The sequence below is a fragment of the Seriola lalandi genome, unplaced genomic scaffold (genome assembly GCF_002814215.2).
Source record: "Seriola lalandi dorsalis isolate HSWRI2012SDOR001 ecotype SW California unplaced genomic scaffold, Sedor1 jcf7180002053903, whole genome shotgun sequence".
Taxonomy (NCBI): domain Eukaryota; kingdom Metazoa; phylum Chordata; class Actinopteri; order Carangiformes; family Carangidae; genus Seriola; species Seriola lalandi.
In genome coordinates, this window is record NW_019524456.1 from 11,274 (window position 1) to 83,362 (window position 72,089).

General features: G+C 41.5%; 1 protein-coding gene across 1 annotated transcript; it reads left to right on the forward strand.

The window, feature by feature from the left end:
• Positions 1 to 22,173: 22,173 nt before the first annotated feature.
• LOC111652088 (teneurin-2-like) lies at positions 22,174 to 53,366 on the forward strand. Its single transcript, XM_023402231.2, has 4 exons — positions 22,174 to 22,538; positions 41,148 to 41,441; positions 48,315 to 48,365; positions 53,278 to 53,366. The coding sequence occupies exons 1-4, from the start codon at positions 22,313 to 22,315 to the stop codon at positions 53,364 to 53,366; spliced, it is 660 nt and encodes a 219-aa protein (XP_023257999.1). The 5' UTR covers positions 22,174 to 22,312.
• Positions 53,367 to 72,089: the final 18,723 nt, after the last annotated feature.

Below are 72,089 nucleotides of genomic sequence, written 5' to 3' on the forward strand. Positions count from 1 at the left end.
GCATGCATGGGCAAACCTGTGTGCATGCATCCATGCAGAGCTTCTTTATGTGTGTGTGCGTGCGCGTGTGTGTCTAAGACGCTTGTTTGCATGCGAGTGTTATGGATTAGTCACAGGTACATGTCTGCACTCCAGCACAGCCAGGGGGCGCTTATCTAAAAATAGTCATAATCCCACAGGAGTGTGTGTTCTGCCTTACATCCTCTCTCCCCGCTGGCCACGCCTGGAGCGGTTGGAGGTGGAGCGGTTGCAGGGTGGAGGCTATGAACAGTTCAAAAAATTGTTTTACTAGCATGTATATAAACACATAAGCACTGAGGGGCCACATCAGGCCCACTGTGTGTAGACGTAGCTTGTTGTCACTGGTGGGAGAGCAACATCACTGTCTATAAAAGTGAGAAAAGCGTGTTGATCCTCACACCTACATTTACAAAAATAAACACAATCAAACTGTACAAAATAGTGATGTGAACGTCATTCCACAAATAAAAAAAAAAAACACTTTAATTGTTCCCCAGTTGAAAATCCATCCACTTTTATTGACTTCTCCACTGTAACACACAGCTCATTTGGATCTTGCTTCATCAGGGAATTTTTTATGCAGCCCTGATGCGGCTCAGCCTTTTGAAGAGTAGGCGAGTTATGTCTCTGTATAGTGTAAAGAGAGTAGAAAGAGGACAGTAAAGCCAGGGGCTCACAAGCAACGTCTTCTGGAAACTGCTAAAGATGTAAGCGCAACAAAAAGTAGCTCAAGTTTCAGTTTCTATTTTTTAACATACATTTTTTTTTTACCCTTTTTTTTTGTGTGAGGCAGCAAACTTCATTTCACTGAGACAGCTTTCTACATTTATTCGAGAGAAAAAAAAACGCATAACAACTTAATGTAAAACTTTTTAACAGAGGTCATTGCCAGGTAAGGGTGCTTCCAGGGGTCATTTTCGAACTGGAACACCAGATGGTGGTCGTCAGGTGAGGTGCATTGTGGGACTGTGAAGGATGCTTACAGCATACCTGTGAGATTTTTAAAAGAGGGTTATTTTTGGACAAACACATCTTTTTGTGTACGTCTGATCTGTGTGTGTGTATGTGTGCATGAGTGCGTGTATATGCACATTTGACCAAACATTCATAATTGAGCCCAGTAGCTCTTCAGACTTTGACTCGGCTCTGTCGTCATGCCAACCAACTACTGTCCTTTTGTGCCGTTCCCATTTTGTGTAGAGATGGCAACTGCTTGGAGATGCCTCACACAACACAGCAAAATGCAGTCCACAGGCTGCACCCTTACCTTATGTCCTTTTTGGACTGTTTCTTTTGTGTCCTTTGGTAAACACTCTTTCTTTTGTTGCAGTAGCTTGGCACCCGTCTAGTGTAGGTTACTGAGTCCTGGTAAATGTGCCATTGGCACATGATGTATCTCACGCCTCTGTGTGTGTGTGTGTGTGTGTGTGTGTGTGTGTGTGTGTGTGTGTGTGTGTGTGTGTGTGTGTGTGTTTACTTGTCTGTGTGGCACCTTTTTTTTAAGTGTGTGTCTGGTACAAGTATGTCAGTGTGTTAGTCTCATTAAGGGATTACTCCTGCTCCCGGACACCTCTTCAAGCATCTGATTGGGCTGAGACAAGCTCATCCCTACCAATCACAACACCTGCTGTGGTGTCATCTGGAGAGCTGAAATCACCACAGATCGGTGCTGAAAGAAAAAGCAGAAGATGATGATAAGACAGAGAAAAGAAGCAGCTGAGTCTGGGTAGTGGTTGGCTTATGAATTATATATAAAAACTATTAGACGTAAAGAGAATGACAGAGGATGAGTAGAACTTCTTCAGTCACATTCGCACGTCAAAGAGATTTTTCTCTGCCTCTTGAAACCGACTGTCAGGCAGCCCGTTTCTGAGTCAGACCCTCTCTGTTCGTAAATAACTTCCTCATCTCTGTCTGCCTCCCTGCAGCTCTTTTCCCTCTGACTGCCAATTAAACGCAGACCACCACCACAGAATTATCTAATTTGATCAAAGTATTATATTTAAATTGGTTTTCAAGTAAAGTATATGTTGGTTCTTAAAGTCTGCGTAGCATATGATCAGCCAATTGGATTAAACTGCTTCTCATCACATCAGTCTGCCACACTAACTGGAAGATTAAGAAGTGGTACGCCGTTAGTACAGACACCTGTGTATCAGAAGATAATCTTCACCAAAATTCACTATGATAAATTCACATTTCACCCAGAATCTTTAATCTAAATAATACCATCACACTTGGAAAATGCACCGCCTACTGTACATATGTTATTCTCTTTATAAGTAAGGGTTAGATTAAATTAATGCATCTGCGCTGTCTGATGCAATCGACAGTTAGTTGAGGCAAACAACTCAGCTAAACTTCATCCAATGAACAGATTTTCAGTGGGCTGAAGCAGCTGAGCTCCCACCCAATCAGGACCCGAGCTCGACTTGAGCCTGAACAGGTTACTCCAGCTGAAGTGTTGCGTTTGGAGTGCGGCTCAATCAGTCCCATTAATGGATTAACCAGGCAGGAGTGTAAATGTTGCCCCGGTGACTCGGTCTTCTCTCGCGCTCTCATAATTGTTAACTATGAAGTTCACATCAAAACTAATAGCTGGTCTGATGCGTGCTTCTGTTGCCACTGGCGACCAATAGAGTCCCACTCTTTGTAGAGAGTCTGTCGCCGTGTTTGAATGTTGAGCGAGAGATGAGATAGACACAGACTCAGCAAAAGAGCAGGAAGAATAGAGCATTATACAGAGGAAATCAAAAGAGATATACTGGATTCTGATCATTCGGGGAGTAGAAAAGGACACATGCTGGGTCTTGACAGATGTAAATGTCATCTGGATAGTTTGGTGTGAATGGAGAATACCTATGTCTGCGTTTCTTCTTTCTTTTTTTCTTTAATGTGTGTGTGTGTGTGTGTGTGTGTGTGTGTGTGTGTGTGTGTGTGTGTGTGTGTGTGTGTGTGTCATAGACGGTGGGGGCTGAGACATATAGTAGAGCTACAGCAGACATGAGCAGCCCTGAGGAAAGCCCCGTCCTTCACTGCCCAATTTTTTTTTTTTTTTTTTTTACACTACACCATATGTGTCAGCATCCACTCTGCATTTTACCTGAACTTGTTTGCTCATTCCTGTGAGCGCACAGTTTTTATCTTTATTTATTTGTATCTTTTTTTTTAAGGAAGGTGAAGTAAAGGAGAGGAGGAGGCTCTTGATGCAACTCATCACTGAGCTCACTGCCACTGTCTCCTGCCTTGTCTGCTCATGGAGCTCTGGCACCCCGCTGGGAAAGATGAGAGGCTTGATTACAGTCAAATTAGCAAATGAGCAGGTTAATTACAGAACCAAATTCCTGTATAAGAACTGTCATTTCTCTGAGAGATGCTCTCGCTCCTGCTCAAAAGAGCCTAAAGAAATGGGGGAGGAAGGAGGGTGGAGGAAGAGGAGGAGGAAAAGGCAGAGGACGGATGCTTTTTTTTTTCCTTTTCTTTCTCAAGAAAACTCGGTGGTTTCTGCCCCTCTTAGCTCAGAAGCTTGCCGTTTGAGGTTAAGGGGAAATGGTTGCATCAATGAGCTTTTTTTTTTTTTTTTTTCAGAGGACACTTTTTCCCCTTGCATTTTCTTTCTCTCGCTCTCCCTTCTCCTCACTCAGGAGACTGCATCAAACCCCCCTCACTCTAGCTTTCTACCCAGTCTCCTGCTCACTGGCTTTCATCCTTCACTTCACAGGAGCCTTTGGGAGGCTTCAGATTTTTTATTTGCTACAACCACGCAGAAAAGGAATTTCTGAGACATTGCCCAAAGTTTACAAGGACGTTCCATTTCGCACAGAAAAAGAATGCGGAGTGAACTCATTGGAGAAAAGGCACAAATAATTAGTGCAAAGGGTAGATTTGTTTTTTTTGTTGGTTTTTTTTTGCCCGCTGACCTTGGTTAGTGCTGGCCACTGCTGCTCAGTTTGTTCATGGCACAAGCCAGGGATAAGTGTTTAGGAGCTATGTGATGCACCCAAGTGAACACTGTTTCTGCTTTGCCTTGGCCGATGGCTTATGTGTAGTTTTACGACTGCAGAGATTGTGTGTGTGTGCGTGTGAGAGAGAGAGAAAGAGAGATGGATGGATTTTGTGGGCAGATGTGTATGAAGTCTGGAGCAAATGGAGTGAGAAGCTGAGCAGCTGGCAGAGGACAAGGAGTCGGCTAGTGAGGGAGACGTGAGATTCACTCGCACAAGCAATGATGATTCAGGCTAGTGGTACACAACTACAGCGACGTGACTCACACCAGTTCACTTACCAGACGCCGTCATTTGTGTGTCATCTCGGAGACAACCTACTGCAACACTGCTAAGTTAATTTCTGCTGCGTTGTCACCCGAATGTCATCGTCTGTTGTCAGTTCAGTAAATTAGTGTTTCACTCCGTCAAGTGCAACCGGGGAATTTGTCTCTGATGTACTCGTATCTTCTAATGGAACTGATGTTGTGAAAGTTGGCAGTTGGCTCTATATACAGTGCATTCAGGAAGTGTTCAGACCCCTTCACTTTTTCTTCCACATTTTGTTATGTCACAGCCTCAAGCTGAAACTGTTTAAATTCATTTTCCCTTATCAATCTACCCTCAGTGCCCCATAATGATAAAGCAAAAAAATATTTTTTTGCAAATTTATTAAAAAGGAAAAACTGAAATATCACATTCAAATATCACATATTTGGATAAGTATTCAGACCCTTTGCTTTGACACTTGAAATTTAGCTCAGGTGTCTATCATTTCTCTTGATCATCTCCATCTGATCATCTGAGATGTTTCTACACCTTGATTGGTGGTAAATTCAATTGACTGGACATGATTTGGAAAGGCACACGCCTGTCTACATATAAGATGTCACAGCTGACAATGCATATTAAAGCTAAAACCGAGCCGTGAGGTTGAAAGATCTGTCTGCACAGCTCAGAGACAGGATTGTGTTGAGGCACAGATCTGGTGAAGGAAACCTGCACTGAAGGTTTCATAATTCTTAGATTGAGCAAATTTGGAACAACCAGGATTCTTCCAGCCTCCCTTAGCCACCTAGGAATCAGCGGAGAAGGGCTTTGGTCATTTCCAGAAGGACAACCATCACTGCAGCACTCCACTGAGCCAGCCTTTGTGGCAGAGTGATGAGACGGAAGCTTCTCCTCAGTGACAGACACATGAAAGCTGCTCTGAGTTTTCAAAAACAACCTAAAGGACTCTCAGACTGTCAGGGAACAAGATTCTCTGCACAAACCAAAATTTAACTGTTTGGCCCCAATTCTGAGCATTTTGCCTGGAGGAAACCAGACACCACTCATCACCTGCCCAGCAACATCCCAACAGTGAAGCGTGGTAGTGGCAGCATCATGCTGTGGGGGTGTTTTTCAGCGGCAGGGACAGGAAGACTCCTCAGGGTTTAGTGAAAGCTGAACTGGTCGAAGTACAGAGTTATTCTTAATGAAAACCTGAGCACTCAGGACCTCAGACTGGGCCAAAGGTTCACCTTCCAATAGTACAACAACCAAGAGACAACGGCTAAGGGAATGTCCTGGAGTGGAAGAGCCTGGGCCCTGACACGATCCCAATCGAACATCTCTGAAAGTGGCTGTCCGCCTATGGTCCCCATCCAACCTGACAGAGCTTGAGAGGATCTGCAGAGAAGAAAGGCAGAAAATCCCCAGATCCTGGTGCCCAGAGCTTGTCGCATCGTAGAAACCACCCAAGAAAACTCACAGCTGCAGTCGCTGCCAAAAGTGCTTCAACTGAAAACATGAGTAAAGGGTCTGGACACTTCGGTGAATGTGATATTTGAGTTTTACCTCAATCTCTCATTGAGTGTAGTTTGAATTTAAAATGTGAAAAAAGTGAAGATGTCTGAATACTTTCTGAAGGCACTGTAGATTTTATGGGTGCTGTTTTTGGCCGGAGGGATACACATAGTTGTGTTGGAGGTCTGTGCAGATACACTCAGAGACAGAGGGAAGTTGGAGAGGGCTGTTTAGTAACCAAAAGCAGTCGGAGGTCATCTATATTTTATCTGCCATTCATATTTGAGTGGGGGAGATGATGTGAGGGGCAGCGTGATGGTGGGAGAAGCCGAACATGCTCTCTTTGTATCTTTCAGTGGACGACTTTCCTTACAGAGGTATATCAGTGCAGGTTATCCATTTTAAATTACAGCATCAGCAACACTCATCCACCTCCCTCCCTTCTCCCTTTCTTTCTCCATTTCCCAACATCCATAGTTCTCTCCTCCTCTCCCTTTTTCCTCCTCCCACTTAGTCAACTCTATTGGATTTTTAGTCCATTCCAAATGAATTGAGCTGCGGCGCTCGTGTCGAAACGAGCCCAGTCGATTGCCTAAATGTAACTATGCACAGTTATCGGGACTGCAACGCAAGCCATTTGCGGGAAGCCTAAACATTATAAACAAATAAAGCAACCGTATTGCCTCCAGGCCCTTGGTTAGGAATGCACTGCAATGTCTGGTGAATGGGCAGCCAGTGTGAAATCCAATATAGGCCTGTGCATGGGGGAGGAGGGAGAACGCTCCACTCCAATCTTCATCAATATAGCACTATACAAGACTGGTGCGGCTGCTGCCACCAAAATACAACCACTATTATTTTGACCACTCCATGCCACATCTGATACTGCCACCACGGCCACTACTACGACTGCTGCTGTTTCTTTCACTACACCGAGAAAAGAGTCTTTTCTACAAGGGTTCTTTGGTTACAGGAGTTCCCCACAGAGCTGTAATCAATCTCTCCAGCTAATCAGAGCAAGGAACCCGGGCAGTTCTTGGAAATGGCTTCAGACCTCAGGTGGATCTTAAAAATGTCCTCAGATATTGTTGATTTCAAGCAGTCCATCTCCTCCTACAAGGTTATATTTTATAGCGTTGTTTTGGCCCTGCTTAAGTGGCAGCCTACAGAACATTTTTCATAAACAAGGTTTTCTAAAGTGCCCGTGTAGGCGTGGGACAAAAAAAAAGGCAACTTTACCTGACTGTTGCCCTTATATATTATAATAACTAGTGAAATCACAATCACCAGCACAGAGTCACTGATTGCTGGTGCAGTTTCACTGGCAGCAGAAACTGTTATTAATGGCTCAAAATTATGATGTTGGACACAGCTGTCTGGCCATTCTGAAAAACCAAATCACCTTCCAGCATGTGCACTATAGTGTGTTCAGCTCTGTCCTAGACTATGTTTATCTCTTATCACTGTTTCTTAATGGTTTACTGTCATACAGGAGCCGTGATGGATAAATCACCAGGGGTCTGGTCTGACACATGCACACCCAGATGATTCCTTTACTCCTCTCTGATTTGCTGAAAAACCCCTCCAGTTACCATGGGAACCCCTTTATCACTGGCAGTTATTGTGACATTGACCCAGAGCAAGGGCCAGGGCTAAGTGTGATGACCTCACACCATTTTTTGCAGGGTGCCTTTCAAAGACCCGCGTGGTGTGCTTGTGTTTCTGGAGGATGTGCTCCATTAGACTACAAGCAGAGGCACACACACACACACACACACACACACACACACACACACACTCACACTCACACATACCTGCAGCCTTGTTGTGTTGTGTGCGTGCTTCCCTCCAGCACATGGATGTGATTTTGTCTTTGCGTGCATGTTTAAGTGCATGCAGGGAGATCAGGGGCATGGTTAAAGGGTGGCATGTGCCTCTCCTGATGTATGACCTTGGGGTAGCCCATCCCTATCCTCTCTCTCTCTCTCTGTGCTGCTCAGATCGCCAGATATGTCCCCAGCTGCAGTCCCACTGCTGCCACCAATCCCAGATAACCTCTGGCGCATTAATCGCCACGTTCCGTCTCTGCCTCATCACTGCAAACAGTATCCATCTTGACAAGCCATTTATTCTTATTTTCAATTTTACAGACTTATTTTTCATAATAGAAGTGAAACAAATCTGCCAATTGGATGTGAAAGCTCATTTTTTTCTGGGACATTTCTTGAATTAAGACACAGTTTTAAAGGATCAACAGTCAGAACACTTGTTATGTAATACATCTAAATATATCTCACCCCATTGGGTAGATTGTTCATGACCTTGTTTGTGGTGAATACATTCTTTGGAAGACTGAATATAAAATTAGAGATAATTGTTTTTGGATGAATAGTTTTAAAGGTCTTTGTGATTAGTTTTCTTAATTTCTTCTTTTTCATCAAATGCATTTTCACATAGATGTTGCAACATTATCACTGTGCTTCAAGGAAAGGTTTTTGAAATCTGTGTAAAGCTTTGTGCTGATTGCAATGTGTGCCACAATCTAGCCCAGTGTGGTGTGCTTTTAATTTAACTCCAACTGCTGCATTAATCCATTTCTCTCTATTGGGTAGCCATTATGGATATGGCTGGTTTATAAAGTATTTTTATGAGACGGCCTTGGCTTTTTGTCCAGCTCTGCTGCAAAGTGGCCCCTGCATAAGCCTCGCTGTCATTCTCCCGTCTCCCCCTCTTACCCCTCATTTCATTTCTTCTGTGTGCCTTCCCAGCCACATCCTCTCTAATGAAGCTAAATCTAGCATGCTAAATGGGACCAGTCAGCTATGTCATTGGTGCTGAAGCGGCCATAGCTGTCTTCTATTGCCCCTGAAGGCACAAACACCACTCCAAGACAATGAGTCGGTGGCATTAGAAGCATTCACAGTATAGAAGGCACAAACAATATAGACCGGAGCACTTATCTGTGGTAGCTCTGAAATATCGGTGCCATGCGTGCACCCAGAAACAGAGGTACCCATGTGTGGGCTGGAGAGAACAGATAAAGTAACAGAGTCAAAATGTGTGTGTGAAAGTGCAACTGTAGCTGCAGTCGAGATCGGTACTGTACCAGAGATCAAGAGTGGGGAGACGTGCTCTGCAGGATACCAGCCCGTCGATTGCACCGCTCTCAGCTTCAAAGTTCTCAGCTTCAGGATTTCGTATAGAATCTAATGGCTTTGGAGTGTGAGTGCACACAGTAACACAAGTGGAAAAGCACCGTAATATAGGACCCTACATGACAATCCAAAAAGCACACACACTCATCGGTGCACACACAGGCTCACACACACAGTGTGTCAAATCTCCTACTGAAGTCCAATATATCCCTCACAAACCCATTAAAGGTGCTTCATACAACAGCCTCTCACAGAATACAGAGAGAGGGAAGTGAGAGCGGCAGAGACTGAGAGAGACCCATGGAGAGAGTAGGAGAGCCGTGTATTTGTTAGGTGCTTAAAACACTTTCTGGCAGGCAAAAGTGTTTTACACCAGCTTTATTTTTTTGTATTTGTTTTTTTAGATATTAAAACATTCAGTTGTAACACCTTTTTTTTTGCTTAATAAGTTGTTTGAAATTGTATAAATTCACGCATGGATGAATATTATGAAGAGTGTCACTGCCGTTTGTTGAGGATTGGACCTCCCAAGAAAAAATAGCCATCTCATGTTATTCATTTATAAAACTCTACTGTTGAAGCTTCCAAACTACCTCTCATCTCCTCTCTCATTTAAATCTACACGATCCAGTAACCGCATATATCCCATATGTATGCACCGTTTAAATAGAGTGAACTGCAAACTAGAGTCTTACATTTCCCGAGGAGATTTTAAAGCCTCATTAGCTGATATTATTTATGACTCTTGTAATTGTTTCTCTTGATTCCTTGTTTCTTAGTTCTTTCTATTGTGTAATTGTGCTGTCTTCGGTTTTTGGTGATTGTTTTGTGTGTGTGTGTGTGTGTCTGTGTGTGTGTGTGTGTGTGTGTGTGTGTGTGTGTGTGTGTGTTCTCAGGTTTCTCCTTGAAAATAGATCTTAATCTCAATGAGACTGCCCAATTAAATAAAGATCAAATAAATAAGAAATAAATAAATAAAAATGTTCTATCACTGCTAAGCTTATCTCCTCTAACTAAAAATGAACTGAAACCTTAACTGCCTTACTCAGAAACAGCCAAAACAAATTTATAAGCAATATCTCACAAGAGGGTATCTGCTACACTGAATATGAGCATGCTATAATATGTGTTGGGAAGCTCAGACACGCAAGACACACATGTATTGATTTCATTTTTGGCAACATTTTTATGGGAATCACTTACTTAAAATGTTACTTTATGTTTCTTTATTTTTTTTTCTTTATTTTTTTTTACTTTAAAGGATGACTCCTTTAATTATTGTCAACAAACCCCATGAAAAAACCAAAATCAACCTACTAACAAGTATCTGTGTATCTGGTGCATCTTATTCCTCTTTATTGTTGTCCAAAGACTTTTAAAAATACATCAAGGAGCCACACTGGTGCCCTGGGTGACATTTTCGTTCATTACTATTAATGAATAGTGTGGTTTATTTTGAGTCGAACCCACACACACACCACCTTGCTGCTGAAAATACTCACTGCTGCCTAAAATCCGCTGCTGAAAATAGTCCCCAACAAATCCTCAGTTTTCTCCTGTTTGACGAATGTTAATCCTAAAAAAACTACAGCGCCCATCTGTTTGGGTTGTTATGTTGCTTTCCATGACACTTTTATGTGTGAGACCTGTTTTTGAAGATGTGCATCTTCAGGAGGGATAAATGATCATGCTGCAGAGAACTTGGAAAGTGGAAACTTTTGCGAGACTAAAACAATAATGTTTTTAATCTTTTCCTATTGAATAACACCGGCCTTATCCTTTAATTCTCCTTCTGCAACTTTATCTGGAAAAACTGGAATATTCCCTCCGAATAAATGTAAGAAAGTGTTCGAGATGTGTATTTTTGTGTGTGTTAATTTTCCATATTCTCAGGAACGGTACTGACATGCAGTTCCCTTGTTGTCTGTGGGATTAATGTTTGTTGCCGTCATGTTTTTGCTTTTTTCGTCTTTCGACACATGAAGCGCTACATCCTGGAGACATCCCCGCTCTCTACAGGTTGCCATGGTTTTTAAATACCTGTGTTTTAGGCTTGCTATTTTTATATTGTTGTTAAAAGTACTTATACTAAATGTGGTTAAATTCCATGTTCAAAGATGCCGTATGAGATTTTCAATAAACTGAAAATGTAAATGGAGGACAGTCGGTTTATTTATTATTTATTTAAATATCAAACAACAGTCAGCTTTTATTCTGTTTGAGACCTCACCATGAACGATTTTACATTCCCCATCTCTGGAGATTGTTGCCCCACAGGCAGAGATGAGGCATGGAGGAAAAAAAAAAAAAAACATCCTGCGCCAGTTCTACTGAAGTTCAAGAATAAATCACTGAAGCTCGTTTCTGACCTACCTGGGTTGAAGTAAGACACCCATGTGTTGCTCACAATCTGGTCTCCTCCCCGCTCTCCCCCCGTCCATTTGACATTTCAGCCTGAGGAAATGACTCTTCTCTGGCATTTATTCTCTGCTCTGGGGTTGCAAAGCCTTATAACTGCTGTCATTTACACTTTTTAATGTGTGTGTTAGCGCCACACTTTTCTGTTTAGTTAAACAATTGCTGACTTTCCTCCAAAGAGACAGAAGTGGCAGTTAAAAAAAAAAACAGCTACAGTGTCCCTCAGTATTTCACCTCTGCATAGAGTTATGGCATGCACATGACACACACACACACAGGCGATGCATGTTGTACAGTAAAAGCCAGCCAAAGCCCTCAGTGTGTCACCTCTGTCATAGTGTTAATTAGACAGTGTCACCGTCTGTCCCCAGTGACATTTATTGCACATTTAAATATTTTACCCAGACAGATGGTAAGAATGTCAAGGCGTGACACTGAGTTATTAAGCCCTAGCCCTCTCCCTCGGCGACAGAATGCAGGGCTTGTCAGCACTCGATTGTTTTAATAACTCACTGGCAGTGCCGCAGCAAAGTTTGCCCTGACTCTCTGTGCTGCAGCTAGTTCCTAGGGCACAGGTGAAAGAGCCCACACACTCACATGTGCGCACGGCAGCACACATACGCGCGGCAGCATGGGCGCGTTTCTGCTGAATGAGGATGAGCAGGAATTCCCTCACTGAATAAAAGAACAGGTAGCATGGCTCTGTGACCCCTCTGCTGACATTATCCATCTGCAGAGTGCCACACTTTTCTATATCGCACATGACCTTCACCTGCGCTAAAGCTGTTGTCAGATGCGCAGCCCAGCATGGATGTGTTCCATAACCTTAGAATATGATACCACAGTGTCACACTACGGTCAGATCTGCCTCAGTCAGTCTCATATATACTCTACTGTGGACATTCAGCCTTCTCTTATTGTTGCAAACAAAATGAGGAGGCAATATACTCATAGTCCAAAGTTCATCCTTTTTTTTAAAATAAAACACAATTTGCTTCAGTAGAAGTAAATCCACATCCCCATGCCATGTGTCTGGGTATCATTTCACCTAGAGAGTTGCTACTCAGTAGGTGGCCTCGATATTTGTATTGTGGTAAATAAAAATGATCTAAGTTGACTTGAGCTGAGTGATAAATTTGTTGTGCAACTGCATGAATTCAACTACGATCTTAAAACTGGTGTAAGCTGTTTTTTGCTCTCCATAGGTGAAACAAAACGAACATGGGGGAATCAGGAGGATTTCCGCGGATGTATTTGGGCTTGTTGGTATGCTGAATACTCGTAGCAGCGAGGGCAGGGACACCTGCTTAAATTAAGTTCTGCTGGCAGGTGTTAGGCAGGATCCTTATCAGCTGATGATCAAACAATGGCAGATTGTGTGGCAGAAGCTGCAGCAGCGGTCTCAACAAAAGATTTATACTGAGGTGCACTAGAGAGGGGTAAATATCTGTAAGGATATTAAAATGTCTATTAGATTATTATAAACACAATTTGTGCCAAACAACTTGCAAGTGGGCCAAAGAGGATTCAAAAACATTTCCAGTAATGTTAGCATGTCCACATAGCGGCACTGTTTGCTACGATATACTTGGTCATAAATTCCATGTTATTGTATCTGATAATAAGAAAAGGTTTTCCCATGAAGAGACAACAAAGTAAACCCAGAAAGTGTGTGAAAGTAGCCAGAAAATGAGCTGAACCCACTTGTCAACATTATTACATGCTACATTTGCTAAACGGACTCGCAGTTACTTAAGGATTACAGTGTAAAATTAGCATTAACTACTAAGCGAGCGCAATTTTTCTGCACCATATTTTGGCGTCGTTTCTTTGCCATATTGAGGAGACAGTGGAATGAAATTGTGATTGAAAATGTGTGAAGAAGAGGGAATGAATGGAAGTTTCTAGTATGCCTGGCACAGCTATGGCATCTGTCTGAAATGGTCCCAGGTTTTGTGGAGAGACAAATATTGATTTGTCGGTGCTTTATTTTCTGTGTGTACTGTAACAAGCCTGTAGCCCCCAAAGTGGACTCCTGGCATCCGCAGCTACTGTGTAAAAATTCTACTCCTCTGTTGTTTTTGAAACAGTACAAGTCTATAATATAAGCCAGGTTTGTTTAGTTATTCTGGTTATATCCTCCCCGCTGTCGCCATGCCTCATTCCCACAGCTCATTCTCATCTTGTCCGTCATTTCTCCCATGAGTTTTTGAGCTATGTGTAATTACCCAGTTTGTTTGCACCTTGGCTCTAACTGCCTGTCTTGTCGCAGCCAGCTTGTGTTCACAGGAAGCATGTGTGTATGTGCGCGAGCGAGGTTTTGCATGCGGCAATCAGTCTTTGGCAAATATGGGTGTGACGGGGAAGAGCCACGCAACAGCACAAGTGTGTTTCTCAGCACATGTGTGCGTCACCCCGAGCCCACTCTGGCAGACATGGAGAGACAGAGAGAGGGACCTTGTCGTCTCTAATCCCTTTGTTTTGAGTCAGATTAGAGCTTTGCGAGGCGTTTGCGAGGCCTGCAGAATGTGGATTTAAGGATTAGTCTAATAAACAGAGGCTCTGTGGCACTCTGCAGCCCAGTGTGGAGATTACATAGGCACCGAGAGCAAGGAAGAGAGAGGGCTGGATTGTTTCCCCCACCCCTTCATTTCCATCCTGACAAATGAGAGGAGAAGAGACATAGAGTAGAAAATACAAGGTGGATAAGGTCTCTTCCCAGTTCCTGATCTGTGTGGCAACTTTCATCCGTCTCACTCCCTGCTGGGAGTCACATGCGCAGACCTTGAGACGTGGCAGCTCTTATCCCATACTCTTGTATGACCTCAGCTATACCTCATAATTATTGCATTCAGGCTGGCCGATCATGGGGGATGTTCACTCATTCATTGTGATGATACTCGGCAAATATAGCACAGATTGAGTACTTGGTATTAACTCAGAAGCCTAAGAGGAAAACAAGTATTAGACCACATCTTCACTACTTTGCTCGTCAACATTTTCTAACACGTCACTGCAGTTTGAAAGTCAACTCGCAGAGATTTGAGCCATGACAGAACTAGGTTCAATTACAGAGAATACATCTTGTTTTATTTTTGCAAGTGACCTTATTGTTGTGTGGCAGTGCAGATGAAAGGCGGCCTAATTTGTAAAGTCTACCACTGACTTATGGTGTTCTCACTTGCTAATGAGGGGCTCCAGAATCTAAAATATGAGAGTTCGCTGCACAAACATCACCTCATTCAAAAGCAAAGTTGTGGGACATTTAAATTCAGAGGAGACACAGCAATCAAGCGCTGACCTCGTGAAAATTATCACATGAATTTGATAGCTTTGTGCATTTCAGCTGCAATATTATTTTTGTACCCTTCCTGCGATGTGCTATTATTGTATGGAAGCTGAAAAAAATGGCTTTAGTGCATCAATATCACATGTCATTGTCAATGACAGAAAATAAAATACATGCCAGCTGATGCTAGTGAATACTGTCCTTAATAAGCAAGTGATTTTTTCCCATTTGGCTCAAAGAAGTGTTGGAGGTAATGGGGCGAGGTGTGTGGGAGAGAGAGTGATGAAATGTTTCCTGTCCTGCACGCCCCTCAGCTGTTGGCTCACAGATCATCTTGGATCCAAAATGGACCGCAGTTTCCAGTTGAACTGGAGCCATGCAAGCAGCCCCAGCCATCCTTGTGTGTATACTGTGTGTGTGTGTGTGCCTGTGCCTGTGCGTGTCTGTCTAAATATGCATTTTATATGTGCGAGTCTTTGCGCGTGTGTGCGAGTGTGCACTTTCAATGCCACCCGAGATCGAAGACATGATTAATGACTCTTCAGGGTGAGGAGCCTCTCAGTCAGCGCCCAGTCCAAAGCTCATACAAGGCTTCTGTGTGTGTGTCAGTGTGTGTGTTAGAGACAGAATGATAGAGGTCATGGTGTGGTTATAGATGTGGATACATACAGGAATATTTATGTATGCTAATACACGTGTATATGACTTTCAGTATACACACACAGGAAGTAATCAGGATGCCCAGCCCTGACACTGAAGCTCCCATGAGCCTTCTCGCTAAACACACACATTTTTCCATACAGATTGATTTGTTATCCGTACAGTGAAATTTAAAGTATATATTGAGACATCTGTTGAAGAAGCTATTAATTACTATATATAGTTTAAAATGCTCGATGAATAAAATCCAGTATGCACCCTGAGAAAAGATTTCATCGTGAAAAACACAAATTAAACATAAGGATTTACACTTATGAGATATGATGTCAAGAATAAGCTGCTCTGAGGGGAAATCTGAATTAGTAATTGGATGCTTTGATGAACTGCATGTACAATGTTTTAATCTTAAACATATTAGGACTTGGACGAGTTGGACGCTCCTCCTGAAATCAAGATGCGCAGAGGTTTTTTTTTTTGTGATGTGTAATTGAGTACAAGTCTCATACGAGGATTTGTTTTTCCTCTTTATTCTCACGCAACCTCTCTGTACTCCACTCTCTCCCTGTCTACTCTTTTGTTTTTCTCAGTCACTCTGTGTCTTCATCTCTTTGTCTTTGTGAACAAACTGTGTAAACAACTTAATTTGAGCGGCATCACAAAAACAGCAGAAAATTGAAGCCAAATGCTTTATAGCCACAATTTTGTCTTTTGTGATAACAGGGCCTTGTGTTTTCAATAGACCATCTTTTGCTATTTAAATTCCTTTCAAAAAAAAAAAAGAGAAAGAAAAAAGACATAAAATTAACAACTTTATCTCCTGTTGACAAAAAGTGTTGGAGAAGTGGATGATTTTTCTGATGGAAAGGCTCCATGCTGTGTTTTATCTGGCTTTTAGCTGCCAGTCTTTTTGGTTGATTGTTGGTCTTAGTTTGGTTACAATTGAATTAAATGAGCCAGGTAATGGCTGCTTTACCAACTTGAAGATAAGATAAGATAAGATTAGATAAGATAAGATAAGATGCTTAAAGGAATAAAGAAGATAAAAAAATACAGTAAGGAAAGTTAAAAGAACAAATGAAAAAACTTTTCCATGTTTAATATGGAAATAAAAAACTATGTATTCCAACACTGAACAAGTATGTAAATTAGTAGCCAAAGTAGCAGTAGAAGTAAAAATGTGTAACAAAAATGGAAGACTTTTAGATTTTTAGCTTGAAATGAGAGAAACATTTTTTTTTATGAGTTTAAAAACTTTCTGTGTCTATACAATACTGGTCAAACATAGAGGAACACTCCCATTTTTTGTTTTGAAATTTAATTAGCTCAAGTCAAATCCAGTCCAACTCAATTTGGTTACCTTAAAATGGACTGCACTTTTCTAGTCTTTACCACTCCAAGAACTTTACAATACTTGCCACATTTCCCCATTCACTCACACATTCATACATCACACCCATACACACACTTGTAAACTGATGGAACAGACATTTTGCTCAAGGACACTTTGACACTGGAGGATTGAACCACCCACCCTCTGATTAGCAAATGACCCACTCTACATCCTGAGCCACAACCTCAACTTACAGTTTTCCTGCAGCAATGGAAGCAAATGAAAACTTCAACGTTAACGCAAACAATTCCTACAGGTGTCCTGATTTTTCTCGATGACTGACAAACCCTCTGTAAACTGTGTTACTAGGCCTTCTCATACATTATTAGGACAATGCTGTACTGCAGGAAGTAGCACTATTGCTGTCAGGATGGTGAGAAAAAGAAAACAGAAAAAGAAAGGAACTAGACGCTGAATTCGTCCTGATGACATGTTTTTGGCTGCAATCCGAGTCCTTTAATACTGGGCATTTGCCAATACCGAGTCCAATCTGATACTTATATTTACATTACTTAAATATTGATTGAACAGCCTATATATCTGACTCATTGAAATAAAACAGCTGTAGACTGCTTTATCTCACACACATTTTTTATGAGCGTCTTGATCCAAATATTGAAGGTCACGGTTCAAAACTATAAAGTTTATAAGCTGAAATTATTGATATGAATAAAAGTTCAGTTGGGAGAATGTCTCCCCTGACAGTGGCATGATGTGATCCGCTGGAAAGGAGACGTCTCACTCTGTTGAATTTGTTGAAACTAAAGAAACAATGGTTCTGCATTATTCCCTCACTCACTATCTTTTACAAGTCTTGACAGCGATGTGCAGAGGGCACACAAACTGACAACAGCCAAGTTTAATTTAGGCCTGTCATCGAGTGTTTCACAAAATGAACATTAATTAGTGGCAGCTAATATGATGTACCGCCGGCGACATTTGTCATTTTAACTGGCAAAAGTGAAGCTGAGCACCGGCTAAAATGAGAAGCTGCGAGCTGATTGTTTTCTACGCTGCTTTGCTAACGACAATTGGCGTTTGAGTTTTGAGTGAATTGGTGTATTTGTCCAATCTCACGATATCAATCCATAAAAATTTACCCAGATTAGCACACAAAGCCACTGAAATACACAAAAAGATGTAGAATAAGAATAAGTCAGTAAATGTAAGGGGCAGTTTGGAGCAGATACAGACAGTGAACGCACCCTGAGCTTCCTCCTAGTTGGCTGCAGTAGGAGTCATCTGGACAGGAAGCCTCCCACAGTGTGATTGCCCTGAACAGCATCTATACTAGCTCTCACCCACCGCCCCCGTGCTTATTTGTTTGATAAATGAGAGCAGTGGCTGGATGTAATCTTGGCGGCTAATTTTCTTTGGGTATCCAGCCAATGCACATGTAACCATTACAAATGCAGTGAAATGATATGCGGTGCCGAGCCGGGTCGATTTTGATCAACGCGTTCCCAGAGCTGGTTGTCTCTGCAGCAGTTTTCTTCATGCAGATTTAAGGCATGATGCAACAAAACACAAAACACCTCAGGGGTTTCAATCCACACATGCACTAATGCACCTGCTGTTGAAACAGTGGAGACAAGGAGTGTCTTCTTGGTTTGACAAAATGCGTTTTAAAACATTTTTTTAATTGCCGTTCTGACTGTATAAGTTACCTCAGATAGACTTAAACAAGCATTTACAGGAGAAAAAAGTAGTCTTGTTCACAGCTTAAAACTGTTTTAAAGCTTACTCTGTCAGAATGTCTCAGGTGTATTTAGATTTTGACAGGGTAAGAAAAATAGCTGCTCATTTTTCATGTGTAAGAAACACTCTTGATGCATGTGATTACAGACAAGATTTAGGAAAACACCGTTTCTTAAAATATCTGCATCTGTCTGCCTTCTCTTCTTTGGCATTTGGATTCTGCTCCTTCAGAGGTTGACCGGTTTGAATTGGGAAACCATCTTGTTTGATGCTCACTAATCCATTGATGTCATTAGCTTCCTATTAACTGGGTGTGATTTCTAGTTACACTGGATTTACGTTGTGTCATTCTCCATATTTTTCTTCCCAAGCACTTATTTGCAGAGAAAAGGCCATTATCTGTACCAAACTTCACCTCTGTAATTTCAAAAATGAATTCTCCACCCTCCCTGTCTTCTTCCAATTACATTTCTCATTCTGCCTGGATTTCATGGTCACTTCACGGTCACACACATGTCTCTTTCCTCCTTCGTCTAACCACCCTTTCCCGCCTGTCAAGGAAACACAGTTACTCTGCAGGCTCTTGCGGTTTTGCATACATGTGTGAGGTTTGTCTGTGTGGGATGCATGCATCCGCTCCCGTGGTTGGTTGTATACCTTCAAATCAGGGTAGAGTCAGAATGACAATAAGTCATTATACCTCCTGATAAATGAGATAATCCGCCTCAGCACAATGATCAGGGGAGGTTGGGATGCTGTCACTGGAGTAATTAACAAGAAAAAGTTTGGTGTGTGTACGTGTACGAAGGTTGTGTGCGTCGGCGACCTTGAAGAAAACACCTGCGTGGGTGGAATGTGATTGATATCGGTTCCAGATCTCATGATTGACCCCCTCGGCGTTCTCTACTTCCGTCATCTATCTCGCATTCTGTGTCCTTTCTCCTCCTACTGCTCAAGTAACATTACACCTGAAAACTGCTCCTGTCCCAGTGTGACTGCTACACACACCTGTTACTTGAAGGATTTTCTATTGACTTATATTCATTTAACCCCAGCTGTTACCACTGACATGTACAGTTTAACGCCACTTTTCAAGGTATAGGTATAACATTTAGGAAACTATGCTTGTTTGAGCTGGGAGGCAATTAGCCTAGCATAGCATTAAACAGAAGGCTTGAGGTCACAGAGTTATGTTTTGTAACTTCTTTTTTTTAAGCAGTTCTACAAGCTCGTGCAACACAAAAGAATTGCTCATTTAAAATTTCTTTCATCTGTAGCCTAAATGAGGATTCACCACAGAACATGCTGTTAGAAGTTATTAGTTATTTGAAACATTTGAACAGTTTTGACCTTAACTTTTATCTTTGTTTGCTATCTTTGATCAAATTCTTAACAAAAAAAAATGGAGAAAAAAAAAACTACAGCCTCCATGGAAATTTACAAGCACAGTAGTGCAGCTACTTTGATATCCACCAAAGCTCTCATCTAATGTAATTTTTACAACTTTTGGGCTTTAACTTCTGCTATCTGAAACTTCTCTCCTTATGGGAAATAGTGTTTGTTGAATGATGCTAAAACAGAAAAATCAAATAAGCAACTACATTAGAATGTTTTTCAAATGTACCATCTTTACCTAGACATATGGTTGCACACATGCAACATTCTGCTGAGGGAGGTTATCTTGCAAGGTTGGATTCTTTCTGTTATTACACACGTCTGTGTGATTTTTAACGAGATTTTCTTGCCTCTGGAACAATTTATGGCTCTCTATAGCCTAACAGCCAGGCATTGTGGCTTCCCATATTTCTTGTTGTTACCTAGAAGTTGCCAGGTAACCAGCACTACAGGTGGAGTTGCTACACAGCAGCACTGGGCAGATGGATAAAATGTTGATAAAAAAAAAATAAAAAATCCTCAAGGCAAAAAGAAAAGCGATGGACAAAAAGGTGTTAATTGTTGTGAACTTTAAAGGTGCTGGTAGGCTTGCTATTTACCCTTGCTTCCTGTCTTTAAGCTAAACTAAGCAAATCACCTCCTGGCTCCAGCTGTATATTTTACATACAGACATGAGAGTCGTATAAATCTCATTAAACCCTTTCTCCTGAAAGTGAATAAGTACATATATCTTAGGAACTCAGCATACACACATACGCACCCCCAGCTACACACACTCACAAAGCCTCGTTCGGCCATTGTTTGCATAATGCCAGTCACAATGTCCCCCCATTTCCCGAGCCAGTATCCCTCTCTATTTCCTCACCCTCCATTCAAGGTACAAACACATTAAGGTTGAACTCCTAATAGCCTATGTGATGGATACTAGAGCATAATGAGCTCTTTATGAGACTTAATACCTACTGTTAATCAATGGACATAGCAGGGCACTTTTCAATACTACTTTCTAAGCATTTTAAAATGATCCCTCATTGAATAGATTGACTCACATTCTGTATCCTTCTCTCTCTTTTTCTCCCTTCTCATTCTTCCTCCGTCCCAGCATGCAATTAGTTGCATCACATATTCTGAATCAGATGATGCCTGTTCTTTAGAAATGTCCCTGCCCGCTCTGATATTGATAAATGCGATCCAGACTGAGAGATATTTTGATGAAAATGCAATGCTACGCTTTAATGCAGTGGGTGGACCAGACTTTCCTCGGCCTGGAGCAACAGAAACATGGATGACCTATTTATTACCATAAATATCCCATACAGGCAGCTGCTGGAAGCGTTCCTGTCAATTACTGCTGGTTGTTGTATTGTTGTACTTTGATCTTTAGCTGCTAATGTAATGCACTGCTCAAGGCCGCTGCACAAGTATCATGCCGTATTAGCATCATAATCATGTATAATCTGCATCCACAAGTATAAGATTTGAATAGATTAAAAAGGGGCTGTCTATGATGCAACAGAAGTGGACAGATCAGGCGTGAGCACGGAGGAGGTGATGTCTTGATGTGCACGTTTAGTTTTGTTACAAGTTGTATTACAAGCTGTGTCAAGTTCAGGTAACACTGTTATCTCAGCACAGGTACCTCCATACTGTATATGTGCATTTGTGTGTGTGTGTGTCTGTGTCTGTGTCTGCGTCTGCGTCTGGGTGTGTTTGATTATCCCTTACACCCTCTAAGGGAGCAGGATTCATTCTCACTCTGATAATGAGGGAGAGACTAGCAATGCCCTCAAGTCATTTCTCCTCTTCTTCCAGCCTTCCTGTTGCATCCGGCTGCTTTCCTTTCCCTCTCGCCCTTTACCTTTTTCCAATCTAGATTTTGTCTCTTTTCCCATCATTCAGCTTTACAACCCCCCTTTTTTTTTCTTCCTTTCTTTCTGTATTATCTGCCCCCCACTTGTCATCATTGTTTTCCTTTTGTGTGTCAGTATTCATGCGTCGCTGACATCAGTTTAGTATGACTGGACCGTGTTTGAGTCACTCTCTGTGTTTATGTCATAGATTTAAATGCTGGCTGACCATTTTTCATCAGCCTGGTCGATGGTTGACTATCTCTGTGGACCACAGCGCTGGCAGCTCTGTTTCTCCCCACAATAGCCTTACTTATCTCGCATCAATACTCTGATGTGTTACATATTTGCCTGCTCTAATGTCCATTCTCCGCGCTCCTTCTTACCTAACTTTCCCTGTAGATTCTCTGGGGAGTGCAAAGCAAGAGTGAGTCACAGCAGTGCATCCATTAATTTTATACCAACCTTTCGCTGTCTTTTCTGCTCTCTCCATCTCTCTCCCTCTCTCTATCTCTGTTTTCCAGGTGACTGAAGTGGAGATTGACATAACGGAGGCCCGCTAGGAGGCCCTTCCATCTCCCCCCACCACCACCTCATCTTCCTCCTCTTCCACCGCCTTCTCCGCAGCTTACATCTCTCCTCCCTGCTTCCCCACCCTCCCCGCCACCATGGATCTGAAGGATCGTAGGCACCGTTCCCTGACCAGAGGCCGTTGCTCCAAAGACTCCCAGTACAACACTTCTTCCTTGGATGCAGATGAATGTCGTGTGCCAACGCAGAAGTCCTACAGCTCCAGCGAGACGCTCAAGGCCTTCGACCACGAGCAGAGGCTGCACTACGGCGGCTGTGTGACTGACCTGGTTCACCACGAGGCGGATGAGTACTCGAGGCAAGGTGAGTTTGTAGAGTCCTTTCGAATATTTTATTATACAATAGTTTTGGGCTCAATCCATACTGTGCTGGACTGGAGACACTGGAAAATAAAGTGCATTTTATGAACTTAAATGAATAGTCCATCACTTTGGGAAACATGTTTATTCACTTGCTAGCAGAGAGTTAGATTAGAATATGGACACAGGCCTCATGTCTGTACAGTAATTTAAACTACAGCCAGCAGCTGATTAGCTTAGCCTAGCATAACTAGACAAACAGGGTTTAACAGCTAGCTAATGGAATACACCTCACTAATTAACACACTATAGCTTGTTTGTTTACTCAGCACAGAAATGTGTGAAAACAAAAAAGTTGAAGTGTTTCAATGTTGTCAGCTAAGAATTTGTGCTACGTCAGTTAGTGGTTAATGTGTACTTCTGTATGACAACTATGTAGCTACAGCCAGTTAGCTTGGCTCCGAACAAAGACGGAAACCAGGGGGAATCAGCTAGCATGGCTCTTTTTAAAGGGTAAAAAAAAATCTGCTTTACCGACACATCTTAACGTCAATTATACTTCATACAAAAACTGAAGTTTAAAGGCTACTTGTTGTGGTTTTGTCTTTTTTTTTTTTTTAACTAGGGGAGCTGTTTCCCCCTGCTTTTCCGTATTAGCAACCTTCCCCTCAGACCAGTGATTGTGTTGAACTAAACAGCTGCTGGTGGTAGCCTCATATTAACTGTACAGACATGAAAATGGTATCAATCTTCTCATCTAATTCTCGGCAAGGAACCGAGTAAGCATATTTTCCCAAAATGTCAAACTATTTATAGTTAGTTAATTTGCATAAAACATTTGGGACAGTATTATTAAGCATGGCTGGGATGGTTTTGCAGGTTTCATAAAAAGGAGTTCATGAGATGTTGTATGGTTCTGTTACAATAAGTATTTCATACTGTCTACATGTAACAGATACTGAAGGCTGCAAATTGAATCTAAAAAGCAAAACTAAAAACTCAAGGTCGTGGCAATTTCCTGTCAAAATGTTACCAATAATTTCAGCTCTCTAAACCCTGCACATACGGTTGAGCCAGGCGTAGCCAAATAGGGCCCTTGCAGTCCTGTTATGTGATTCTAATATTACCTAAACATCTGGTATCACACATCCATCAGTCACATTGTTGCACATGTAAATGTTTTCCAGCTGCATACTACTTTTAGCCACTGTGTGCTTTCTTGTCAGGCAAGCTGTTAATGTAATCAGATGGTGTAAATGCTGCACTTTGCAGCAGAGGACCAAAGCAGACCTTTAGCACTGGTGAGCCTGTCATAATGAACTTCTGTATCCCCCGGTGAGCAAGTTAGCCGATAGGCCGATAGGTCATCTCTAAAGGGGTGGGCCTGTTCACATAGGCATGTCTTTAAACTGTGTGTGTGTATGTGTGTGCATGTGTGTATGTTGCGGAGGGACATGAAACAGGCGGTATCGATCCCTGGCTGGTGAAAGGAGTCAGATTCAATGGGATTGATCTGTGCTAAGCTCTGTTTTCTCTGCATGGACACAGACAGGAGAGGGCGAGAGCTCAGTGCAATGCAATACAACAATGCAGAAGACAGTAGAATAACACAAAAAATCCCCCTAAGAAATAAATAAATAAATGAGTGTGTTTGAAAGTCCTTGATGGCATTTTCCAAATGGAACATCTTCATTATAGCTTGAAAAGGCAGACCTCCTCTCAAGGTTTCATGTCTAACTGTGCGTGGTTTCAAGAAATAAGAGAAATGGATCAATGTGACAGTAGCTTAAAGAAGAAAATGTATTATGGAACTGGAAAAATGTTTTTTTTAAAGAAAAGAATACAATAGAAAAGCATACTTTGTAGTACGGAGGCAAAGGTAACCATGGAAAATAGAGGATTGATTGGCACGACGGATGAAAGACTGGAAGTCAGTGGTGTGTGCTGTTCGGACACACTCCACTGCTGCACTGAGCTGACCTCACACCGGGCGATAGCTGGTCGATACCACAGTCCTCTCAGCCTATCAGCTCCCTTCAAAAGCCCAGAGCCACAGATGCATCGTGGGAAGTGTGGCCACAGGAGACCAACAGTGTTGCAGCACCATATGGACTGTGACACCACGGGAGGAGGAGTAGTGCTGGAAGGAGGGAGAAAGAAAAGCAAAGGAGTTAGAGTGAGAACGACGCAGCGAGAGAAGCAGCAGATAAACAGTTCTCTTCATCTCTCAACCAGATATTTTTATTTATAACTAATACATGAGAGTGAGGGATTGAGACAATGAATTCTTCTTTTGAACAGCTTGTAGTTTACAGGCAAGATGGTACAAGTAGACAGAAACTTTATTTTCTTCACCAGGAACCACTAAAACAAGACATGAGGGAGACTGAATCCAGATAATTTCCTTGTTGTTTTACTGAATAATCAACAATGTTTTGAAGGAGAGGTTTGATATCTGAACTGACCTGTGTTATTAGTAATTCATGCGCTGATGGGGCCACACTAGAAAATGTGATTATCTTTGATTAAATTATAATGATGTTATTCTTTTTGGTTGGGCGAGCCATCATGGCTTCTCTGCTTCTTGCTGAGGAGTTTTGAGGTCATCCGAAACTATTCTCAGACGGTAATTTTTGCTTAAATGGTTACGTGTGGCACAGGCAATTTGCAGGTCTGTGGTGTGCTAATGCATATTGACTTGCCCTTACACATTATATTCATGTGTGAGACAAAGAGGTGTGAGTGATGCACAGGTGGGGCCTGGGCACTGAAACATGCAGTTATAATCACACAAAGTCCTATTCCTCAGTAGCTCACTGACTCACCTGTAGTACTTTGAGAAAGCTTCAAAATTTTCATTATTTTTGTTGCTTACACTTCTTTCATTCTGCACATGCACAATGCACATATTCACACATATTCACACATATTCACAAGTCAGTTTTTCTCGGGGCTGCTTTTGTAATTTTTGAAAAATCTTTTGCTCTGAGTTATTCAGTGCAAATTATTAGGTGTATAGCAGATGTCCTCAGGTTGTGTTCTGAGTGAAATAAAAGAGCATGGGTGACGTCTTGGAGCACAACTCCAAGGACGTGAAGACTTTTTTTCAGTTGTCCGAATCATGCTTACAGGTATACAAACAGGTGTGTAACAGATGTTGCTTTCATGTAAAAGCTTAAGCAAATAGTGGCGTTCTTACTGTATCACTGCGCGTGCACAGAAGTTGTGTTGTAGCTTACTGCAGTCTGACTCGAAAGATATCACTGACTTCTAAAATAACTTACTTAGTGCACATCATTACGCATGAAAAGCACCACTGGAACTTCAGTGTTTCCTGAGGCGTAAATCCAACTTAAAAAGGAACATCATCTCCCTTCAGAACCATATCTGGAGTGTTGGGAGTCCTTTTGGGGCGTTGTATATTTATGTTTAGTGGCTCTGTTCCTCCCTGGCATGAAGTATTTTCTGTGGACTTACCTCCCAGCCCATCAGGCAACTGTGTGCTGCTTTAAAATGAGCTGATGTTATTGACCTCCGTTTAGGCCCGCCCCAAGTCTGTATGCTGGTAATGTATTCCTCCTACATCCAACATATTTGGTTTGTGCTTGCATTTGCACTTGCGCTTGCACTTGCATCCAGTTTCAGAAAAAGATACTGTAACATCTTTGTCTCTATTGTGCGCTATATATTTTTTTTAATATTTGCTGACCATACATCTGCATGAAAGAGACAGAAATTGTACCTCTGACTTATGTACAGTTAAATGTCATCCAGAGGTCAAAACCAGGTGGTTGTGACAGCTGTTTCCCTCAGTCAGAGATACAATCGACCAGTCGGAGCTTAGTGAGCGGGATTAAGAAGTGGGACATCATCTTACTACGTAAGGTATCTGCTCACATTCATTAAAGATACAAACAGAAAACAGTGACAAGCAGAGCGGCTGCACAGACTGCATCAAGGATGAATAAATGAGATGAAACTTAATGGTAATTCAGTCTCATTATCTGGCCGCCATTGAGAGACAAAAGAAAGCACTGTTGTATTGTACAGTATATTGTTGTATAATGTCGAAATCCCTTTTTCAAAGAACGTAACTATACCAGGCTGAAGATGCTATCTTAACATGTGCAAGTTTCAAGCAAATCCTTTTTAATTTCAGGCTTGGTTTTTTTTTTTTCAGCGTTTGAACACTAGCTATACCAAATGGCTCCTTGCAGATTTTGACAAAGTGGGTTCAGTTGTGTTCTCTAACAGACCCCCTGCTTTCGTTTGGATCTCAGCTCCACTGTTTCCCCATTACACACTTATTATCTAGTCTGCTTGGATAAGCACAGCCAAATAACACATTCTTTCCTCACCATAACATGCAGCAGCCTGGAAAGCTCATTAAAAGTGTTCACTATTTAACACCACAAAGCAACATATTAGAATACATCAGTGATCCCAATAAGGTAGCAGCCTCATTGACATAGAACCAAAAATATTACACACTCACACACATTCATTTGCTTTATTTTGCACATAAAATTGGAAGAGCTGGTCTCATGTTCCCGTCATATTTATTTTTCACTGGGTTAATTTGGGCTAAACTGCTAAACAGATAATCCACGGACAGCAATAAAAATATGACAAATGTGTAAACTCGCACCATCCCCTACTCTCCTACAGCACCAAATTGTTGTTTGTCTCCTGTCTTTCATCTCTCAGCCAATATCGGCTTTTTTGAACCCACACTGTACGTCTCCCAGTCTCCCTCTCGCAGTCCTTCTGTGCAGCTTCTATTCAGCACATCCCAGGGGTGTGTCGTCCCCACAGGTCCTCCTCTGGACAGCAGGCATTATTAAGCTCACTGCTTTCTCTAGGAGCTTTGGCCTTGTCCTTTTCAGAGCAATCTAAATGAGGCCCTCCACATTCTAGTCCGCTGCTTTGCCCCTAGGGGTGAACACCACACCGAGAATCCAGCACCCACCCGCCTGCCTTACTGTCTGGACAACACTCAACATCATCTACCGTCCCTATTCATTCTGTCTCTGTGTCTCTCTCTGATAGTCTCTGATCTTTCCACCTCTCACTTTTTTTTTCACACTTTCTTTTATGTACTGTTTTGCTCTTTGGTCACACCTTTCATGGCCGCTTTCTCTTTCTCGCCACCATCACCACCAACCCATCTCTCACACCCTCGCTGTTCATGTATTGTTGCTTTAGTGGTCATATCACACATTTGTTATGTTGAGGCCCCCTCTATGGCTTTGATGACGAGCACACTATGTGTCTTTGTGTTCGATTTCACAGAGGCTTCGCCCACTATCTTAGCTTTATAGGCTTGACCTCTCATCTTCATAGACGCACGTATGTTCTGATTATATCAGAACAAGCCCATTCAAACCTGTAAGATGTGTCATATACATATTGTGTAATGCTGTTTATCTCATTCTGCATTCCCTTCACTCTATCAACTTTGATGTGACAAATAACTACAGTAGCCAAGGATTGCTTTGTCCAAAAACTCTGCCAAACTCTGCATGATTGCCTCCCCTGCCTTTATTCAAGACCAAATGGCAAGGAAAACGCACTATGGGGTGGCTGGGAGGAGGCTTTATGCTGGAAGTGCATCCTCTGCTTCCTCTGTTATCTCCATTCTTTGGGGATAGAAGCCTTCCAAGTATCTGTGAGAACAGCAGCAGCAGCAGCAGCAGACTCTCATAATGTGCCCTCTTCAGCAAGATCCAGGGACTAACCCTAACCCTCTAGAGAGAACAGCCTCCTGTGTGACAGTGTTTGGAGAATCCTCTCTGGCAGGATGAGAGGAACCTGCCTGACAAGGATATAAATGTGATTTATCAAGTCCTTGACCACGTCAAATCACCACTAAGAGAGAGGGAAGTGTTTACAATACAAGCAACATTTGGAGGCTTGGTTCTATCATAAGAACAGTCCACCAGCTTTGCACGCAGACAGTTTAAAAAAAATTCCCCTTTAAGACAAATGCGTTGGTTACACAGGTAGTTCAGGACCCCGGTGTCTGATCCCCGGTAGTGGTGCCTGGACGTCACAGCAAGAGATGCAACTGGCTGTGTTCACTGGTGGGAAGCCAGTGAGGGTTCTCGTCCTTGTTGCTTCACAAGCGACTTCTTCTGCTTGGTCGGGGCCCCTGCACAGTGGTGGGTTGAGTTTGGGGCATAGCGTGTACCCAGCGCATGTCACGCCTCTTGGTGGAGCTTATCGCTTGCAGTGGTCATGTGTCACAGTAGCAGCACGTGTCTGTTTGCAGCCCTCTGCAGGCCAACAGTACAGCTGGAAGTGACCGCAGCACACAGGGAATTGGTCATTGAAAATTGGGTGTAAACGAGTTCAAAAATCCGCAAAAATCAAGTGAAAAGAAAATACAGAATTTGTGTTTATATGCGTCTTTGTGTGCACACATGCCTGTGTGCCCATGCATTCCATTGGGTTACAGTCAACCTGGACTGCTGATGATCAAAGAGAGAACAAAGCAGCTGCATGCTATTAAAAATAAATGGCAGTGAGATTAAATACAATCCCCTCCCCTCTTCCTCAGATCCCTCTTTATCTTTGTCTTCTGCCTGGCGTTCTGCACCTCTGCCAGCTGCTGACACTCTAAAGCATCCCGTAGCTGCAGCAATAGAGCAGTGGAGTCGCTGAAGAATATCCTGGGGCCGACTTCGACTCATCTCCTCCGGTCCTCGACGCACTCCCACTCACCCCCATCCCAATATTTTGCTCATTTATGGACAGGAAACTGCTCATGAAGGGTTTGTATGTGTGGCCCCTACACATGCAAGGAGATCTGTAAAGGGGAACTTAATTGAAAGTAACATCTGGTTGAGCATTTGGCACTCTCAGACACACACTCAGGATACTGTACATGTCGAAAGGGCCCAGTTTACAGACTCACAGCGGCTCTTTTTCCCTGTGCATGGATATGTTTGTATAAAATGAGCGAGAGCGATTAATAGTTGTTTTGGGACTAAACAGAACGAGTGGCACTAAGTACAGATCTATGAGAACCCAATGAGCACTTGGGATTCACTGTATAACATTATCCACACAACTTAGAGTACACCTCAGCTTAGTGTGTCAAATCATGTCTGCGCTATGAAAGTGAAAGTGCTAGCTATTAGCACTGATGTTGGCACAGGTGCATGCGTACACACGCACACACTGGGTAACAAATGAGACAAATAATAGGAAGAGGCGGGGGAAATGCATGTCGAAGGTGCCAGCTATTTAGCACCGATGCTAGCTCTTATTCACACACACAAATATTGGGCAACAAACAATACAAATTAAAATGAATTAATAGATTAATTCGATTTAAAAAATCTAGTAATTGACAGAGTCCAGGGGAACGCGTGCTGACATCTGCAATTTCCTTAGACTAAAAATCATTTATCAGACAATGTTGTGTGTGTATTTTGTGAAAGTTGAGTTAATCTATGTTTACTATGTAATGACCCTCGCTGACTCTGCTTTGGCAGCTTGTGATAAATGAGGCAGATTGTAAATGTCACTGTTATCAAGTGGTTTTTTTTTTCCTTTCTCAGCCGAGTCACTTGCTTCCTAGGCTGTAATTAAACATGTTCCCCAGCCACAGAATTTAAACGTGTGTGTGTACGTGTTTGTGTGCAGACGTATGCCACATTTCTTACAGCTACATGTGTATGTCAGTCGTTGCTGTAGTGACAAAAAGGACACCTATGGAAATGGTTTGCTTTTCAGCTGATGTTGCTGGATGTGTAAATGAACTTGCACTAGAGGATTACCATGCAGATGACGATGCTTTACGAACGACGCTATAGATTCTGTGAAAATAAGTGTTTCAGAAATGGGAGGCATGAGAAAATTGAGGAATTACATATATGCAAGTGATAATAGATGATGTGTTGCTGATACACAAAACTAACACAGGCAAAGAAAAAGAACACAAGAACACACCTTTTTTTTTTTCGTCATCATTTCATCTTGCACCATCTGTGACCTCAGCAGTCCATAAATTAATCTGTGATATAGTCACATATTGTCCCCTATGCAGGATCAAGGCTGCATTTTCAAAGGTGTTTTCACAAGTGTTTGTTTTTTTTTTCTTCCTGGATCGACAAAATGTTTGCCCACAGTGAAACCAAGATTTAAATCCTACATTTGCACAGACTGCACTCTTTTTCCCGGCTGTGCAGTGGCCGCAGCAGTCTGCGGAAATATTAGACTTAAACCTTGTGCAAACATTTTGTCATTCAGGGAAGATAGTAGAAATCTGTGGGATCCTAACAATACAATTAAGTGTTTTGTGACCATGTCATGGAGTGCTGAGGTTACAAATGTGGCAGGCTTACTCTAAATCATGATCACACTGGCAAAAATATAGCTTCTGTTTAAAAGTCATTCATTTATTGTAAGTTAAAACTTGCATGAAGAAGATGTGCTGTTGCCATGGTTACTCACAGTTTAATTAACCTTGCACAGTGAGTTACATTGGTGGTTAAACTGTTGACCAGAATTTCGATGCGTCTTGTCCAACCTGCCAGACTCTCACTGAATTCCTGTGTCCAAAAACCTGTTCATCCCCAAACACAGTGGAGCATTTTGGACCAAGAAAGACGTCAAAACATTCAAAACAATTAGACACAAAACACAAGATGCTATTAATTCCTTTAAAAAAGATCTAATGAAACTAAATTGTAGTAAAGTTTAAAACTAGTAAAGCAAGGAAACTGTCCACTAGTAAAGAAAAAATATCCTGAAAAACCTTGGCCAGCTGAGGGAGAACTTACACATGTAAGAATAAAAGATTATTATACTGAGAATTTTTAAAGAAAAGAACAAAAGATTTCAAACATAAATATAAGATATAAAAAAAACTAACAAGAATAATGACAAGTAGCAAAAATGACTACTACAATAAACTACTGGAGGACAACAAAAACAATATTAAAAATACATGGGCGATATTAAATTCTATGATTAAAAATTAAACTGGGGAGGCAGGATACCCTAACCATTTCCTGCCAAAAAAAATAACACAACAATTAATGACACAGCCTTGGTTGAAGATGAGTTCAATGAGTTTTATTTTTTTTGTTGGTGTTGATCCTGGTTTGGCTGAGTAGACTGCAAAGACTGACAGCAGGTGTGATGTTTGAAAGTAAAGATATATATGTTATAGGATCTATATTTATACAGGGAATAGATGTAAAAGAAGTGATTGACACTTATAATAAACAATAAGAAACCCGTAGACTGGACTGAAATTGACATGTCTGTGGTTAAAAATATTATTGACTGTCTGTCTGTAACCATTCTAGAGTCGTGCATTGTATAAAACTGGAGACAACATGTTCTTTGAAACTACAGAGCTGTTTCCTTGCTCCCACAGTTGTCAAAAATACTGGAAAAAATATGATAAAATTATAGTTTATAATACATATTCAAGACTTGATGACTTCACTACAAAACACAATCTACAGTATGATCAGCAATATGGATTTAGAGCCAGAAGGAGTTTGTAGAAGAAATAACAACAATAGCAACAACAATGGAAAATAAAAAATATGCAGTGGGTGTATTTCTTAATCTCAAGATCTCTTAGATCATGATTTACTATTTTAAAAAAATACTTGCTTTCAAATATAAAATTCCAAATCATGATTACTTAAGGTTTCTTGTCAGGGGAACCAAACAGAGCTAAAAGAAAATGAAGCATTAGCAGTAAGCAGTGTGCATTGCCATCTGTTATAGTGTCAGAAATTTTCCAGTCCCAAAGTGGATTTGAACGACAGAAAAACAACACAACAGGAAAAATAGAATGAAAAAGGAACACACAGGAAAACTTACAAAGAAGCAGGACATAAAGGCATGTGTGGGGATGTCTATACCTCCCCCTTAACCTATATACAGAAGTAGAGAACTCACAGTAAATCCCAGAATAAACCTCTTACATATCTCATTTCCTTTGGTATTTAAGAACATATAGGAATAGTATATATGCATATTCATGTACTGTATGCGCTAGATCTGTATTCCTGAATGTGTACTGCGATGGATCCATATATAGCTGTCCAGTGCACACTCCCTATTGATCTTAACTCACTATACACTGCATGGTCATTTTTAGTCAATTGGTAATAGTACACTGCATTTATTCATAGGTTGGGGTTTATATGTTCTCTACCTGTCAGCAGTGAACAAGTACAGCTCCCCCATCCCAGCTTCCTTGACAGATCCCCCGGCAAATTATGAATCTCATCAGTCAAATTAGGCTTTTCAGCAATCCTCAAAAGCCTTTAACTTTAGTATTGATTTTTCAGAAGATACATGTGGAGCATCCCAGTGTTAGAGGCAACAGTGAGGCGTGACTCCCAGTCTAGTCAACCTTGGCCTCTATTCATGGATGAGAGGTGTTTCACTGCTTAGTGCTACACCTCTCAGTGACAAGACCTCCTCCAGAGTGCATGGTGTTGTGTCATGTCCTGTCATGTCCTGTCCAACCCAGACTGCTGTCCTCTGGGCAGGAGTAGAACTTGCCCAGGGATGGATGACATTTGTTACACCTATTTTGGTCTCCTCATTAGGAGGTGCAAGGGCCCCTGTGGCTCAGATGGGAGCCAAAAGAACAGATGTCATCAGGGAGGTGTGGGAAGTGTTTGACCATGACACTCCTATTTGGGCATATCTGTTAGGTCGTTACTGCGCTGCTAATGGCTGCGTTAATGACGTGCCACATGCTATGGGACATGTGTGTGTGTGTGTGTGTGTGTGTGTGTGTGTGTAAATTGTATTTTTGATAATCAACACCAAGCCCTAAGAGGTTGAATGTCAATGTGCCCCGTCATCCTGTCATGACTCAACAGTCACACAGGAAAGGTAATGTTGTAAGACAAATCAGTCACTCACTCACTATGAACAGGAAGCCGATAAAAGTAAAACAGAAAAAAAAAAGATTCAATAGCTGGTGGAAATTTAATGAAACAAAAATATTAACATCCACATTTTAAATGAGATAAAACAATTATTTCAGTTCCATTCTTCCAAATGGCAAAATGTAAATTGTTTTTTTTTTAATATATATTCAAACATATGAAACTAACCATACTTAGATCCGTGATGTGCCTGTTGATGAATTCCAGTGTTTGAAGTAATAGTGTGCCTGCAAAGGCTTTGTTTACTTATTAGAGCAAAAATGCACATGTTTAGTTTCCAGATGTCAAGATAAAGGATTTTAATCTTGACAGTATCATCTGCTACAAACCACTTTGTTTTTAATACAAAGAGAGTCAAAGAATAATCTTCTTTTTGAGGGATGAGGCAGTTTATCTGATGGTCATGAGGATGATGACAGAGATAAGATGTTTAGCCAAAGAGAAAAGAAAGACTTCTACAGTAATACCCTAAAACCCTTTAATACTCTAAATAAGGGGTTACAGGTTGACTAGAGAGCAGATCTGTGTGTTAGAAAAAAGACAGAAAAATCTTCTTCTTCTTCTTCTTTTGACAATAGAAATCACAAGTATTATTTATTATTAAGGAAAGTGATATTAAGAATTCTGCAAAATCCCATTCAATGACAACCTTTTAAAATGTTTTTATCATTCCTGTTTTATATCTGTACATAGCAACTGCATTGTGGATAAGGTAAGGGTAACATTAATGATTATAGCGAACAAACTATAGTTACCATATAAGCTAAAGAAGGTCTTTTGTTTTGTTTTTTTGTTTTGGCTTCAAACAGCCAAAGATGTTAAATGAGAAGTTGTTAATGAGAGTGCCAAGAATGAATCAAAACCGTAAAGCTGAGGCTGGTAAAACCAAAACAATTAGCTGAAAGACAATAAAGCGCTGCAGAGAGCTAAGGAGAGCTGCTGGTTGTGTGATAATTCTCTGTGGGTTTGTCACTACAAACGGCCCCTTTTCACTTTACCCATAGTGATTTGATCCATTGTTAATATAAAAAATATTCATTAGAGAATCTTTAAGCTCATATATGAATTGTTACTTGATATGAGCTCCAGTCTCCCTTATCATGAACTACAGAATCGGTCCAATACGAAGGTAGGGATGCTGGGCTGGTATCTTCATGTATAACTGAAAGAGTTTGACTTATAGATGAATAGAAGAAAAAAACACACACACAAAAAATAATATCTTACAAAACACGATGATCTCATTATCAACATCTGTAGAGATTTTTCTTCATTAGCATCCTCACCTCTGAAGGTGCGTACGTATACACCGGTGCAACATTCACTTCATTTTATACACTACTTCCTCTCATCACCATGGAAACCCTGCTTTGTGAAGATGTTTGTTAGTAGTCTCCACTGCTGCACTGTGCGTGCCTGTGTGTGTGTGTGTGTGTGTGTGTGTGTGTGTGTGTGTGTGCGCCAGAGTAATAATAGTCTGTGTGATAATAGTAGCTACACAACAATCCCACAAACTCCATTCTCACTCTCTTACAGACACAAACACTCCCGTTGAACTTTAACCTTTGCACAACATATATTCAAGTCATCTCCAGACTACCCTCTGCTCAGGTGCTTTCATTAAATCCACTATGTTTGCATATAATTCAGGTATAAACAGTACAGCTCGGTCTGTCTCCATCTTCTTCTCTTTCTGACTCTTTTGGGTTTTCATCATTTTTTTCACCTCGTCTTATGATCACCTGTTTTCGTCACTGGCTCTGCTCCCTCTCTATTTCACTCCCTATTTTTTTCCCCATATCAATGAAAGAGCAAGTACATTTATCTCCCCCTCACACAGCATAGCACAGCAGCAGTCTGGGTGAACCAAACTGAACTGTGGATCTCTCTTCATTGCTTTGACACCAAATGAATTCAATGACCACGTCTCTCGAGATTCATGAATTCATGAATTTTCTCACTCAAATCTCTCCGCAATTGTCTCTGGGCTGTATCTAAAGCCCGTTTTGAATATGTTTACATACTCATTTTCCTTTTATAATTTCATTACTTTCTATACAAAGAGGGGGCCGCTTTGAAAGAGGCGATTTACATAAACATGGGCAGAGATAGACGAGTGCCTGAAAGACGAGAAGTAGTGATCACAAGAGTGAGAGGAGAGTGTGTGTGTGCGTGTGTGTGTGTGTGTGTGTGTGTGTGTGTGTGTGTGGTGGGAGATGAGACGACTGAGAGGAAGACCATCTGTACTGTAGTCTCCGATGAGTATAGAGCTATTACTATTCATTATCCTCAGTAGATATCTAATACATACTGCATATGTATTTTTCATATAGAGTGTACAGTGTATACACAGTGTTTACATGGCAGGTCTGGGATTATTTCATAGTTTTTTTTTTTCACTATTACTATTTCTATTTTTTTACTAGTCGAGAAGACTAGTGTTATAGTAATGATGAAGTATGTTTGTAAGTAGTTTTAAATATTCTGAAAGTGACATTGTGTTGTTCCATTTTTGTGAGGACAGCTGCACAGATAATTTTTGAACAATGAGAAATGTGTGTAACCAATTTGAGTGTAATATTCCCCATCTTCTCTTATTATCCAGCTCTCCTTCACTGTCCTTTATTTTTTAATAGCGCGCTGAGCAGCCCAATGATTTTTTAAATACATTTTGTCTTGTACTGAGCGACTAGGAGGAAAGACGGCGTGACAGATTATGGGAGATACAGTAGAGCAACTTCAGCTGGGATCTGATTCCAGGGGAGTAGGAATATGTGACCCCTGAATTTTTGGTGGCCTCCTCGCTATATTGTCTCTGCTTTGTCATTTCTGCAGTTTCCACTGACTTTTCCCTCCTGTGTCTGTTGAAACATCTCTTAACTTAAGCTCTCTATTATTAGGAAGGAATATATATCTATATTTTATTGCTTCATAATTCACAGAGAAGAAAACACAAAAGAGAAGTTCATTTTCTGCAGGGATACTAAAGTGCAGTGCAGATGAATTTTGAATTGGATGCAAATGAAAATGGAAAATATTAAGAAATGGCACATTTTGGCTGCTATTAGCCACAAATTCTAGCATTTCCTTAGCTATGAAAAAGAAAATAAGGCTTTTACTGTTATTAAGAGTAATTTCAGCTATTTCAGGGGATTGTTGGGGAACCTGCCGTGCACAGTTGCATATGCTTCCTGATTTTCATGCATCCTCCACCCAGGAGCAAATCAGTTCACTAGTTCAGCACTTCAGGGCAAATCTGAGCTGGCTCTGAACTAGCGCTCCCTCCAAAGCTCAAAATGGCATGTCTGAGGGTGGCCTGCACCGTAAACTATTGGATCTGCAAAAAGCAACATAATTGCAGGCATGGAAGCCCACAGGTCCTGTCTGCTTTACATCCTTTACAGAATTACACGGTGGGGTGAGGGAAAGTCAACTAGCATAATGCAGAGTCCTGCTGCCTATACTTTGCCTGTCAAACTGCTAACAAGCACAAATGATTTTTTAATGATAGGCCCCTCTATCCCACAAAGCTGTCTACGCAAAAACACTCATACACACACACACACACACACACACACACACACACACACACACACACACATCCATAATGAGTTTTATCAAGGGATGTACATTTGGTTTAATGGATCACTGCAAATGCCATTCCCATTCACGCTGTTGTATTTGAGTTCCAACAAGATGCCTCCTTTTCCCCAGTGTCACCTATTTTTCTGAGACACAACATGCGGTGAAGGAATCTGGCAAATGATGATGTATATCAGGTGTAGGAAACTTAAGTCCCTGTTGCGAAAGGAAACCGCAGCTTCAACCAGTGTTTCTAACTAATGATGGGTCTTTGGAAATCACTGGGAATATGTAAGATTATAGTTTTTTGCTTTAAGAAACGCTAGGGGTTGCACTCAGAACGGGTGTGTTCCCCTAAGTACAAGTGAGACAGTGAGATGTGACCCCATGAAGCTTGAGCAATAGATCCATAAGTTTGGAAGGTTATCGTGGCAGCAATCATTTTATCTTTCCATTTGATGATGACGTTGAAAAGCAGGATGTTCACAGTACAAAGTAATCTACTGGGAGTGTGCACTCGCTCGTATTTGATTGGCCAGAGCATTACCTTACACTGCAGCAAAACTGAAGCCTGGTTCAGCTTTCCTGCCAGATGACCCTGTGTTTTTTTTCTTTTCTTTTCTTTTTTTTTTTTTTTTGCCACGACTGCATCGCCACACTCCCAAGAAGAGCGACAGCATCAGTGGTTTCAGAAAGTCCCCTCCCAGTGGCTTATGTTTACCTTCAAGTGACAAAGCCCTATCATGGTCATATTAATTATGATAGGAACAAAGGAGGAAGTCAGGTGACATTGCTATAGAGCAACAAATTCCATGTCGGGAGTCGAGGTAAACATTGAATTTTAACACAAGGGGACCACTGTTTATTTCCCATTTCTTTTCATATTGACCATGACCATTCCTGAGAGCTAACTACTTCTTTATTACTGAAACCATGTTTTAATTTGAACCCAAAACATGATCTTTCCCTCAAACCTAAGCAAGTTGTAGCGAAGCAAGTTCGGAGCTACCTGATCCTGACCAAACTGTGACTATGGCATAAAACAGTGTTTACAAAGGCGTGGGCAGATTATATTCCCTTGCTTCAGCGTATGTTGTCATTTCATTCGGGGGACTTGTTGCACTGGACTGGCCTCACTCTAATGAATGAGGTGGCTGCCTTTTTTTCACACTGGGCTGAAGTTAAAGTTTTAACTGACTTGTTAGTTCTGCTTCTGCACTGCTTTTTCAGGTTATTTCCATCCGACTTAATTTAGTCCCATTTTTATTTGAAGTTGATTGAGCATGTCCTGATTGAGGCCCTGTTTCCATGCACACTGAAAAACAAGTCTGCATTCCATTGTGTCGACTGTGTAACCTGTCAACTCAGAAACCCCCCTGTTCTTTCTTTTTCTCACATACCAATACACATTTCACACCTGTCCTAGCCCTCCCTTCCCCTCTGTCATTCACTCTGTCATTCACTATGTCAGTTAAAGGTATTCATGGGAGTCTTCTAGATCATATTGTTTTCACCATTTAGCACATTCTAATGCATATGTCCATACACGCACTCCTATACACATTGTTAACCCACTTTTTAGTTCTGCATTGTCATAATTTGCATTTTCTTCATTCTTCTTATTCATATTTCATTAAATATAACCATATACTGTATTTTTTGACTCTCATTCAGTATATACCGATGGAGGTGCTTCTTGTAGCCTATATATTGTATTCTCTTTCCACGTCTGCTTAAACTGAGTACCTAACTGTGTAACCCTCCTTTTTCCTCACCTCTACACATTATCGCATGTTTCTTTTCAATCCTGTCTCATTTCTCTCCCTTCCTACGTCTTTCTCTCTTTTCTCTTCTATTAATGAAAAGCATTCAGCGACGAATTCTGGAGCATTTTTCCTCTTGCCCTATACCACAATCAATCCGTACATACGCCGCATTCATGTTGAATGCACAGATCGATTGACAGACAAACATATACAGTACGTGCCAGCATGTATGCATTGAACAGACACAGATGTGCGCGGCCCAGGGCAGCTGCCGAAGCTGCACAAGGCTCAGAACACACGTTAATGTGCATTATAAGTCCGTGAATGACAGTGGCAGCATTGTGCGGAGAGGAAGGCATTGATCGGATTAGAATGCAGTGCCACATTTGCCCCCACATCTGTCATAATATCATATTACAAACATGCGATTGGTTTTCTATTTGCAGAATAACTGAGATAGATTTTCATGTCTGCTCCAACCCCTCGCACCCATCCATCTTTCTTTGAGTACATGTAGATTGCTACGGCATCGGGCCGCGTCTACTGCTGATGGTGATAAGGAGTGATTGGATTTTGCATGTGTAATCACTGGTTATGGGATGTTAATTGTACAGAACGGTGGCCTGTGGGATGTAACATTAGATACGTGTGGCAAGCACACACGCACAGACACACACACGCACACTCATGCACACACTTTCATGTGATGTAACTGTGTCGACGTAGCGTCAGTTTAGACTAGAAGATGTCATTGTAGTTGGAGCGGATGATTTGCGGAAAGATGTGATTGTGGAGTAGACACTTTTCTTAGCAAGCAGTTCAATTCAGGATGATATTTGCTGACTGATGTTAAAGAACCCGTGTGCTCTACTCTCTCAGGCCTCCTGGAGTTCTCTCCCGTCCTCCTACGATACCTCATGTCAGGTATGGGTTCAACAACTACAGTTAGATCCTGTGTATGTACAGTAGCTCTGTAGTGTAAATTACCAACAGACTGTGAAAATCCCTAGTGTTACGTATAGTAAAGAAGCTTCCTTTTGTCATCCTCTATGATAAGTGGGAGGAAAAGACAACGAAGCAAAGAAGACAAGGAATGGTAATATGCCATTTGTACTGTAGCTGGTTGGATGCTTGGCAAGCTGTAGCCTCGTAGCTGAATCCACCTGTGGAGTTATTTGCTTGCCTCTGCTCTCTAGTCCAGTCCATCTGTTTGTCTGAGTAGGAGTATAGAGCCTTTCACTACTTCCCTGGCTAAGTTTCCTTTCAGCCGCCCCCCCCATTCCCTCTTGGCCCGCCCGCCCCCCCTCCTCATTACTTTCAGCTCAACTCTCGAGTTTCGGCGAGGCTGTGAAGAGGAGCCGTGAAGATCCAGCAGACGATTTTCATCTGTTTAATTCGTCTCTCTCTGATTGCGGCCGTACGCCTGATGAGTCACAGTTAACCCAGCCACGCAGCTGTGTGATTCCCAGTGCATTGATTCATACAATGTGCCGCCACAATGCCAACCTCTCTTCGCTTGCCTCTTCCTTTCCCCTCCCTCACAAACTGCTAATGAAGTGAATCACAACTGTTTTTCCCCCGATCCCTTTACCCCAACAGCTGATGGTGAGCGATTGCATCCACAATACTCTTTTAATTAGTATAGAGAATAAATTGGTTGAGCATGCCTTTTTCCTTAATTGCTTTTTCCTCAGCTTGGATTTAATTGGGCTGCAGCACTGTTTATTGATCTCCTTTGATGTGCTTTAATTTGGATAATTTTATATATTTATTTTGGACGTGACAAGTCGGTTTGTCTTGAGGGGGAGAGTGTTAGGCAAGCGGGGCCGGTACTGCAGCAGACTGCAGTACACTCAATGAGCCTGGGGTCCAGCATGTGATGGGAACTAGGTGGGGAGATGATCAAACCCAGAAGGCAGCAAAGCAGCTCCACTACAGTCTGAGAGGCCTCAAGTGAACAGCTCTTTGGTCTCACATCAACACCTCATGAATGCCAATGCGGAGCAGTAAAGCAAGGGCGGCAGGCCTTCTAAGCCGGCCTTAACAGGCCTTCAGGCCACTACATGTTCCTTCCAGCAGCTAGTTTGTAGTTTGTGCCTGATTCATGCTGTGTCATCTCTCCCCCTCCCGCCTGCCACAACAAAGCCCAATTTTTAGCCTCCGCCTCCATAGTTTCATAATTAGTGTGCTTCTCTGCGTGTGATTTGTTTGCTAGATATGCGTGTGCATTTGCTCGTGCGAGCATTTGTTTGTGTAAGTGTCTCCATTTACTGCCTTTACTTACATTGCTCTCTGCACTCAACTTGTGTAACTCCAATCCCTCCCACGCAGGCGGTAACTTCACCCTGGCTGAGCTGGGAGTGTGTGAGCCAACTCCCACTCCGCACCCCGCCGCCGTTCCCTACTGTCCCGACCTAGGCCTCCTCCAGAGAGGCTACTCCCTCAGCGCCGGCTCCGATGCAGACTCAGACCCCGAGGGACCGCTGTCTCCAGAGCGAGCCATCCAGCTGTGGGCCGGACGAGGAGGGGTGAAATCCCGCCGCAGCTCAGGAGTGTCCAGTCGTGAGAACTCGGCGCTCACCCTCACCGACTCGGAGAATGACAACAAGTCTGATGACGAGTCAGGTAGGACAAGAGGCTCTTGAAAGTGTGGTCAAGATGATGTGTGTCAAAGTGCAGGCCCATTAATTAGAGACAAAGTGAGTAAGACTTGATGAGGACATAAGAACAAATGGGGGAGGATGGTAGTCGATGTTTAAAGGAATCACAAGGGAGATTTCTTCTTCTATCCTAAACAAGTTTGTCAGTATTGTTAAAATCTTTAGACCACCTCTCAAACAGATAGCCATTGTATGAATTGCGGGTGAGTTAGATTTATTGACTGAGTCAGTTTCTGATCTGAAGAACAGTGGTTGGACCCCCCGGAGAGAACCAACCTTATTTTCATCAATAGCACTTAGCCAAAGCCTTCTAACTCTACCCTCTTATACACTTATCTGCTGAGCTCTCACCACTGCTCTGTCAGTTTTCAAAAGAAAATCTTTTAGATTTTTTTTTTTTTTTTTTTTTTTTTTTTTTGGAGATGGCAGCACTGGGGCATTTTAACTTTTGTGATCCAACACCAAGACAGAGAAGGTAATCTTTACTTTTCAAGTGCATCCTCTCTTTGAATCTCGCAGCGAGTGTCAGGGTGTGATGTTCCCAGAGGGAAATTCCTTCCTCCTGGCAACATTGTTTATTGCCAGCTTCCCATTTTCTTGTTAATACTGACGCAGTCGTAAACCTGCGTGCGCTGAGGTGTCAATGGAGGTTAATGAAAAGTGGATGGAAGGAAAAGCAACAGTCTAATTAATTGAATTCTCGGCAGCCGCACGTATCAGCTGTGGATCAACCTCTGTTGGACTGTGGGCCTCAGAATCACAGACAACTTCTGTCGACTGATCAAACTACTCAACACCTATTAAACACGTCAAGAAACACCTTCCCTGAGATGTGCCTCTCATCCCACCACCCGATAATTGCTTTGTGGTTAATTACCAAGCTAATCTTGCAGCCACAGATATCAGCCGCAGACGCCGCTCTCGCTCTCTCTGTCTCAGGGCCAGGAGAACGCCATTGAGCGCTCTGTTTGCAGACCTTGTAAAATTAGCTTCTTAATCCAGCTCTATATTGTGATAATCATTTGCCTGCAGTATGATGTCACTGAGTGTTGATTGTTGAGAAGATCAGAAGTTGTCTGGTTTTTCTTTCCCCCCAAATGAAACTTTTTAAAAAGGTGTTATGCATATTTTTGTGCTCCCACAGGGGCTAATCATTCACTTGCGTGTTGGAGGAATCCATATAGATGATTGTGCTAAACATGTGTCAAATTAAATTAAAAGACTTCAAAAGTTTGCCCTCTTTAGAAACGTTGATGGGAACCACCGGATCACACCTTTTGGGCTCGTCTCATGGTTTCACAGACCAGAGATTTAGATCAGGCTTCAGCACTGCTGTTTCTGCCAGCATGAAGAGATCAGAGGCAGCGCGGCAGCCTGATAAAAGGTGCGCGCGTGTGTCTGATCGAGTCAATTCGTTAGTTACTTAGCTGCTCTGAATGAGGGAAATCTAACCCCTCGCTCCAGCATCTTCCTCCAAACAGAGCATCCGATATTAAAGGCATGTCACACCTCAAAGCACCCAGAGGGAAGATTTCTCTCCCGCCAGACCCAACCAGCGCGTGTGCCTCAAGCAATGTGGGTGCTGAATTTGCATGCGTGTGTGTACGTGTAGGTTACTGAGCCCTGCCATTGTCATCCTATATGCTATTTTGTCTCTCTACGGCTGTGAGAGTGTATACGAGCCCAAACCGCGCGCGTGTGTGTGTGTGTGTGTGTGTGCGTGTGTGTGTGTGTGTGCGCGCCTTGCTTGTGTAAGTGTGAAACAGTAGCAACGGGAGTGTCAAAACAGCAGGAGGAGGATCTGAGGCTCTAATAATAGAGATTGACAGAGGCAGACAGAGAAACAACATCATAAACACATGCTAACAAATCAAAAAGACGGTGACGTGCTAAAACACCAAACAGCTCACTGCACCACTCTCATCTCGCTGCGTCTCTAACAAGCTTCAGAAGTCTCACCTCCACTTGCTTCTCCTCCTCCTCTTCATCTCCCTCCTCTCCCACCTTTCTTTTTCATCTCTCAAGCTGCTTCCTCTGTCTCCTCTTCGCTCACACTGCGCCTCTCACCATCGTTCCTTATGCTCCTGTCAGTACAGCTTTCCAATGTGACTGACAGGTGTCAGTTTGAGGGTCTAGGGTTCCCGTTCAGGGCAGGAGCGTACATGCGGATGAATGTGTACACGTGCCCTGTTGCAGAATTCACTACCAAAATAGAAAGCCCAGAGAAATGGTGACAGATATCCCAAACCTCAGGGAAAGTACTGTTTCTGTTTGTGTGAAAGTGTGTGCGTCTTCTTTTTTTTTTCTTTTTTCATGTCAACAGGAGAACCAGCTGATGGATACATTCACAGCTTTCTTTTGCCTCATACATTTCCATCTTCATTATTCAATTTTTTCTTCAATAATGATTAATGAACCACAAAATAAGTTACAAATTCAGATCACTTTCTTCCCATATTCTAGTTGCCTAACTATATGTACTATTTTTAAATATTTGACTCTTCAGGAGTTGAAAAGTCTGGAAAACAAACAAAACAAAACCTGAGTCGATAACAAATTAAAGAGTGTGATCCTTTGGATAGATAGCAGTCAGTCACGGTGCCTGGCGCTTTTGCTAGTCTCAACACAATTAGCAGCACATACACGCGTAATGTAAACAGCCGGAACTCACATAACTGGTATAGAGAACTCTGAGTACACCTGTGTGTTTTTGTTGGTAGAACTCTTGCAGCGATTTGTATGAAGTGTGTGTGCAAGCATTACACAGAGGGACCGGTAGAAAGTGAGAGGGTGAAAGAGACACTAGAGCAACCAGTGTCAGCCATACCTGTCATTGTTCATTTTCCTGCTGAAGTTGGATTTCTTTCTTTTTAATGAGGCATGTAGAGTTTACACATTTGCATTCACACACACACACACATACACACACACACAAACACACACACACACCTGCCTGCACATATGTGGCTTGGCAACATGGCTGAAATCCATGTCATGATATCAATAACTCTTTTCCAATATAAATAGTATTTATGCGTTTACCATATGGCATATATATGCAGGACTGCATCTCCTGTAAAATATTCCCATTTGTGGTTGATTTTGGAATTGGAATATTTTGATAGTTTGACAAAATAATTATAAAAATCTGGTTCACATATTGTTTTTTCTTTTGTTTTCTATGGCATCCCAGAAGCTTCAGTCATCACATGACAAAAACCTGACCAAAAAAAAAAAATGGTCAAATTATTTTGATAGTTTCAATAATAAGCTGCTTTGAATCCTCAATATGGACAACTGAGTTTGCAGAATAAAAAAAATACAATAATATGATGCCATAATCAGTAATAAGATAATGGCAGTACTGAATTATTGTCCAGTCGCCATGTGCACACACATGCAGACATACTGATACACTTGACTGTCAAAGTAAAAACTTTAAACAAAACACTCAGAAACCCGCTGTAGCACAAAATCTGTTTTTCCAGCTCAATGACAGGACAACACACAGAGGTGCCTTATTTTAGTGTGCATGTGTACAATTTCCTCATTCAGAAATGTGGTCCACCTGTGCAGTAGTTCCCTCCGCAGATCTCTGGCATCTGTTAAATCAGTTTCCAAACTAAAACTTTGTGATTATTTTTTATTTGTGTTTTTTTTTTTTCATTTACTGCTAAATTCCAATTACCAACAAGTATGTAAAACCCGTTAAACTAGTTTCCTAAATGCAACTCAGGGATTTCAGAGTTTCCCTACATCTAGCTTTATTGTCGAGTATTGAATAAAGACGCTTCGCTTTTATTGCCCCTTCCAGACACTATTAAAATAAAGAGACTAGAACGATGACTTGGCAGAGCCAATACAAGTTTCGTTTGCACAAGGAACACAGTGAGACATACAAATATGGGCATAGAGAGCAGCATTGGGAGATTTCATTTTGGCAGAGTGAAGGAAGAGATTTACAGTCGCACTGTGCGCTGCCTCGTAAAACGTCCGTCTGGAAACACAGGCAAGAGAATAGAAGCACTCGTAAATTCCCACAGCAGTGGCTGATGGTCGCATCCAAACTGCATTGATCAGGAGGGAGAATGATTAAAACATGCATTAGATGAAATAAGATCAGGCTTTGACATTGATTTAAACCTGAAGCCTACGGCCAACTTTATGGCCACAATCCATAGTCCAGTGCTCTACATATGCTTGTGTGCGAGTGTGTATGGGGGGGGGTCCATGTGCCTTTGTGTTTCCCTCTCTTTAAATAGCAGCCTGTTAAAGAAACAGGCCCAATCTAATTCAACCTCAGTGTTGTTTTCTGTCAATAAATCTTGGCTTTCCTCATACAGCCGGTTTTATAAACACAGAGAAGCACTGGCCGCTCACGGCACAGTCAAGGCCCCATCACACACGCACGCTGATTAGCTGCTTTCAGACAGCGGACCCTCTCCTCCTTCCTTCTCTGGCTCAATCTCTCCATCTGGCCGACTGGATAATAAATCATAGGGTAGTATTGTGACGTATGTGACAGGATGTATTAATCTCGTAATTAGAGAATGAAAAGGTGGCGCTAAATTTAGTCTGGCCTTTCTGCCTAACCCTGCCCCCTGTCTGGGCGTGCTCAATTGCTTGGTTTCCCTCGCTGGCTCTCTCTTTATTCAAGGTTTTTACCCTTGCTGTTCTGTGTATGTTGCATAAACTTTATGTTAATTACTCTTTTTTGATAATGCAGAGAAAATGCCCCTTAAAACATCTGCAGTCAAAAGTTTCAGTTTTTTTTTTTTTTTGGTAACTGGAGCTGTAATTATGCTTTTTAAAAGCGAGCTGGGCAAAGTGATTCCTGATTAACTAATCAAATCTACTAGCACAGGTGGCAGAGTGCCTGCACCCACTCTGTCCTCTTTATTTTTTTTTTTTGGTTTACCACATGAATCCCAACATAAATCAAACACGCTCTTGTCAGCTGATGTGTTTTTTAACTTTAGAGAATATTTAGAAGTGGGCCACTGAAAGGATCGTTGTGTAATCAAGGTAGATTAAGATAATGTTTAATTATGATCATTTTGATTTTGGAATAAAAAGCGCTACTTTGGAATACAGATTATAATTATATGTCACGCAGTGATTGTAAGACCTCTTTTCTTTCCACCGAAGTGAGTCTAAACACCGGCAACATGGTCCATGCAGCTCCTGTCGATCAAATTCAAGCAACACTTATAGAGTTGGACTGGCGGGGTCCCCCAAGACCACTGCCGTCCCCTCAGGGTCTCTGTGAGTGTGTGTGAGTAAGAAACTGAGAGTGAGAGCCGGAATGTGTGTTAGGAGGGTTGAGGGCATTAGCTTCTGATTGAGTTTTCAGAGAGCAACGTGGGGTGCGAAAGGCTCGACAATGGTCTAACAGAATTAGTAGCTTGTGATGAATGGTGTGTGAGAGCAGCACTGACAGCTCGCTTTCACAAACACTCACGACTGTGTGAGTGTGTGTGCGCGCACGTGTGTGTGTGTGTGTGTGTGTGTGTGTGTGTGTGTGTGTGTGTGTGTGCATGTACGCCTCCATACTTCACCCACTGGTTCAAGGACTTTTTGTTCATGCAGCGAGAGCGACGCATGCTTGAATGAGCAAAGTAGTGACGGACGCACATACTTACACACATGCTGCCGACCATATCTATACGTGTACATCTCTGGGTTAAGCCTAGGTTTTGAAAAATGGCTCGCAGCCGGGATCAATAAAGATTGGTCTATTCAGCATAGCCAACACAGCGCTCATACATGCACACACACTCGCACAAACACAGCGATGAATAATAAAAATAAAAATTCACAGCCTCTTTTTGTGTACCTCTGACTCAATAAAGACATTGTTGGACCAGAGCTGATATTGAAGTGAAGGCCGATAATAGACACATACATACACACAAAGACAGAAACACAGGCAGGCAGGTTGCATGCACACACAGATGCATAAGAGCAGTGTTTAATAAAAGCTCTGGGATATTGATCACAGTAGATGGATGCTAACTCACATTAAAGGGAGGGAGCCTGGAGTGATAGAGAGAAGGGGAGAGGAGGGGGAAAACACAAACGATGAATAAATGGAAAGGGAAAAGATGAGAGACAGATTTTCAGATAAAGCCGACAATGAAGGCATTCAAAAAATGTGCTATTGTGTGGTGGAAGCAGGCGCAGTTGTTCGCATTTGCATCAGGGGCACACCCATACAAACTGTATTTATTGTTAGTTAAAAGAGTCGCACAAGCGGTGAAATATCATTGGCATCGGACTTGTAACTTGCTGACGACTACGCTGCCGTCCTAATGGGGAATTTAGTGAGCCGTAATGGCCTCTCATGCCAACTTCAGACCTGCCACAGAAAGGGAGAGAGAGAGAGAGAGAGAGAGAGAGAGAGAGAGAGAGAGAGAGGGCGCACGGAGAGCAAATTGAGAATTCTCCAGCCAATTATGAGTGATCATATTTTCCTCTGCATGGTGCTGAAACGACTTTTCTAGTTTAATGGTCAGCGCTTTGCCTGCTAATGAAGGCTGGAGGTATAAGATTGAGAGTAAGACTGGAGAAAAAGAGTCAGATGATAGGTGGGTGGAAGGTTGCATTCACTTTATTTTTATAATTTTTTCTTTTTGAGCCATAATGTTTGCATAATATTTTTACTTTAGTCAAAGCATTTCTGTGTTTTGTTTTTTTTGTTTGTTTCTTTGTTTTTTCCCAGGTTCAGATTTGTTTGTTTCTGTTTTCTTTCTTGATTCATCATAATCTTTTTTTTTCTTTGTTTTTTTCTTTTCTCTTGCTTTTTCTTTCTTTCCTCCGTTGCTTCCTTCTCCTCCAGCGTACCTTGATGATGAGGAGGATGAGGATCCATTTGGAGACTATGTGATCAGTAAGTCACGTCTGTACTGTAGCCTCTCATAGACCCTCGACCCTCTTTAGGCCTATTTGATCTATTGAATGTGATTGTGTTTGATGTGTTTTTGATCCCCTTGGTGTGCCTGTGTGTGATTTACTGTTTGCTGTTTTCTTTTTTTTATGAAAGAGGCTGTTGCACACATTGTTATAGCCTCCAACTAACAGTCTACAACATTATCCCTCAAAGGCTTCCTCTTTTTTTTTTTTTGAAAGTATTATCGCTGTAATTGTGATGTTCAATAGAAACACTGAAGTTTGAAGTTGGATGTTGATTTAGGTATAAAAGGGGGGCAGTAAAATATTTAGCTTTCTGTACATTACTCTTGTGTTTCATCTGATACAAGGCAAGGGCATTGTTCTTTTCCACATGCCTCATCTACATTTACGAGCTCCTTTCATTATGATCTCCTGTTCATTAGCACACGTCCAACTGGTTAATCTCTTTGCACTTGATCAGAGAAAATTTCCCAGAGGGTGCTTTTTTTTTTTCTTTCTGCCCCCCCCTTCCACCTCCATTATTGGAAAGTCAGCCGTATTTACTCGTGTCTCTGAGATTGTTTGTCTCTATGAGCATGAATTAGTGTTAATGTTTGTGTTATTGGGCTGTGGAGTTTTCATCTGTTTTCATTAGTAAGATCAGAGAGGTAGGAGAGAGCGGGAGCAGAGTGTGCTTCAGAAAAGAAGGAAAATAAACCTGTGCTTGTGTTCGGATGTGAAGGTTATTTTCAGATCTTAAGAGGACTTTTTGTACATATTAAGTACATGTTGGACTTAATACTTGAGGTCGAAAACCTTTTTACTAAATAGAAAGGAAGACATTCATACACACAGAAGCAATGAGCTGAGGAGATAATGGAGCACAGATTGTTTACCTGGGAACATACAATGGTTGATTTTCCTGAAGCATTTGTGAATTGACAGCGAAGGGCATCGCTGCACAGTCACAGGGACACACGTGTTCAGCAGGTGAAATCTCGAAACAGACGATTAAGTGATACAGGTATATATGTAGTTTTCATTTGTTCTGATCTACACTTATACAGTAAAGGAATAATGGAGCATAATAACGCTGACACCTCTGAGTGAAATTACCGTTAATATAAATTCACAGGCTTTTCTCTTCCAGTTAAATTAAAATACTTATATGAGGCAAAGTTATCACAGCTGATATTTACTGATGTTAATTTCCCTCTATGCCTTATGTTATTACTTTCTGTCTGTGGAAACACGTCAGAATTGTACTATTTGCTGTCTCCTTGGCTTCTGGTGAGTAAATATTCACAACTTCCTTGGAAATGAAAATCCTGAAATATATTTTATTTACCATATGGCATATGCAGTATACAATAAGTAGAACGTGAAACATCTTAACTTTTAATATATTCTGATACATTTCCTTTAAGAATTGAGATCTGTATAAAGTAATATCAAATCAGATAAAAGAAGTACGCTTCAATCAAGAAAAATGACTTTACTTAAGATGTGTCACAGACAATGAAAGTATCTAATCAGCTGAATTGACAGTTCGTCACTTATCCTGATATATAGGATTCAGTAGTATCAATAGCTAAAGCCTGACAACTGTACAAATCAAAAACTCGCATTCTCCAACCACCACTTCTGCAATTATTAAAACAGTATTTCATTTTGGTACATTTTAACTTTCCGGCTCTTCAGCAGCATTCAATTTCCAACAAGAGCTACCCCGGCTGACACCACAGGCTGTCTAAATTTATTTCTGAGAATTGAAATTGAAATAAGGAATACTCAGTTATTGTAAGAAGTAAGGTCCAGCATACACAATGAAATATTATTGTCAGCTATTTTTCTTGTTTCAGTGAACTCAGACTTTGGGACAAAAAATATACTTATTCATATAAATTAAACCAACTAACTTTATGCACATTTCTCAAAATGACAAGATTCAATAAAATGCAGAACATGAGGCAACAATTTCTGAGCTGTCAAAAGTGTCAGACATTCATGCAGAAGTCCGTGTGCCATGTCGCATGTCCAGAGAATGATAAACAGCCCAACAGTGGCTGTGGAGAACAGGCTACACCATCATCAGTCTTCTACACTGTCAGATAGGCAACGACTGCACATAGATGCAGAAATACTCATTACTGGTACATTAACTAAACCATTATGTCATGTAGTGGTTTCACCATCAAAAATGTGAGTGTTTTTTTAACTAAGTGAAGCCCCTTCTCACGGACTTAAATGTACTTCCCTGAGCATATTTTTTGTTTGTTACATTTATTCTGGGGTTTAAATGTGTCCAAATATCGAACCTGGAAATGCTGGTCCACAGCTTTGTTCCTGACATATCTAAATTACTATTGGACAATGAATCTCACTGACTCCCCTGGCTTTTCCTTTAGCGCTACCATGACTTGTCCCAACATTAACTGGATGGAATATCATGACATTCATGTTCCCCTCAGGCTGAATCATGGTATTTTTGATGAGCTCCTGATTTTTCCTTTGCCACCTTCCCATCAGCCTCAGCTGTACTTTGTGTTTAGTGCTAATTTCATACATATTAGCATGATTAGCATGCTTAAACTTAAAAGGTGACCATTGTGGGCATGTTATTATGCTGATGTTTGCATTCCATTCAAAGCACTGATGTGCTTAAATACAGCATCACAGAGCCACTATGAGGACTCCCGGTCTTGTTCAAAATATAAGGTGGTGTCAGTTACCCGCTGATACAAAATAGATGCATGGAAATTAGCACAGGCTTCAGATCTTTTGGAAATATACCATGCCAACAGCTTGTCAGGCAGAAATGAATAGCAACAAAAACATCATAAACTGCAATGCAGTATTCAAAAAAAAAAAAAAAAATTCCACATCCAACCACAAAAGACCACAACATCTTTCGTGTATTTCTGATGGTGCCTTCTGCTCTCAGATGTCGCCGTATCGTGTAACTACTTTGTTTGTTGAATAGCTTCATAAAAACATAGAGAGAGAGCTCTGAGAGGAGAATCAAGCTCCAGAAATACACAAAAGCCGCCATAGAACCGCTGAATACAGTTCCACCACTGGTTGAAATGTTGTCAGACATGTTCACAATATGAAATAAAAGAAGAATTAAGTTTTGTGAGTAAACAGCAGTGTGTGGGTCTTTTCTATTTATTGTTATATTTTTTCCCCAGTGCTGCATGTTTGTTACCCATCACAAACTATAAAATTCCAGAGACATCATTATGCATAGTAGATGATGGAGGGCATCTTAAGCTATAATGGACAACCGTATTGATCTTAAGAAATACTGTCTGGAGAAGAGAGTCTGAGTTTTATAATGCTGTTTTTACTGTCTTCCTTTTATAGTATCGGGCTTCAATCAAGTGTTTAATAGTGTGTAAAAGCCAATAGCGGCTGAGCATTTAAATGCAAGTTAATTAAAGAAATTCAAATTAATCAGTGGATGCATGTTAACCTTTTAATGCCCACTAACTTAAACCTAAAACATTTTTGACTTGATGTCCTGATGCAGCAGTAAATAATAGCATCATGGATTTGAATGTTTCACCCAATTGTGTGTGTGTGATACAGCCAGAATGAGCTGCTGGGACATGCAGATACCGGTTATAATTGCGATGTCAAACAGTGCAGAAGAAAGTGCTAGATCAAACTTTGAAGCTATCTGAGGGGAAATTTTCGGGGGAAAACTTGCGTTTCAAGTGGTTGGTGTAAGGTCTAAATGCATCACAGTAAGCAGGAGTTTTATTGGATCTGCCAGATTGTCTGCGGTGGAAAGATGCTGAGGTATGTGAAGATGTAAAGTTTGCAATCCATGTGTTCTGCATGACAACAAAGCACAGCATGACAGGGCTAACAGTCTGGAGACTGCTGACAGATCACAAACTGCATTTATAGTATGGAAGCTAGTAGCCATAGTGTCCTGATGAAAAATCCTGTGGGACAAGTAGTAAAAAAAAGTACAAGCTGTGGTGAGAAGTAGAGAGGGATTTTTTTTTTTTTTTTTTATGAGAGCAAATCAGAGTGAATAGAGAAGGGAAGCTGTGGGAGACCAGATATCATTCAGAGGTTGTTTCGTGTAATTTTTAGAAGGAACGGTTCCGGCAGCTGTCACTTTATTGTTCCAGCATACAAATAAAAAAAGAAATGGGAATCAGTATCATCATTAGCAGAATGGAATCAACAGTGTAGTTAATAAACCTTCATGCTCCTTTTTTTTTTTTTTTTTTTTTTTTCTTTTACATATTTTAAAAATAGAACACATCCAGCACATGTTCATCCAAAAAAAAAAAAAACTCAGCTCCCCTTTTGCTGCCCTGTTCGTCTCTACATCAACATGTAGCAGCTGTGCTGGGTGTTCAGCACTTCCTCCTCCAGCAGAGTAATTATGACAGGCTGATTGGTGCTTTGTTTTCTTGGGGATGAGAAGATCAATGCAGGGCTGATAGCGAGGGCTGGGCCGGGAGCAGAGAGAAAGGATAAGAGAGAATGGGGCTGAGGCCTTGTCACTTTTGAGTAGGAACCAGGGATCAAGAGATTTTAGGGGAGGAGAGGATGGAGTTAAAAACAGATAGAGGGAGGACAGAGCTGGGAATATGGGGGGGGGGGGGTTTAAGTGGATTGCAGGAAAGGATGGAGAGTGATGGATAAAGAAAGCGGGGAGCTCAGAAGGAGGGGCGATCGGGAGGAAAGATCCAGATTTAACAGTACAGTAGAAGAGATGGCTGAGGATTAACATTCTGTGACTGTCTGTGAGCACTGGGATAATCTCTGGTGGCCTGCAGAGCACTGTGGGAAGCCCACCACTGCTATGGGGGTTGAGGCCTACCACCAGGCCTGTCACAGTGTGTGTATGTGAGTGTGACTGTGACTGTGCGCGACTTTCAGTCTAGGTGTGGCAGGTGGAATGAGGTTCTGCTTCCAGCCCCCTACCATGCAGCGCTCTGAGCAGCTTGATGGATACGCCCCGTGGGTGGCATGAGGCGTTTTTCTTCTGCGTCATGACGGCCGTCAAAGACCAGAGCTGGATTATCTCCCACTCTTCACTTTTCCTCCCTGATTTAAAAAAAAAAAAAAAATGCTGCAATCCAGCATAATAGATGCACACATTTTCATTCTGTATGTGGTAATGAGGAGGCAATAGATAGCGCCTTACAGAGTTTTAATCCATATTGATTTGTACTTCATGCTGTCTCATCGAATGGAGCGCAGCACCGCGGGGCACCACACAGCATGGCAAGACATGGCATGGCGTTACCCAGCAAGTCTCTACTGGCCAGTGTTTGTTTATGAGTGAAACAGAGAGAGTAGGAGGGAAGCTGATACATGTCTGATACAGTCTCGTAGCAGAAAAAACAGTTTTTTTCACTGAGGGACGTATATGCACTCACCTATGGAAAGTCATACCTCTGGAAAGTCATTGTTAGGTGGAGATTAAAGGATTGTTCAAGTTATTAGACGTGGGGTTGTGTGAGGTACTTCTCTATTGTGAGTGTATTAACTGCGGATCAGCATCTCCCAGTTTAAAGAAGCGGCCAGGAGCACCGACGCAGAAGCCGAGCGATGTGCTGCTGTGGACGGGGGCCATCTGCAAAAATGTCTTCAACCACTTTTAAAAAAAAAAAAAAGGCCACAAAAAGTCAAATCGGTTGAAGTGTATGTTTTATTTAGAATATGTTTACTGCTTTATCATTTTTTCAACCATTGAACTTTACATCAAGTAACCTGAACTAACACTGTAAGACTTGAAGCAGCAGGCTCTCTCTCATGAGCCTGACGCTTGCATGTTAAGCATTAAGTACCTAATCTATATAATAAGCTCTGATTTGACCGTTATTGACTCCACTGTATTGGCACATGATGAAGTGGTTCATTTCCTGCATTCATTTTCTTCTTCAAGTCCTGGTAACTTGTTAAATTTAGATCATAATGGAATGAATGAATGGGGAAGCCATTGATCGTGATGATTGTCCTTTCCTCACATTGTTTGAAGTACGTCTGTGTAGTTTGGTTGGAGTAGAAAACTGAGGGACTCAAAGCAAGTGTGACTGTGTCAGGCTTATCTCTCCTGGACATCAAGGGACATCTACATACAGTAGCTGAACCCTTCTCAGCTTTGCTATGATTCATCGCTGATCGACTTTTGGGTCTATTGCGGTGGGTGTCGCCATTCACAATGAATGACAACCTGTCGCACATCAAGTGTTTCAATGATTTCTAAACAAGTTGTGGTCGTGCAAGATATACATTCAAAGAAGAACTATCCTGATTGGTGCAGCAGAGGCCAGGATATCCTTAATTTTACATCCTAATATGGGTCAAGCTTCAAAAACTCTCAGACTGTTCTGCTGTAAAAAAAAAAAAAAAAAAAAAAAAAAGAATAAAAGAAAAAGAGCCCATAGGTCGTTTGTGCAGCAGGTCATTGTGACCCGTGGTTACGTTTTGTTGTTAGGCGACATCAAGTGGCTGTAGTAATTATGACAGGAACAAAGGGAAAGATGCTGTGATGTAGCATGAAGAGCAACAAAGTCCATGTTAGGAGGAGGTTGGCGTGGAGAGATGGGTCATCAAAGTTAACAACAATGTTATTATTGTAACCATGACAATAAAGATCGTCAAATGTAAAGGAAGTACTTATTTTAACCAAAATCTTGATCTTTTCCTAAACTTAACCAAGTGGTTTTAGTGCCTGAACATAACCAAGCCTTTACCGTTATTATAGTAACATGGTGACGAAGGTAGGTACGCCGCTTTCGGTACAGTCCGGTCTTTATTATTGTAACCCTGACAACCGAAGTCCAGTACGCATGCTGCCAAAGGGGCAGTATTTCAGTCCTATGGGTTGTATCAGAGGGTTAAAAAAAAGACCTGTATGGTTGTTCAGGTTGGATGACTTGTTGAGAACTCTGGATCTTGTACTAAGTATAATGCAACTTAATATCCTCTTTTGCTCATTAGACCCTCCCTACCTGATATAAATAATTACAGTCTCTGTGCTCAAGCCAGGATAACAAGATGACATCATCAGGGATATTTTGATGTGTAAAATTAGCTGAGTTACCCTTTTATATGTGTCTCAGAGGAGGAAAGTTATCTTATCACTGTTAATCATTTCTTCATTACAAATTTCCCACCAGCAATAACTTACCAACTTTCCTACTTTGTCAGAGGCTGGTGTTCACAGCGTGTATGAGATCTACACCGCCTCATGTCATGCATTTATAGCAGTGCAATCGTGTGTATTCATGAGCCTAACCCCTCTGCTCAGCCACTGTACGGATACCAAGCTAAGAAACAGACCCCGATTAAAACCACACTGTTCAGCAGAAGAAAAAAAACCTGGCAGCGCTGATGTCAATATTTCTGTTAAAACCGTTTCTTCCCCACTCAATACTTGCTTTAATAGGTTGGCTTTGTTTTGCAGAGAGTCAAATGGGAAAAAGGAGAATAGATGAATAAATCTATATTAGTGTCTCTAACCTCTGATTGTGCAAGTCCTCTTGTTTTGCTGCTTAATACTCAGAGCTGGCTAATCATCAGACAAGTATCTGACTTTATCTTCCATCTCCATAACCGAGCATGGAGACAGGCTGGCATCTCAGCTGGTCCCAAATCTCCCTTTCTGAATCCTTTCCACGGCTAAGCCAAGTATCAGTTGTACAGGCAGTGGAGCTCAAGCACAGGAAACAGACGGATGTGACTCTTTTGGATCTTTATCAGCTGTTTTGGTTTTGCCATTTTTCGACTGTCTTGACTTTGCAAATAGGTGCAGGAGAAGGGCTTTAGTCTGTCTTCGCTGCGCCTCGCTTTCTCTCCAGGTTGTTGCACTAAAAGCTTGGTCCACTTTATGCAATGGTGTACCTGTTCCACCAGTTACAATCAATAGTACGCCCCGGTCACCTTTCTACCTAATCAATGGGTCAGCCTAGACTACCTCAGCCTCTGTCCCCAGTAGTCCCTTTGCAAAGTCATAACTATCTATTTTAGGGCAGACAGCAGCAAGTCAGTGTAATCAATAACAATGCATACAATGCATAAGTCCCAGGCTGATCTCTGAGATCAGTTGCAGGGCCAATCAAGGCATATTTTTAATAGATTGGTATGAACTATGTAAAGACAAATTGGCGACATACTCCATTGAAAAAACATGCACAATAGCTATTGTCTTTTCGCACAGAAGTGAAAGTGTCTGAACTAGGGAGGGACCCAATCACATGAATAGCAGCCAGTTCCAAGTAAGAGCGTGCATTGTTGATCCAAAGCAACCACAGCTGCTCTGGATTAAAACAAACTGTGGCTTTGTATCTATTTCAGCAACATTTTGCAGGATTACCACACTGCTAAAGTGCTGCTGCTGTTGTGTTCAAACCTTTCTGCCTCAACTCTTCCACACCGACGCTCGTCCACTCAGAGATAGTATACAAACACACTTAACCGTGCTGAATGGTAAAGAAAACTTCAGGAGAGGGAAGCTGTGATTTGAAGTTCATAGAATTTATTTCAACACAGACCCATTCAGCTGTCAACAGTATTTACTATGTCACCTAGTTTTAGGCTACGTGTAGGATATGCAATTGTGAAAATATCTGAAAAGGATGAGATAAGCAGAAACTCAATATTAAATTTCTCATATCAGTATGAGGATATGGGACATACAGGAGTACTCTTTTTGTTGTTGTTGTTGTTGTTGTTGTTGTTGTTGTTTTTATAGTTACTATTTAAACACAATTCAAACACAGAAATTATACACGCAAACAAACACACACCCTACTGCTCATAATGAAGCGGCTTACTTTTTGTCATAATTATGCCATTATTAACACAGTTTTCAGTTTTTATCTAATATACAATTTTTATAATTTACCTCAATTACAAACTATTAGTTCACATCTCTCATTGTATACATACAAGTCAAAGGCCAACACAAAGAATTTGCATAATTATATATATGAATTGAATTGCATTTGCTTCCTGCTGATGCAACATAAATGTATTCCATATTCTTTTACAATATAATTTCTCTTAGTTGTTTTCAATAATATTATCCCATAAGACATTGTTCTAATTAATAAATCTAATCAGTTTTTCTAAAAAAAAAATTGTACATAATAGCATATCTGGACTCTCCCTCTCTCCAAGGACCCACCTGATAATTGCCACCCATCCCATACATAATATAGTATTTTATTAATATATATAATAGTCAAGGTACTATACATTAATTATAAATTGTGAATTATAAATCCGACTTCCATAAAGGTTTTATCATATACAGTAGCTTTATCATCATTTTTATCCACCATTTTCAATCTTCCAGGTTCACTGTATATGACTTCATATTTTTCCTAATCTTAACACCAAGGTTAATTTGTTCATAGGCTAAAACTCAAGTTTAAATAGAGCTGTTGTTCAACAGTGTTTGACTGGGGTGGGATCAGCCAATATTTTGAACTGATATTAAGTAGGCTGTACCGCCGCTGCTGACAACTGATGTTAAATATCTTTAAATGTTTCTACATTCAATCCAACAAATGAATGAACCACTTACATTAAAAACCTTTTCGTTCAGAGCGCCACTTGTCAAGGTGAGAGAGGCATTTATATCCTCCTGTACCTCTAAAATGCTCTGCTCTAAAAACACTAAAACATTGAAAATTAGCTGGACGTTGAATCACTCTATTGTACTGGTCAGTTTTATATTATACTGACATTTTCTGTCCTTCTGCCACAGTCGTCGTGTAACTCTTCAGTGCACACCTCAGCAATGGATCAGAACCATCCACCCAGATCAATATTACTATGCCCCAGTCACCCCTGGGCATAATTAATGTAACCCAACCCTCTGAACCTATTAAACATGAATTGATCAATCGTAGATCTGTTGCCACTATTGCTCCTCTATTTCTGCAAAGACAAGAGGAGACATGACATTTCTAAGTATAACACAAAAGGCAAAAAAAAAAAAAAGAAAATACTGTCAAACTTCACAGCATGTCTTTTTCTATTCAGTGTAATCTAATTTTCAGTCACAAGTCCTTTTGTATTTTGTCACAAGTCTACATATTGATTTTACTTACTTTTGATTCAAGCCCCCTTCTCTTTCCTCTTTCACTTCTTCCATCCCCAGCCCTTTCAGTGGGTGAAAGCCATTGTGAGTTTCCTCATCAATGCAGCCGACCTGAGGTGCTGAGATCACTCCAGCAGCAGCACTTACTTGTTTGCTGCCCCAGGACATTCCCACCGCCTGGCTACTGTTTGCTTCTTCTTTTTTTTTTTTTTTTTACCATATTTTATTCAGTTTTTTCCTCCAAAATCGCTCCCCCCACCCCTCTTCAGCTGTTCATTCTCACAGTGTGCATGTTTGTGCGTGTGCTAGTGAGCTGTGAGGAGGCAGAAAAGCTATATCTGGCCCTATCAGAGTGAAAATGTCAAGAAGTGTGAGAACGAAAGATCTGTGTGTCTTTGCTCTGTAGATTCACCTGATCTTTCAGCCTTTTTACCTTGCCAATATTTCAGTATGTTTTCTGTGTGCGCACATACCAGTGCCTCAGTCACTGTTTTTTGTTTTGTTTGTTTGCGTAGGCACACGTCTGCGAGTGTGAGTTAAAGACAAGAGTTTGACTTTTTAAACAGATCTCATTTCTGCTTTTCTTCTCCATTCGCTCTTTTATCGCCTTTGTTCCTCCGTCTTTCAGTTCTTCACACAAATGCTAGATCTTTTTCCCACCTAACTAAAATTCATCATAAAAGCATCCCAAGGCCTTCTGAGGCCAAATATAGAAGGCAGCATATTTTATTTGCTTTTTCACTTCATTTTCTTCTTTGTGTGTGTTTTTTCTTTCTTATGTATGTTCTGCGCTCATTTATCGTACTTGGACGAAGTTGGAGTTATAGATGAAAACAGGAGTAGCGTGTCTAACATTAGCTGTGCTGGAACAGGCTTTGGAGTGTTCTGGCACACACAGTGTAGTGTATACACACACACACACACACACACACACACAAATGGTCACATATGAACACAAAGCCACACATACATCAGTTAACAATTAGCCCTAAGTGTACTTGACTCTGTCTGATAAGGACCCATCCAAAGACTGGTGGTGTGGGATGAGAGGTATGAAAAGTGAGAGATTACTCACCCAATACGCCCACGCCCACGTTCACACACACACACACACACACACACACACACACACACACACACACACACACCTCTTTCCCTTGTCTCTCTCCTTGCCTCTGTCATGTGATTAAAAACAAAATCCTATTTTGCGTTCTCAGGCCTACACATTTTACTCTATGACACAGTGAGGTGCACATTATGAGTCTAACTAGCTCTGTATCAGTGTCACAGCCAAGTCCCTGCCTAATCAGGCCACTTACACACACACACACAAACACACACACATATACAAACATGCATGCACACACTTTGCAGAGGCCATGTGTTGGGATGGTGATAGAGGGTTGGCAGTTGGCAGACAGACAGCAGACGCTGTTCTTCGACATCAAACGTCTCAGAGCAGAATCTCACTTTCATGCCTACTCTCTCTCCCTCTCTCTCTGTCACACACACACACACACACAGACAGACAGACACACACCGACACACGCACACACACACAGACACACACACACACAAACACAACAACGCACATTTCCTCTGATCTTGCTGCCAAAACTCAAAGACTTGGAAGGACTCGCACACATGAGCAGGCACATACACACCGACATATACTCAAGTGCTAAACAGTCTTGAATTAAATTTCGTCAGCCGCTGTTGAAACCTAGTCTGTGAGACGTAAGTACAAGTTTCATGTGGGGCTTGAAAATGATTCAAAACATTTCTTTCCCCCTTAAGACTGAATCCAGTCAAGCATCATGATCTTATCTACAGCCACAGACAGACACACACGAGTACAAACATAAGCACACCATGCAGAAAGTATACACTGTGTAAAGAAATACGGAATATGAAATCAAAGGAGGTCTTATGATATGTATACAGATGGATGACGAATTAAGGGAAATCAATAGCAAACAATAAATGAGTAGAGAAGCATAGTAATTTAGATTCAGGACACGAGCTATCACTTAATTATAATATATATATGTGAATAGTATGCTCTGGCCTTCACACTCACCAGATCTCACCCCTAATTAATACTTACGGCAGATTTTGTACCAACATGTTAGACCACGCTCTCTAATGCCAGTACCACGACACCAAATGAGGGAATATCTTGTAGAGGAATACTCTTCATCCCTCCAGGAGAATTTCTGGGACTGTAGCTGTGGTCAGATTATTCACTTGTCCATCCACCCACTATGTAGTGTTCGCTACATAGAAGACCCACTATAGGGGATAAGCGCAGACAGCAGTTGATACATTTCGGATTCTACTTGGATGTTGAAGTTCCCCTCCAGACATGTTTTAAACTATGTAAAAATACTCTGCTATGATCAATATTTAGTCTAACATGGTTTTTCCCACATAAAAAGTGAAAAAAAAATCAAAAACAGCTGCTGGAAACAGATCTACGCTTTACTAAATTCTGGATGAGGCCTTGTGCTCCGCCAACTACCACTGCTTCTGCTAGGCTGATAGGTGAAAGAGCCGTGCGTATTAGCTGAGGAAACATCAGAGAGACTTCAACATGTTCGAGCCTTAGTCACATCCATTTTTTTTTAGTTTGTTTAGGAGTGAGGAGTTTGCACCAAAATCGGTAAGCGTAGTTATTTGTTTATGCTGTTTGTTAGCTTGTAATTGGCAGTGCCTGACACAGTATTAGTAGCTGTACTAATGCAAACTCTCGCTCTCTGTACTGAAAAGGTTTCGGTGACTGGTGAAAGAGCAGCGCGTATCAAGATGGTTAGCGGAGGAAACATCAGATAGACTCAGCCACATGTTTGAGCCTCAGTCAAACCAAGACTAAGACGAGGAGTGTGTTGTGAACTAAATCGGCAATTAGCAGACATATCAGAGCGATTAGCTCAGTTCTCATCTTTTATTTGTTTATGTTGTTTCTTAGCTTACAACTGGCAGTGGCTGACACAGTATTAGTGGTTGTGCTAATGCAAACTCTCGCTCTCTGTACTGAAAAGGTTTCAGGTTTATCTTCCTCCGCAGTTTCATGAGACAGGCCGCAAAGCACGATGGTCTAGCTGGATCGATGTTGTGTGCAGCTCCTTCGTAGCGCAGTATTTAGCGGATAGAATTTACAACTGAAAATTCACACAGCACTAGAAACATGGCAGATTCAAGATGTGGTGGACAATGGTGCTTTCACACCTTTCATGTTTCTGATACGGTATAGATAGACTCTGGTGTTTTTCCCCATTTAGTTTGGTTCATTTCGGCCAGCGTGAAAGCTGTCATTCAATCACTTTACGGTATGCAATAAACAACCTGACCAGATTTCCTTACTGTAAAAAGTGGCTTCAATTGGAATTTCATTTGTTTTGTGAAAGCAAAGCGGACAAGCCAAACTATTATCACATTCACCTGCTTATATTCATGAAAAATGTCAAGGAAGCCGTTTGTGTAAGCAATCCACATATTTATGCAAGATCATTTTGGTAACCACGGTAACGCGTGTGCACCTCATTATGCGAGTGTGAGGCTTTTCCCTGATCAATCAGAAAGTAAAAAGAAAATTATACCCCAGAAATATTACAAGACCTTGTTTGTGTCCTGTCTCTGCATCCATCATTATTCACAACATGAGGTTAAGTTGCAGTTGTGACTAAAAATGCTCATAATCAGTTATTTCTTCTTGAGAAAGAGAAGCTAAACAAGTATAGGTTATTTATTAATAGGTTCCCTACCAAGCCGTGTAACCATGTTTATGTTGTTATTATTTGTAATAAAAAAGAGCAAAACCATTTAATTTATTTATTTATTTACTTTACCAACAAACTAACAAACTGCTGTTTTAAAGGAAATCTAAGACATTCTATGTTGTTTTTTCCTTTAATTGTCACCCATGTGTATATTCAGTTCCTCTGTATGACTGTTTCAATCCAGATAGACCTGTTTATGAATTTAAACTTTTGTTGATTAACCCAAATTGGACTTCGATATTGACTCCATTACACAGAAAATGGCAGAAAAGAATTAAGAATGTCTTGATTAAACCTTTGCTTTGCTCCACTGAATAATGTAAAGGTCTGTCTTATTCATGATGAATGAAAGGTAACTGACAGTGATAGAGAGTGGACTCAGACAACAGACAAGATGGAGAGATATCGCAAAGATATGATTGATAAGATGAAAAATGATTCATCGACTCGTCTTGACCCGGTGAGAGCTGCAAATTGAGCCACGGGTGGTGAGCCGGTGAAGGTGAAATTGACTTCTCGTGTCGTTAGAAAGTTTAGAGGAGGACTTGATTCTTGTGAAATAAATCAGAGCAAGATAAAGGGAGCAAACCTTTGCACAAAGCATTTAGGTTTATTGAGCTTTATGAGCTAAAGCTCACTCCCATGTGATGACATAAGTATCTATGTCATCACCATTGGCACACACTCACATATTTTCATGCACGCATTATGTGTATGTAACCAACCACAGATCCACTTTCAACTCACACGTGGCCTTCACCTTGACTGTAGACTGACTTAAGATGCAGTATTGATTCAAAGAGTAGCTGCACTGTGCGTTCATGGGCGTGTGTGTGTGTGTGTGGGTCGAGGATTGAGCCATATTTATTCAATGCTGTTTGTGTGCTTGTTTTAATGCACATGCGTGCGTGCTTGTAACCAGCCTCTCCTCTAGAGAAAGTTGGTTGGCCCCTCTGCCCTTCAAAGTCATTTGGAATTCATATGCAAGCCTGACCCTGACAGCTGTTTGTTTTTCCTCTCCGCAGAGAGAGGAAGAGGAATGGAGGGATGGCGAGGGGTTGTGGTTAATGAGTGAGAAAGTGATAGATATCGGAGAGGACAGAAGAAGAATGGAAGTGAGACTTTGGCGAAAAACTTGTTGGAGGACTGTTTCTATTCCTGCCTTAGTGGTCTCAGTGCTGTTTGGCTTGTTGAGCATTTGAGACACAGAGGACAATAAGTGGTACTCTGAACGGCTTCCATTAGTATCCCTCATAGACCACTAGTTTGAATGTGTTGAATCTGTGCAGCAGCATGAATGCCAAGCAGGGCAAGGCAGCTGAGATAAAAGGACATGAGGCTCTGTAAGCAATCCCTGGGTGTAAATACAGGTTTTTCATGAAAAAGTCAAAGTGTACTGTGTAAGTGTGTCATCAGGGAACAGCGAAGTAAAAAAAAAAAAAGCCTCTACAGCTGAGTGTAGTGAAAAGGAAACCCAGTGGGATGGAGAGGTTTTGTCTTTCGTCTGTGTTGGTTGTAGGTGTAAGCGGATGAATAACGGGGGAAGGAAGGATGCTGGGAAATGATGTCTGGAAAACAGCAGCAAACAACAGCACCGAGAGGGGAAGCGGAAGGGCAGGGGGAGTCATAGGTGAAAGGAGAGTGGGAGGAGGGGACGAGAGGAAGAGGAGACTCGTGATTAGATAAATTGGCAGAGAGCAGAGGTGTCAGGGGAGAGGTGCTATCCTACTTTTACACTTCTCCTTCTGGGAGCCCCTATCCTCTCGATCTATCCATCATAATGACAGAAACCCCCAAACTCACTTGTTTTCCTTTTTTTCCCCTCCCCCTCTCCTGCTTTCACTCTTTTCTCATATCCCTCTATTTTTATGGACGTTGTATTCCTCATTTTCATTGAGAATTTCAAGGGCATCTACTGTAAATGAATTAATAGAGTGTACATTCTGCAAGCCTCTTAAATAGAAATTGCTTATTGACTAACAATAACTATTTTAAGCATGCACAATTCACTCCAACAATGAGCTCATGCACGCCCGACACCCCCCATCCTCAATCCATCACCCGCTCCCAGCAAGGATGATTCTTCCGCTCACAAATTTTGTGGTCTTTCTTGCGTTGTCACAAGCAATTAATTTCGCCATAGCTTGTGTGTATTGATCTGTGTGGCAGAGGCATTGTAATCTATTCAGTCTGGTAAAGGGGCAGCATTCGTGCCCAGGACAGAACATATACACACATTTTCCAGCTGGAAATCACTCCATTGTTTCCTTAAAAAACACATGCATGCTTTCTAACAGACTCTCAGCTGAGCAATGGCCACATCTTAGTGTCCAGTTTTCTGTTTTGCCCTCAAGTTTAAGGTGAAATTATTGACAGTAATCTCTGTTTATGGACGGACACAAAAACTTTTCCTCGAGATGAGAATTTGAGAATTCATGTGCGTGTGTTCGTGTCACACAGGGACACATACAAGCTTTGTGTTTGTTTGTACAATGCTGTTTACTTACCCATGACAGGTTTGTTGCAGCACTGCTTGTGTGTATGTTCTTTGTTGGAGTATGATTAAATTCCCCATAGAGGGATTCATCATCTTTAGCAGGCAGAAAAGAGAAAATTACAAGCCCATCAATCCTCCTGTTTGATCTAGCTCTCCCCTTCTCCCTCTGTGTATTTTGCCTTCTCTATTCTATGTATCCAGGCTTTTATTTACCCGCTGCTCCTCAGGCCCACCATGTCTGTGATGTTGGGAGGTCATTTGTCTCTATGTTAGAGCTGTCCTGTCCCCCGCTTGTCCTATCTGGCTCGTCCAAACCCTCCCAGCTCCTCATCATCATTCAGATATGTGACCGTCTGAGGTTTGGCAGGCTGGTGTCCTTTGTATTTGTGGGGGGTTTTTTTTCTCTCTCTCTTTTCATTAGTGGCTGTTAACTTATAGGCTAAGATGCTGTTCAGATGTGCTCTTACACAGAAATCACGATCAGTGATTGATGGATAAATGAGCATGTGCAAATAAAGAAATTCTCTTTCTGGTGCAAGCGACACAGATGATGAGCATGTGTGATTATTCCTCTGTGAAACATCTGTAATTAAACTGGTTTCCGTCCCCTTATGATGACAGCGCCAACAGGTTATGGGCACAGGAGGGAACTTGGAAGCCGCTGGAACCGGTTATGTTTTGACGGAGATGAAAGAATTGGGAGACAAAGTTTCTGGGCAATCTGCAGTTGCTATGGCTAAACTATGGCTGAACAAGCCAGAGCCCAGTGAGGAGGGAGAGAATTAGGATGATGAGAAATGAGAGACAGTGGACGATGAGAGAGAAGCGTTGCAGATTTTGAGGGACCAATACGCAAGTAAAGGGAACCTATGTGTGATTACCCCCTACATAGAGCTAACATCTCTCCAGAAGGCCACTATTGAGACTGTTACGGTGAAGGTTTAAGCTCTTTGCATCCATGTAACGCAGGGTGATGAGGAGGTACGTTTTGGTGAGTTCAAAACTAAGGTGAGGAGGAATGAGAACACCGAGATGTTAAATGCCAATTTGAACAATGACGATGCAATGAAGGCAAGTTTTTCAACCAGGAGTGAGTGGGGGAGATAAAGAGGGCTCAGAGGTTAGTTGCTACAGTAGACCAGAGGAATGTACCAGCGATTTGTAGAGATACTGGTCCGACTTTTAGAAGACATACACTCCTAAAGAAGCAAATTGCTGACAATAAAGGAGAGACAACGCAAAACAAGCAACCAGCGTTGAAGACCACACATTCGCATTCAAACTAAGTGACTGCCAGGTTCTTGGTTTGAAACAGAAAGACCTGATGGTTACATATAATCATGGTCATTGAGAAGTTTAAGAAGTTTGAATACTTCCAGCAGAAAAACCACAGACAGAGAAAGCGAGGATCATTGGGTGAAAACAACGTTACCATCGTATCCAAAGGACATTCTTTCTGTCAAAGCAACAACAGCCAACAGAGCTTCAGTCAACTTTAGACAAGGGTTTAACCAGCTCTTCCACAACAACGCCACCAAATTTGACATCAGAAAGTACGATTGACTTTACTATCTAAACAGTGTAGGTCTTGAAAATGACAATGGATGTCATGGCATGAAATTCTCGGTCACTGTAATAATGATGATGTGTTAAAGTTGGAGAAGGTAACAGAGAAAATCAAGGCTAAGATTCATAGCTCTAGGCTAAATTGTGATGTCTGCACAAAAGGGAAATTTGTTCACAGGAGGAACCAAGAGCATGATGGAAGAGTAAAAGCAGCACTTGAGTTTGTAAACACTGATTTAACTGGTCCTATAGAGGCAGAAGCAAAATATGGGTTTAGATACACTCTAGCATTTACTGATGATTTATCAGGAGTAGTATTTGTGCACTTCCTGAAAGCAAAGAGTGATGCTGTCAAAGCCACTGAAAGGCTCATTGCTGAGTCGTCCCCTCATTCAAAAATCAAGTGTATTAGGTCTGATAATGGCACAGGGTTCAACAGCAAAAGACTTCCAGTCATTGCTCAGCGAGAATGGCATAAGACACAACAGCTGCGAGAAATTGGAAAACACTGTTTGAAATGGCAAGATGCACGCTACTCTCGAGCAACTTAAGTTGCGGGCATATGCTGTAATGACGACTGCAGTAATTCACAACAGGTGCTATAACAGACGTGTAAGACAGACTCCACACTTCATGTTGACAGTGAGGAAGCCTAATCTTTCAAAGATGAATGTGTTTGGATCAGTCTGTTATGCATTCAAAAAGGACAAGAAAAAGTTAGACTCACAATGTAAAAACAGGATCTTTGTCGAGTATGACTCAAATAGCCCGTCTTACCTAGTCTTCTACCAGGTAATTTCACTAACACAGGTTAGTGAAATTTGTTACAAAAAGTGGAGCCAAATGCCAAACTCAGACGAATCCAGAAACGAGTGATGGTGATATTCATGAGAAGAGATTTATATCCTCCATGCCAGAGGAGATAGTCACAGTATGTCCTCTCCCAAAAAAAAGAGAGAAGAAGCCCCCAGTCCTTGAACGATTATGAGTGTAAAGGTGGAGTGTGATGACCAGATACTGGCCAAGGTTGACTACTGCTGCAGAGCGATGTGTAATGTACCGCAAACCTTCAAGAAAGCGATGAGTTCATCAAAGTCAGAGAAGTGGGCTAGTGCTCTGAAGGAGGAAATGGATTCCCTTTGGGAAAATGATTCATTCACATTGACCACACTGCTACAGGGCAAAGATGAAGTTAGAGGTAGATTTTTCGTCAGTGCATAGCCTGATGCAACTGGCAGCTCAGTGTGACTTCGACTTACACCAGACATAAGGGAAAACAGCTTTCCTACATGATCCAGTTGATTGTGAGGTGTATATGGAGCAGCCAGAAGGAGTTAAGAAGTTAAGTCAGACACAGGTGAAAAGCTAAACTGCAAATTGATCAAGTCATTTTTAACGGTCTGAAATAGTCAGGAAGAAGCTAGAACAAAATGTTGCATTAATCACCTCTTGAAAATGGTTTTTCACAGAACCAAGCAGATCATTGTGTCTGTAGCAAACAAACTGAAGATGACAGGATAATTCTGATAATTTGGGGCGATGATCTAATTATTGCTGCCAGTGATAGTGAATCTCTCAATGGTGTGAAAGAAATGTTGAGAGCAAAATTCAAGATGAAGGATCTCGGAAAAATAGACACAGATTACACAGAGAGAAGGAGAAATACGGATGAACCAAAAAGGATACATCAGCAAACATACTGGAAAGGTTAGGTATGTCAGACAGGGTCAACTCCATGTGAACAGAAAGAAAGCTTTGCTGGTGATGGTGAACTTGTTGATCCAAAAAGAAGATATCATGAAGTGGTGGGCAGCTTGATACATGTACAAGACCTGATCTCAGAAAACTGTCATAATACCTATTAGAGCCAAAGGAACAGCAACGGACAACTGCCAACGACAAACCAAGAGTTGTGTTTCAAGACAAGAGAGGAAAAACTCAAATTTGTTGCATATAGTGATGCTGACTGGGCAGCAGATCAAACTGACAGATGAAGCACAACAGGGTACTGTTTTAGTTAAACTAAAAATGAGCCTATTTGCTCATGGAGATTTAAGCAGCAGCCAACAGTAGCTCTATCTACATATGGAGCAGATTAAATGGCACTGGCTGCAACCACACATAAAGTTTGTGGGTTATATGTTTGGAAAGTGAACTGCCAGAGAGTTATGAGGTCTGTAATTGTGCACAAAGTGTGTAATTAATGACATTGTGGTGAGTGTCAACTGAAAGGCTAAGATGCTCTTCAGGTGTGCTCTCACACTGATGTCATGATCAGTGATTCATGGATAAATGAATATGTCCAAATAAAGAAATTCTCTTTCCGGTTGAAGCGGCACTGATGATGAGCATGTGTGATTATTCCCCTGTGAAATATGTGTAATTAACTACCCTTATGATGACAGCGCCAACAGTGGTATTTACATTAATGTATGTCCCTGACTCTCTGCTGGCTCTGTCTCACTGCACCCATCTTTTATTATTTATTGTGAATGCCATTACATGGTTAGCATCTGGAAAAAAGTGCCACGCTGAGGCTGAGCCCATGAGGAACGCTTTACACTCCACCAGAAGGGTGCCATTTATCACAGCTTTGGAAAGCTACAAGTTAAAGCCAGTGTTTTCTAATAATAATTACAGCTGTAAAATTAATATGTTTTGTCACACACAACAGCTTGACTGCAGTCAGGAGTTTAAGGCGCTTTAAGGCGTTTTCGAGCCTCTCAGCGGCTACTCCCACGTTGTAGCAGCTCCACCTGGTTGCCTGACAGGTAATCAGCAGCCTTTTTTTTTTTAAGTTTGCTCATGCGCATTGAGGATAATCCTCAGCCCTTTGACGAGTGATTAGCTGTTAGCTAATCATCGGGCAGTTACGATATTGCACGTATTATAGGCATGCGCGGGTGTGTGTGGAAAATAAACTTGGCATTAGGATCCAGCAGTAGCAAGTAAACTAGCAAATTACACTGATTTATCATCTACGTGAAAGATCCGCAGCAGGTTTGAAGCAGAATATTGTTACACAAGTAGCGCAGCCCGTCTCAGGAAAAGCGTGTATGTGTAGAGAGAGAAAGAGAGAGCGATCGGAGCAGAGAGTTAGCTAGCTAGTTAGCAGTTAGCAGTGTAGCTCTGAATGCAGTGCGATGTATGTACACTTTAGGCTGTTTGAGCTACAGCTACAACTCCTCAAGACCCGTGTTCCCGCGTGTCACCCGGTGCTTCCCGGCGACCATGAGCCAGGAAAGGTTAACAACACTGAGGCAGGAAAATGCAGGGTGCTGCTTTGTCACTGGAGTGTCACTGTCAGTTAATGGTAAATATTTTTGATGGAAGTGATTTTTTTTAGATATATTCCCTCCATACTGCACATTTGATATGTTTACTGTCAGTAATCCTAAAACTTCTTCAGCCAGGAAGGAGGAAAGTGAAGACGCCCAGGCAGAGAGCAGCAAGATGCAGGAGAGAGACTTTCAGCACAGGAAAGATAGACAGGACAGGGCCCGCGTTACAGAGGGATTTGCTCCTGCTACTGTCATGTAAAGGTATGTTTTAGTTTGGTCTATATTTTTGACATTAGTGTAGTAAACAGCAGCATAAACAGGGGTGGGGGCTTATCTCTGCACCAATACACGTGTACCAACTTTTTTAGTTTAGATATGGAAAATAAGAAGAGCTGATCGAGCTTCACCTTGAACGTTTTGTTTCACAAGTTGGTGAACTTTCCTAAATCCGCTCCTCATGAATCACCTTGAAAAAAAATTGTGTTGTGCGCTCGAAATTGATTTTGAATAATCAGTTACATGGTTTTCATATACTGGTGATGGCATCACAGTTTTTGAACAGTACGCTGAATTTTGCGCGTGTGCTTTTTCTAAAGTTGTGACCACATAGGTGGTTTGCTTTAATTCCAGTGATGCTGTGATATGTTTAGGTAATGATGTCATCTCAGTGAGGCGCCTTGAATCTCTAAATAAAAGGTGCCCCATGCTGTTCAGAGATTTGGAAACCAGATTGCTTCCTGATTTATGGCACATGTTAAACCTTGTTTTGTTTTGTTGAGATTGTCAATCTCATAAGTGCACCTACAGCACATAGTTTGAGTCAGACAGAGCTAGGCGTAAGTGTGCTTGTGCATAGGAATACAGTAGTTCAACAGATGAAAATGTAGTTCCAAAGCTAAGGGTTGTTTTACAGCAAGATAAAGCAGTGAAAATATTCAAAATAAAGCGTACCTGAAGTGTACACTTAACCTGATATTAGCTTTTTTCAGCAGGCATTTTTTGAAAGTGGCTAAAACATGTTTTTGCGGATGGCCCCCTCCAGAGCAGTACATTGCTCTGCTTATGTGCCAGTGCTCCCAGTTGCTTCTCTAAACGTGGGGTGCTGATCCAAAATCTACTGCAGGTAATGCACTGACTATGGATAAGTACCTCACACAACCCCACATCAAATAATCCAAACTATCACAAGTTGGATGAATACAGCCATATTTAATTAACCATATTGTTTTTTTGTTTGTTTTTTCAATATTAGATTAGATATATTTCAGGATTTTATATTTGTGTCTGTTTCATGCTCTGGTAACCAAGCAGCTGTATTTTCTGGAGTCAGTAAACCTGTCAATCAATCAATCAATCAATCAATCAATCAATCAATCTGTCAGGCGGTTGCTTTGTGTGTACACGTGTCTGGGTGTTCAGCACTGACCTGCTCTTGACAATGCACTTTGTCAAAAAAGGACATTTGAGTAATCTCAGAGACATAAAGGTCAAGATGTGAGGGTCCCCGCTGAGTAGAACACTGTGGAACCAGGACGGCTCTCCACACTTCCCACTGTGAGGCGATAACCTTCTCTCACATCTCTTTCATTTCTCCAAATCCCTTCTTTTGGCATCGCATGAAATACAGCCCATCTGTGTGTGTCTGCGCTGCTCACTCAAGTCAAACAGTCAAAATGAGCATGGAGATGAGGGCCATTTGATGTTGTTGTGCGTGGATGTGTGTCAGTGTTCCTGTGGTGCAAGGTTCAAATAGGCTTTTTTGAATTTTTGAGCTCCGCAAAAATTAGAGAACGCACTCAACCTCCCTGCAACCCAAAAATCCAGTCTCAATCCCCTCTTTTGCTTTTTAAATCAGGTTTTACAAACACCCTCCACTGCTCCGTCCATCCATCCATCCATCCATCCATCTATCTATCTACCCATCCTCTTAAAGTACAAGATTCCAATTATTTCAGTGGTGTACAGAACAGATATTATGCCCATAATCAGTTGTTTGGAACATGTAGCTATACCAGTGTGGTGCATACTCTGACATACTGGATATCACCAAATATTCCCCTTTTTAAAACAGCAACCTCTATATAGTTTTTGCCATACTGAGCGGGATTTTTCTGTCTTGTTGTCACATCAGCTACAGTATAAAGCATGAGCAGCTAGCTTTGTTTTCCAGTGTAGTTAAATTCAACTGTGTGAAAATCCTCCAAAGTCACTTTTGGGAAGGAAAACATCTGCTAAATGGTCACATCTCGCTCTCAGAACCATAGCTGAAGCAGGCTTTACCTGGTTTGTGCCTCAGTATGTGGTTTGTGTGTGTGTGTGTGCTTGCCCCTGTCTGTGTGTATGTGTTTGGCAGTGCAGAAACCCTGGCTAACCCCTTCTGTGCTTCCCAATGTCCTGTCTCTGAAGAGCTATGACCATTAAGCAGCTGTTCACTTCTAAAGCCACAGAAAAAAATGAGAGAGCTGCGAGAATGCAAATGAGTCTCGGTATGCGCCAAAACTTCTCCGGAGGGACC

Coding starts and splice junctions, on each gene's coding strand:
- LOC111652088 (XM_023402231.2), top strand. CDS start 22,313: ATGGATCTGAAGGATCGTAGGCACCGTTCCCTGACCAGAGGCCGTTGC. Junction 22,539..41,147: donor GGATGAGTACTCGAGGCAAG/GTGAGTTTGTAG, acceptor CCTCCCACGCAG/GCGGTAACTTCACCCTGGCT. Junction 48,366..53,277: donor ATTTGGAGACTATGTGATCA/GTAAGTCACGTC, acceptor CTTTCAGTCTAG/GTGTGGCAGGTGGAATGAGG.